A 72,089-nucleotide genomic window follows, 5' to 3' on the forward strand; every position below is an offset into this window, starting at 1 on the left:
TGGTATTAGTTTTTCTTCGTGGAGGACTCATTTCTCCAGAGGGACCATGGTGCACAAGGAGAAGGGGAGTCAGGCTTCTCCCTTGTGCCATTTTTTATATTTGTTCCACTGGGAAACCAGCATCAGCGGGAAGGCTAAAACTCTTCTCCATGTGCCTCACAGTACCAATCCAAATTGGGCCACACTACCTTCAAAGGATGGAACTCTCAGCACACATGTGACCCTCTAACCTCTGGGCAGCAGCTGCAGTTTAAAGGTAATAGGTACTTGAGCTTACAGCTACTTGTCTTCATCTAAGGCACACATTTCAATAAAGCTATTTTGAAACAACAGTGACTCCACAACTAGCCAAAAGAAAGGAAACAAGGACTCTGAGAAGTGAAAGTACAAAAGCCACAAAGAAAAGGAAGAGGATAACTGAAGGTTTACACTTACCCAGTTTCAGTCACCTGCCACATCTAGAATACCTTTATATATACATACCTCCCCATCCCTGCCAAATCAAATCTATTGTACACAAGCTTATGAATTTCAACTGGATTTGCCTAAGTTGTCATCTCACAATGATGTGAAGATGGTAACTAAGTCCACCCACAATTTAAATCAACTGGGTAAATATTAGTAAGCTTTGGTAATTAAACCGGCTTGTATGCAACCATCTGTGAACTTTAAAAACCAGGACTTTTCCACTTCCTCCTCCTGCTGCAAAAGCCTCTGGAGAAACAGCCCCTTGACTGCTATTTTGTGGTGGCACCCAATTCCCTTTTTCAAAATTCTAGAAGTGCCCACAGTCTTACCAAGGTTGGGGATGCTTGCTCTAGATTTACATTAGCAAGTCTAGGCAATATAAGCACCACTTTTGATCAGACTTGACCAAACTTTTTTTTACCTGGAATAAAAAGCTGTAATGGACATTCAATAAGTCAGGTTGAAACAATCTTTGTCACTGGATTTGGTTCCTGAACAAATGAAGTCAGACCATCTGAAAAAAGCTTAGAATTTATATGGACCTATTGAGAAAGGGGGCTGACATTGAGTGAGACACTGCTGTCCCCATTTCCCAAATTATACATGTGTGACACTTCAACCCCTAAACATAAATCAACTCTGGTCTTTCTCCAAATAGACTGCTCTATTTTCAACTCTGAAGCTGAAACCAGTTGTTAATCATGTACACTACAAAGTAGAAAGTGTTCAGTGATTTCTGAAACACAAGTTTGAAGCTAAGCTTGAGCCTCCCATATTTATGCGATGAGAGTTATGTCACAAAGTTAATCATTCCCAGCATTCAGACTAATGAAAACGTCTTGCACAAGCAGTCATTAATCAGGAACATAACATTGCATAATGCTTTCTCAAACATGTGTTATGTGATCAGAGTACAAGGCTGCATAATACAGAAAAAAAAGTGTTTGCACCATATGCTGACCTTTTCTTAAGACAGAAATGGAACCATGCGATGGACTGCTCTTGCCAACTGTTGCTTATTGCCAATAATTAAGTTTGATGATATGAAGGAAGACAAACTTGTCTTCTAGTCCAAAGTAGAAGGAGCTTTGAAGTTTATATTTTCTGCCATAGTAAAAATATAACTATAGCCAAGTTGGCTAGCATATATTACTGTTGTCCATTAGGAACAGCAACCATTAAAGCTGGAATCAAACTGTAGTTCAAGTGGTTCCTGGCATTTGTGTGAGAGAAAACACATGCATTTTTACAGGAGGGTTTGATGAGCCAAACAAGTATAAAGGTCAGAGGAACAAAGAAAGCCAAAGGAATGCATAGCACATCAAATCTCAACACATAACTGCGTTTGAAGTTCTTGAGCAACAATGTTAGTGAGAAGCACTTACTTAATCTCCTACCAGTATTACCAAAAAGAACACTTGTGAAATCCTTCAGACAAGTATGTTGTAATTACAAGAAATAAAAAGGGTTTTGCTGCACAAGACAGTTCTGTAATCTGCACAAATATGTGTGGAGACATGGCTTAATTAGCAACAACGAGGAAGAAAGCAGTGTTTTTGAAAGCACCAGTGAAGCATCTTAAAATCAGTATTGTCATAGGTAATTTAACCTTTCCAATTATTTCAAATCCCCTAACCACTACTACAAATGTATCAATTTTTTTCTATACAGGGTGGCAATGTTAAGCACAGTCACCTTTGAATAAGTTCCATGGATAGTCAGGGCTCTCTCCATCTCAAAATACTAGAACTTAGGTGTATGTAATGAAGTTGATGGGCAGTAGATTGAGGACTGACAAAAGAAAGCACTTCTTAATACAATACATAATTAACTCATGGAATTCAATGCCACAAGACAGAGTGATAGCTTTAACAAATTAGAAAAATCCATGGATGGCTACATGGCACCTTCATGTTAGGAACGAGTGTAACTCAGTATACCAGTTGCTGGAGAGACAACAACTGGGGGAGGCACTTCACACTGTGCTCTGCTTGTGGGTGTTGCAGGACATCTGACTGGTCACTGTGTGTGTGTTAAGTGCCGTCAAGTCGCTTCAGACTCATGGCGACCCTGGTCACTGTAGCAAATACAAATACTGGACAAGATGGACCACTGGCAGCAGGGCTCTTTTTATATTTGATTAAAATGGCACTTACTTCTAAGTAAACATTCTTGGGCTGCGGACCAGATTTTCCCTCACATGGTTAACCACACAAAGAACCCTTTGTGTCCTTCAGCATTTCCTCTTTGTCTTTTCCACTGGCAAAGTGGGAAAAGCCATGAAACTGTTATCATTAATGGCAGGATGCTGGGAGCAATCATTAACAGGTCTACTTGGAAGTAAGTCCAGTATTTTATTCAATGACCCTTACTGCCATGAAAGCATGCTTAGGATTGCAGCAGTAGTTACTTACGTCGCAAACCACATACAATTACACACTCTTTCATTAGACTACATCCTTGAAGTCTTTCCGTACATAATTCTTCCAAATATTTATAGCAAACCAGGATTTCCCCAAGAATTGAAAGAGAGGAGAATAAATTGGGAATTCTCCCCCTTCCCAGTCAATAGGGTGACATTGCTGTGCTCCAGGGCTAGTTAAGCAAGAGGCTGTCACTCTTTTTCTTTCTTTCTTGTGCCGTCAAGTCACAGCTGACTTATGACGACCCCGTAGGGTTTTCAAGGCAGGAGACATTCAGAGGTGGCTTGCCATTCCCTGCCTCTGCATCACACCCCTAGTATTCTTTAGAGGTTGCCCGTCCAAATGCTAACCAGGACCAACCCTGCTTGGCTTCTGAGATATGACAATATCAGGCTAGCCTGGGGCTAATGTCAGCCAAAAACAACAGATATTTTTTTCAGATGAACAGAAAACAGTATTCAAATGGGCCGTGGTAAGCAAGGAGTCTGAAAGCTGTGGACTTTCTATCCCACTGCTGGCTTCCTAAAATGACTGGTGAGATATGGTAGAGTTCCCCAATTGTCCAATCTCTTTCCCACTGAGAGGAATATGGGTGTTCAGGCATCAAGAATGCCTCCTTTTCTAGTCTGGTGATGTGTAACACTAAGTCAGTAAGAAATAAGAATGCAACTATTCTTATTTCTGATTTTGTAAGAAGGGTTTGCTTAACTGAAACCTAGGTTGAGGAATTGGATAATATAGTACTTACTCAAAATGAAGGTGACCATGGATGTAAGATGACCCCCCCTCCCAAAGTTATATATCAAGGTTTTTGTTTTTTTTACTGAACATAACTGTAACTTGTACATAAATGTTATCCCAGCTGACTCCAGCCATGTATGTAGTTCTTCACCAACCTAATACAGGGAGGTGGGATGGCTATGGTCTTCTGTAAGTTTCCTTTCACAGATTCCCAGTGTAGGCAGTAGCTGGCATTGATAATAAGAACCTTGTGTTGGGTACGAGGGACAGTATGGGGATCCTGATGATTTACTGTCTGCCTAGCTTAGCAGCACACACCCCGGCCAAACTAGTGGAGACAATCTCTGGCTTGGTGTTTTAGCCAGGTTCAGGAATTAATGGCCACCATGTCCCAGATTGTTTTGGTCCAACACGAGAAAGGTAATATGCTCCCTTTATGTACTAAGCAGGTTTCTTGTAATGTAGTGAAGGTGTCGAAGGCACCTTTGTCATAGTCAGACCATTACCTGCTGAAGGCTTTGGGAATCCTACCTATCTCTTCCTACAAAAGTGGAAGCTGAGTTAAGTTGGTTCATCCTCACAGAATTATACATCCAACAGGTTTCCAGAATGCTCTGGGGGATGGTAAGAATCTGGTCAGTGAGGGCCAAGAACTTGAGGCTCACTGAAACCTTAGACAGGCTTGATCCCAAAACCCTCTCTCTCTTTTGAAACAGATTACAACTCCCTAGTTTACCAATAAGCTGAGGGAACTAAAAAGGGTTGGAAGATAGAGCGTTATTGGAAGAACATTCAAACCAAATCAGACACAGTATACTATAGAGTTCATTTGAAAGCCTACAAATTGGCAATCACAGTGTGAATATTTTTGTGCTGCCATTGCAGAGGCTTGTCTGGCTGAATTATTCAAAATTGTGCATAACCTAACAAGGCCTAGACAAGAGTTGGTTGAATGGAGTCCAATATTAGCTGTGAATTTTTGCTATAAGGATACAGATGGCGGAAGAAGAAGAGTTGGTTTTTATATGCTGACTTTATCACTTAAGAATCAAACCAGCTTACAATCGCCTTCCCTTCCGCTCCCCACAACAGACACCCTGTGAGGTAGGTGGGGCTGAGAGAGCTGTGACTATCCCAAGCTCACCCAGCTGGCTTCATGTGTAGGAGTGGGGAAACCAACCCAGTTCACCAGATTAGCGTCTGCCACTCATGTGGCGGAATGGGAGTACCTTTCATCAGCTTTGGCTGGTGAGCCAGCTGTGGCACTTCCTGGACAGGAAAGATCTTGCCACTGTGGTGCATGCCTTAGTAACATGTAGATCAGATTACTCCAATGTATTCTACACAGGGCTACCCTTGAAGACTGTTCAGAAGCTACAGTTGGTACAGAATGCTGCAGCCAGAATGTTCTGTAGTGGGTCATAGGCACCATATCACTCCAGTCTTGTTCCATGTACACTGGCTCCCAATTTGCTTCCAGGTCCAAATTAAGATGTTGGTATTGACCTTTAAAGCCATATATGATTTGGGGCCAGTATTCCTCAAGAATCACCTTCCATGTGAACTTACTGTCCACTCTGCTCATCTTCAGAAGCCATACTTCAGGTTCCCCCTGCCATCTGAAGCTAGAGGGGTGGCCACCTGAGAAAGGAACTTCTTGGTCATATCACCAAAACTTTCAAACTCCTTCCCCAGGGAGATTTGTCTGTCTCCCTCTATTGTTGTATTCTAGCAAAGTTTTGTCATTAATAATTGTCACTTCAGTTGTGTAGTTATCTGTGTGGTAGAGAGTTCATATGCATTTATTTGTTTAAATATTTTATATATCTTTATTTTAAATGCTGTTTTAATGTCTCAGATGTTTGAATGTTGACATTTTTAATGTTCGCCAACTTGGGAACCTATTTGGATGGAAAGGCAACATATTTGGTTAGAAAGGCAGCACAAAAATGTTTTATAAAAATATAAACAAAGGGATTCTTAAAAAGGGCTCTTAGAGGGCAGAAAGGATAGAGTAGCAGCAACACATTTTGTAAGCAAATGTGCCTTTTATTTGTACAGCAGCATCTTTGGATCTAAGACACAGTGGATAGGAATGTATGCTATAGCAGTGGCGGGTTCATTAGTCCCATTCTTGATACAGACAGAGACAAGAACACAGGTCAAAGAACATAAAGAACAAGAGACTCCACTGTCTGATGCGGGTGGGCAAAGACTGAGGTGAAAGTAAAACGTTTTGACTGAAAACACAGCAATCCTTTAGGAGAATCAGGAAACAGGCAACATATTCTGAGGTTGGAAAGTACCTTCCTAGTAATTATTACTCTTGGTAATACAAAACTTGCAGGCCACATGCCTATCAGCAGGACAAAATGGGGCTATCCACAGACAAGAGAGTTTTGACATACATGTATAACTCCCTAGGTAAGCCAAAAAATGTCACTGTAAATTTTAAAAACCTCAAATACATCCTGATGAGGATCCTGCATCATAACTGACATCTAGGAAGCACAGAATGTTGAAAGCAGTTGAATGTCAGTCCAAAAAACAAAAATGGAAACCAGAAAGAGGAGGGGAAATCGGCCTTGTAAAAGCCTCAAAGGGTTTATAGTATCCCAGAAGGGAAATGTGACGCACGGGAAAATTTTAAAGTTATCCTCTCTGCAATTTCTTGTGAATAACTGGTGCCAATAATTAATTATGGTAAATTTCATCCAGCACCACTTCATGAATAGAATTCTTTTATGAATTTTCAACATGATCTCTCCTCTGATATGATTTCAGTATAAAGCATAACGATCTTTTATAATTAATTAAACAGTTCCAAAGCAATGATTGTTAAGTCAAGTACTACAGTAAGACAATAAGAAACATTTTCCTTATATTGGAACATAACATTAAAAAATCCAAGATGTCACAGGTATTTTTACTACTGCAATCTGCAGCCTTGTTGAAGCAATCAGAAATATTCGACACAAATTTAATATTTGTTTTGCTATTTTCTGCATCAATTACACACACTTAGCCTAACTGAAGTTAATGTGCTTAATCATGTGTAACAACTGCATTCAAAATTACTTCCTGCACTAAAATAGCATTATAACGTTTTTTAAAACAATACAAAATAATCTTGGCTGCACCTGAGGAACAGCTAGTTTTCCTTCAAAAATTATACTCCATGGAATGATAACCTCATTAGATTTATTGTCAGCAAAGTGATAAAGCTCCCATACTGTACATAATAAATTTTCATATAAATATATGGCTGAAGTTTAGTCATAGAGTTCTCGTAATTTTAAATCTATTCATTCATCATTATGCAACTGTAGAGTAACCACAGGCAATGTTACCAAACAATACTACAAAGCTACTTAAGGTAATTAAAATAACCTGAAAGTAGTTTACCATTAATTAAACTTTAATCTCGTTTGCACAGTCGCACAGATAAATGCACATTTTTTTTAAAAGCCACATTTCAAAAAGACAAATGCATGGCACCCAACAAAGAGCCAACAGATGCAAAATAGATAATTTTGAGATTTGGAACTGGGTGTCATCAGTATGCTGTGACCACCTAACGCTATCTATATTTCATAAAATAAGCACCCAGGAACATCTGTTTCAGCTTACATCCAATGTCTGGCAGATGCAATTGGGCAGATGAAGTTTTAAAAGATGACAAAGATAATGCCGGTTGTACTGCATAGCCCATGTACTGGAGAAGAGATTCTTTCGGTGATAGATGCAGTCATCGTCTTCTTTTCTGTTCAAGTTTAATAACCTATCAATAATCCTGGATTCTAATTTTGCTGCTGGATAGTTACAAGACAATGACCAAAAGTATCTCATCAACTTATTTCATGTGAGCCCTTTCCTGATGAAGCAGGTTCTTGCCACAATGAGCCATGCCTTTGTAATTCTAGGCTGACTGTAATGCATTTTACACGAGGGTGCTCTTATGAACTCATAATTTCAAATAGTACAGAATGCCACCATTCATCTAACGTGGGGGCTCAGAATGTTCACCCTACTCTGTAGAAGTTGGCAGTTAGCTTGTATGCCCAATTTCAAGCACCAGTTATTTTCTTTAAAGCCCTTGGGATATAAGTCTTGGGATATACACAGATCAGAGACCATTTGTCTTCATACAGGCCCAGCTACTGCTTGCATTCTGCAGGGCAGACTCTACTCTGTTCACCCACATGGGGCAAAGAACAAATGCCCCAATGTTAGGGACCATCCTCCTTGATAAGATTAAAAGTTTCATCATGAAGCTATTTGGATGCAAAACTTCTTTCAACAGCCTACTCTCAGCAATTGTGTGGACATTTTTTGTTCTGCAGCACACTTTACAGTTTTAGTGATTATTAGGCAACTTCAATTACTATTGGTTTCTTTATTTTATTAGAAGCTACTTTAAACCATAGAGATATTGAATACATTCTCTTTACACCCTATAGTTCATTAAAACTTTTAAAAGAATCACAGAAAGGTCCACATGTACAAGGATTAAAAGAAAAGCAAGAGGGACTTTCAGAAGAGGGGAAATTCCATCCTCCCCTCCCCCAGCCCTGCTTTGCCCCCTTTCAGCTTCACTTTCCCCCACCCAAGTGCTCTTTTCTTTCTCTGTGGCTTGCCCACCTCTTTCCTATCCCCCTTCCTCCATTCTCCTTTTGGCTGTTTTTCCCAACAGCCAGCCCTAAAACTTCTTCCCCACCCCACTGCTAGCACTGGCCCTAGTTTTCCTCACCACCTCCTCTTCATCATTGCGATCACTGTTGCCACATTATTAAGGGTTGGTGAGGCAAGCCCTCACAAGTGAAGGCCCTGTCTTTGTGAATTGCCTTGGCAACTCCAGTATCTCACTGGGTGGTCTCACAAGATCTATGCTATCAAGGAACTTTTTTTTCTTTTGCTATTTCTGCACCCAGTTAGATATCACTTTTATGACAATTTTGGGTTTTTAACCTCTTCCACATTTTTTTTCCTAAACAATTTTTCACAAACCTGGATTTTCCTGTGTTATAGCCACGTGTGGCCCCATTTTTGAGAACTATAAAAAAATCTGCACTCTGGGGTTCTACATTGCTATTAAATCTATAGGTTGGTAAACTAGACAAAACTGCGGTGAGAAGATCTGTATTTGTAGGAATACAGTTTTTATAATCAGTCTATCTCAACAGTGATGCCATTTTGGAAAATGTACATATTCTGATATGGCTGCCTGTAACAGGCAGAACACAGAAATGTACCCAAGCAACACAGATTCCAATCAGCCAATAGGACCTGTATACTGGGAGGGATGAATATCTGACAGGGATATTTAGTGAGCAGTTAGGCTGGGGGAGAAAGATTAGTCTAACAGGAATATATTAGATCTGAGCAGATATCAGATTTTTGGTTACATTTCCCTGGTCTGGGAAAGTGAATGTACAAAGACATTACAGTATGCTAGCAGGGCTTGCTGGGTCTAGGGAGAAACCACAGAAGATTAAGCCCATGTGGAAACATCCATGTGTATGACTGTTAAAAACAACAATACTGCAAAAGCAGAACCCATCACAGTTTATAGAATTTTACCTTTTAGCATCGAAGTACTTGTTGTGTTACAGCTTCAGATACTGGCCCTTTCAATTCCATCATCTCCTGAATCTATGATGCAAATGTAAGCCTACTTAGATTAAGCACAACAATGATTTTTTTTCTAATTGGCTTTGAATTTTACAATATTCTCAGATGCATGCAAATAGCGAAAAGTGCTCCAAAATACTTTCATGTGTTTGGAAGTTCCTTCTTGATTATACCATGCTGACCTCAAACAGCTCTGTGTGAAAATCTAAGATAACCCCTCTTGTACCATACAATGACGCAGCACCATAATCCAATAGTTTCCATGTACCAATATTATATATAACATAACCCCATGGTTACTTTTTCTCACCTTGATTCAGCTACTTTTATTCATAAATTTGTAAGTTTAATATGGTCTTTTTGATCTATACATTCAGTTAAAAATTCTGTGCAATACATATCAGTTTTGGTATGAAGAATTAAATTATTCTGTTCAACAGTATGTACACACTGGTGTTATAACTTTGTCTATACTAAGAATTTTGTGTATGTAGTTTACGGGGGATGCATTTCATACATATGGGATACAAGTGGTATATGGCCCAATGAATTTGCAGGTACAGAGAAGCCTTCACAACCATAAAGAGTAAGACTGAATATACACTTGAATACATTATAGATTTCAAAGTATTAGTAGTTACTTTTCCTTTAATGGTTGTGATATCCCAGGCTCTGAGGCAAAGGATAGCTAAAAAGACCTTCCAGTAGTATGTTTATGTCATTCGTTTGAAGTCCTCTCTTTTTTCCTATTCTCCTTTGTAGCGAGGGGGTCTTTTTTCTTTAAAAGCAAGGAGTCCTTCAATTCTGTCTTTTGTTGGAATAGTCTACAAAGAAGAAAGTTATTTTCATCATTAACATTACAAGTTAGGCACACATTTATGCAAACAATCCTGTAGGTTGGTGATGTGTTCCATCCATAAATATATATACAGAAAATTAACAAAAAATTACAAGCTGTTATAAATTAGATGTGTTGCTTTACAGTTAATATGCTGCTGATTTATGCCAGTTGAAGAACTAGCACACCAAGGTTAATTTCAGATGTAATATTCATTATTGTGATGCACAGACATCTTAATAGGCCTCCCTCCCCCTGAAATTAAAGAATAGTAGCGTACAGTAAGTGATTAAAATGTGAACGGTCAAGTATATATACTAATGGTTATGTACTGTGTTGGGGTAAATTGTAGATCTGCGAAGAGCTACTTCTGGTTCCCAATTACCCCCCTCCCATGACTCTGGCAGAAGCCTTCAATTTAACAAAACAACAAGTTTATCATCACTTCCAAAGACGACTAAAAGCTTATTTCAGTTGTCAGATGATGTAACAAACTTGTCCCCAATATTTACAACTAAGTTAAGATGCATTTCTTTTAGAGTGTCAAAATACACATTCACACCCAAATAACAAGCTACTTTGCTCGGATGAGAGAAGAGTTTGCTTTTAAGGCTTAGTAAGATCTGTTCCTTTTACTGCTGCCTCCAACCCAAGAGATCAATGTCAGAAGTATGGACTTCTCACAATTCAGCCCAATTTACCTTAAGAGACCAGGCTAGCTTATTTCTGGATCCTATCCTGATCTGGGATAAGGGGGAGTTACTTACTAAGGATCCAAAGGTCTAGAAACAAAACATTTTCTAAAGATCTAAAGCTTTTCTAAAGGCCACGGCAGCCTTCTTGTCTGAGTAATCCTGCTCACAAGTCCCTGCCTGCAAGGACTCACATGCACAGCTTTTTTTTTCTTAAAATGGTACAGAGGCAGGGAGCACTCCACACGGACAGAAGTAGTCTTAACCAGTGCCGGATTTACGTATAAGCTAAACAAGCTATAGCTTAGGGCCCCACTCTCTTGGGGCCCCCAAAAAAATTTAAAGGAAAAAAACCGATGTACATTTCCAAAATATAAGATAAAAAACAAATAAAATAAAACCTACATACAGCAACAGTGTTTTGTGTAGGCTCCTATGATGTAAGTAATGGGCCCCGTCTTCTTAATTGTATTTCAGTTAAACAATTACTTTGATAAAATACATATTTTGTTATGTGCAAATGGCTTTAGATACCTATTAGGTCCATACATTACCATATAGCATATATTCAACACAAAACACAGCGACAATTTGTTGTTGACAAAGGACAGCTGGACATATAAAGGGCCCCATTACCTTCAATAGCTTAGGGCCTCATCAAACCTAAATCCGGCCCTGGTCTTAACTCATGAAGGTGAAGAGTCCTGGAAAAAGCTGGACAGAGTTAAGGAAAGACTGACAGACATGCCTTCTTATGTAATCACTGCCCAATCAGTGACTCAGAAAGACAATGGGGCCTTTGCATTGGCCAGTCACCTAGTATGCTGGTGGCTGGGCAGGATATATGGCTGTCATTTGCTCTAGGCTAGCAGGGTTGCTACTGCTTTTGTTTGCTGCTTGGACACATGTCCTTCAGTTGGGTTGCTACTGCTTTTGTTTGCTGCTTGGACACAAGTCCTTCTGTGGCAACTGCATTCTAGTAAGGAGAGAAGAAGGGTGGGCTGGTGAACTGGGTGCTTTTCCTGGTCACTGCGGTTATTCTGTTAATTCAGTTTATGTAGCAACATATGTTTAAAGTTAGACCAGTGCATTAACTGCACATTCGCAGAGCATGAACTCAATGTATAAAAATACAATCCGTGATGCTATGTAATTTGTTGTCAATATCTGTTTATTTTGCAAACCAGTGGTATAGGATATCTCAGTGCTGCCACTAGGTTGCCCTGATTGCTTACAGGAAAATGCATACCTGTTGATTTCCCGGGACCTCTTGGCAGCTTTCAATACCATTGACCATGGTATCCTTCTGGAGAGGCTGGCTGAATTGGGAGCACCAAGCTCCAGTTGTTTTGGTCTCACTTGACTGACTGATTCTAGAAGGCTATGCGGGGGACTGCTCCTCAGCCCTTGGCATTTATGCTATGGAGTCCAGTGGAGAACCATCTTATCTCCCACGCTATTTAACATCTACATGAAACCACTGGGAAAGATCATCCAGTGATTTGGATTGCAGTGCCACTGATGATCAGATTCATAGCTTGGGGTTATTGCTGGATCTTGGCCTACAGCTGGAAGCTGAGGTTTCCTCTGTGGCATCAAACACCTTTTATAAGATTTGGCTGATAAACCAGCTAAGGCCCTTCCTTGAAAAGTATGGGTCCACAGCAATCTGTGCTCTGATCACATTTGGGTTAGAGTACTGTAATAAGTTTTATATGGGGCTTCCCATGACTCTTGTGCTGAAAGATCTGCACTGGCTGTCCATACGTTTCTAGGCACAATTCAAAGGGGTGGCTCTAATCTTTAAAGCCTTAAATGGCTTGCAACCAGGATTCTTGAAGAACAGCCTCTACCCCTATTATCCACTCCACCATCTAGGATCCTCTTCTGAAGCCCTGCTTTCTGTGTCCTGCCTTCAGAGGTGAGGCAGAAAGCAACTAGACTCAGGGATTTTTCTGTTGTACCACCTTGCCTTTGGAATGCCTTTTCCAGTGAGGCTCGCCTGATGCCTACCTTACTTTCTTTTAGATGCCAGACTTAAACATTTTTTTAACCCAGGCTTTTAACTAAAGGGTTTATCTTTTAACCATTTTATGGTCTGCTTCTAGCCATTTTATCTACATCATTTTAGGCTGCTCAGTGTGTACTGTATGCTGCTGTTACATCCTGGCTTGTTTTAACAGCACTGGCTTTTTTATGGCTTTGTTTGTAATGGCTGCTGTTTTAGTTGTTTCTTTTTAGTATGTTAGTTGTAAACCACCTCAAGCAGGCTTTTCAAGAGGCAGCATGTATATTTTATAAATAAATAAATAGGGAGGAGTTTAAGAGAAGATAGCATTCGTAATAATAAGGAAGGGTTATACAAACTGAGGCCCAATTTCAGAGAGACTTAGACGTGGTTCATAATTATATTTGAAATTCTAAACAAAGATCATACTATGCAGTTTCTACACTGCATTTGAAATTTGACAGTATGTACATATTCAACACAGGAAAAAATCTTGCATAGAAGCAAACGGAAGGACAATTATCCAGCTAGTTTAGTCAATCGCAGGAATACTTCCCATTAAGTAGACATATACCATACAGTATGACCTGTCATTCAACAACTGAAGCATAATACATGAACAAGTCTTTGTCATTCTTAAAATCATATGAAATACTCAAGGAGTTATTTCAAGACCTCCATATGTGATCAGCAGTATAAACTATTTTAATGTTACAACAGCAATAATGAAATTGTAGACCACAGATTAGGAACCAAGTTTGTGAATGTTCCTCAGTCTATTTTTGCACAGAATTACATACCTGAGCATAACAAGCTTCTTCAATTGCTAAACCTGTTAACATATCCACCTATGAAACAAAAATGTGAAATATAATGAAAAAAACTTCTACACATGTTAAATACAAGAAAGAAAATTGCACTGTATTTCTACAGTAGCTTAGATTTCACAGGCATATGGACTGTTTGATATAATTTTCTATTATTGTACAATTACATAATTAAAGTGTTGTTTTACTAGGCTGAACTTGTGCCAATGCACGTTTTACTGTAGACACAACACCCAATCTGTTAAACTATGCATGCACAGAAATTAATTGTTATTTCATTTTAAAAAAAATAATTGAGTCCATGATTCTAGTGGTATACACAAAAACATGGAAAGTTAAGCAACGGACACAGATATGAAATGCAGCAAGAGCACTGGGATTTAAAGTAGGCCGCTAAGACTCTCAACACTAAAAAGTATATCATATCTTCAATATTTGGCAGAAGATATTAACAATTCATAAAGGAGAGATCCATCAGTGGCTAACAGCCATACACAGAGGCAGCAAACCTGTGAATACCAGTGCTAGGAGGCAACATCAGGGAAAGGCCTCAGCCATTTGGTGGCCCTCCAGGACAACTGGTTAGCATCTGTGTGAAACAATATGCAGGTCTAGACAGACTACTTGTCTCAGCTATGTTCTTAAAATAATGTGCAGAAAGTGTTTAAATTCAAGGGTGTTATAATGGTTTGGGAATTCACTAGTAACTAAGTACATAGTGGGGAAGATGGAAATGTAAAGCTCTGCATAAGAAGGTGGCAGGGTAGTGCTGAAGTTTTATTCTACCTGTCCTTCTCCCTCCCCATTACCTTTTCTCCTAGTGAAGCTCTGAGACCAAAAGTAACCACCAGCAGGAGAGAAAAAGGGAGAATCTATTTTAGGTGAAGCAACAGAGGGAAGGGAAGGGTTCAGTACCTATCTTCCAGTCATAATGTGTTCTTTCCCCACATGCCACTTTATAAAGATTTGGCACTACCCATGCCAGGTTGTGATGCTGTCATGTCTAGGATTGCCTGAATCAACTGTGAGTTTAGATAGTAAAAGCACAAAAAGAATATCCTTACTTCCATTCCTTGATTGATGGCCAATTTTGCAACTCTCATTGCTACTGGTCCCTAAAATTAAAAACAGATCAGATATTCATTTTCACACACGAAAAGTGACAAAAAGTGTTCAAATGCCAATCATTTCATTAACAACCCTCAGATCCAGACATTAGTATTTATTAAGATAAATAAGTCAGACTCCTACTATTCTATTTTGTTAACCATTTAGGGGGGAAATATGAAATATAAAAAGATAATGTTGGGAAAGAGCTAGGAAATAAATCCTTAAACATAATGAATTTAAAGAAGGATGCTGGACCTAATGGCAGTTCTCCTGCATGTGAAAACATTTCTAGAGAACCTTTCTCACGCAACATCTTAGCATAAAACGGTTTTTAAAAAGCCACCAGATGATAAGAAGCCATGAGTGGAAGCATGGAAACTGCTACAGAACTCATTTAGCCCCAATGAATTATTTCATTTGCATTTGGAGATTTCTAGAACACACTTCTAGAACACACTTATTATTTTGCTTTGGATCCAAGGATCCAAGGCATGATTCCCTATCTAGATTTTCAGCTTTACCTAATGATTAGAACAGAGCATTACATTTTATGTCATTATTTCCAATGTTATTTTAACAGTCCATTCCTGAGGGGAAGGGCTGCACCGGTGACTGGAGGTGACTTTCCCCCCACACACACTGAGGCTGAAACCTTGCCCTTACCTTGAAAACCCATACAACCACTCCATTGGATTGCACGGGGATACGCCACCTCAAAAGGTGCCATGTCTCCAGGTAAGGGAAAGGGGGTGTTCCCAGATGAAAGGGCTTAAAGGTGGCTCCTCCCTTGGCCCGGAGTGGGAACACCCCAGGGAAGACGGCGCACAGAAGTACGCCATCCAGGCGCCAGTGCGAGGTTATGCTGGCATCTCTGGGCGGCGCTGCCATGGCATCGCCAGGAGGATGGCGTCCATGCCACCCTGGGCAGCGTAAGTGGCACAACCGCAGGGGCCCCAAACACCAGGGCAAGCCCTTCCTGGCCTCCTAAGGATTTTGTCCTTTAGGCTCAGAATATGCTGTCAAATTCAGCAAATTGTGGGCCAGATTGTTTTCAAGTATTAGTATTTATACCTAAATATACTAGTATCCAGCTATACCGAGATGTTAACTTGTAATGTAATCCTGACATTTTCCCAAAACTGTTACAGGTACAACTCAGAACAAGAACATTACATTGGAGAGAGTGCCATTTAAAAACCATATAAATAAAATATACAGATCTTTTATAACAACCTGCAAAGTTTTTAGTTTTGTTGCTCTCAAGTGGAATTTATCCTACAGATCTGTATATCTGTCTTTTATATCCATACTGTAGTATAAAACTGCAGTTCTGTCCATGCAATGCTTGGTGAGACTGAGTCATCTGTACTATGCAAATGTTGCCCACAATGTAAAAGACGGATAAGATTCTATAAAACACATGCAAGATGATTAACATTAGTAAGAAATTCTGCATGTACGATAAAGAAGCTAAGAAACATTAATTCCTTTGCTACAATTGATTGCAAAAATAATGTAGTAATCAAGTTAAAATAATGTAGTTAAAATATTCATACAGCACTAATTATGCTATAATTCACTGAAGAAGTGAGCTGTGGCTCACAAAAGCTCATACCCTACCAGAAAATATTTTTGTTAGTCTTTAAGGTGCTACTGGACTCTTGCCCTTTTCTAATTATGCTATGTTCTGGATATGGAAAAGAAGGTAAGTTTCCTTGAGAGAGAATTCAAAGATGAAATGAACTAAAGTAGCCATGTGAACTAACACAGCTACTGACAGTTTTACCGAACTTGCACACATCTGTCAAAATTAAAATTAACACAACAAAGTGGGAATAAATCCATTGTGAATGTTAGGTTTTCTATTTTATGCTTCTAATTATGAACTTAAGTTTGTTTAGCTATTTGTGTGTGTGTGTGTGTGTGTGTGTGTGTGTGTGTGTGTGCCATCAAGTCACTTATGGCAACCCCCTAGGTTTTCAAGGCAAGAGACATTTGAAGATGGTTTGCCATTACCTGCCTCCACGTCACACAACTCGGAATTTCTCGGTGGCCTCCCATCCAAATACTAACCAGGACAGACCCTGCTTAGTTTTTGAGATCTGATGAGATCAGGCTAGCCTGGGGTTCTCCAGGTCAGGATTATATTCTTTCAGGTAGGTAATCTCTTATTCTGAATAGATATCAGTAAATTATGTCACTTAATTTAAAAAATATATACACTGCAGAGGCTGGCAGAAGGACCCCTTTGTTGATTGAAGGATCCACCATTAGCAGAACTGATCTAATCTAACATTGCTAGTTATTCAACTGTTTGCTAGATTCTACTTCTAGATGTCTGAAAGGGACAAGCACAGTTTACATCCGATGTATAATGAACATATGTGTGTTTTTATTCTAATACAGAACTAGTATGTAAACCAACCTGCATTTCTGGTAAAATATTATTATATTTATTATATGGGCAAAACATGACAATACACAAGTAAAGTTTCTTTAAAAGCAAGCACTAAGTCAAACATTATTTGAATGCTGGAGGGAAAAAAACCCTAGTAACCTGTGAAGATCTTTGCAGCATAAAATCTGTATTATAACTACAGTACTGCAAACTACACATGTTGTATTTGGTAACTGTATTACTACATGCTACTTTATAGTACTCATACAAATGGTTGTATCTTTCACTTTCTTTTTGAAAACACAGCTATGCATTTGCCATTTGTGCTTTCTTTTAATATAATGTTTATTGTTTTTAATATAGACATTAGCACCTTAAAATAAAAAAAAAGTTCTATACTTAATTGAGTCTTTTCCCACCCAACCTTTGGGTACCCAGCTTTTTAAGTAGGGGCTTTCTTTCCCCCCTTTTGTTTTTTGCCACATACTCTGACACAACAGAAATAAAGTTACTGAATGATTTCTTACTCAAGGCACTATAATTCAGGCCGGACCACATCTCCTTTCCCTGAAACTTGCACTTTCAGAACAGATGTATTGAAACAGGAAGGAGTTTAATTTTAATTTGGTATTTTTCAAGACCTCTATAATTTTGGTTATAATTCCAAGGACCACCTAAAGACATACCTTCGAGCACGCTGCAGCAAATCACAGTTTAAAAATTACTGATATAGAGGAAAAGCAACAAATATTCTCGATCTAAATTACCACCATTAAATAATCTCCTCCCCCAACAGCAGCATGATATTTTAAAAGATGCTGCAAAAGAAACATGAGGAAGCAGATTTTCAGAGGTAATACCTATACTTTTCAGTATGCACAAACTAGTGTGCAACACTGAGAGATGAATTCTACAATAAAAGGAAGTAAAGTTACTCTAATATCAAACAGAGCTCTTCCAGGTGATAATTTCTACAAGTGACAATCCCTAATACCACCCCATTTATCTACTTGACAGCTAGGGTTTGCCAGGTCCCTCTTCACCACCAGCAGGAAATTTTTGGGGTGGAGCCGGAGGAGGGTAGGGTTTGGGAAGGGACTTCAATGCCATAGAATCCAATTGCCAAAGCAGCGACTTTCTCCAGGTGAACTGATCTCTATTGGCTGGAGATCAGTTGTAATAGCAGGAGATTACCAGCTACTACCTGGAGGTTGGGAACCTTATCGACAGCCCTTTTTCTGCAAAGTCATTAGTTCTAACCCTGGGCAGAGTCATGTTTCCTTTATAATGGCCAGAGACTATAAGGAAGGTAGCTTTCCTTGTGACTTTTTAAAAGTTCTGTCCTATTACACCTTTTCTTAACAGGGCATTCTGGGGCTGTTAGATGTTATCTGTTGGCATTTGACTGTTTTAATGCTATTGTATGGTTTTTACTGTGAATTTTGTTTTTAACTTTAGGTACTGTTTAAATAACAGAGTATTCAAGGGTGTGCAATATCTTAATGATATTATGCTAGTACACCAATATTAAGCAGTAAACAAATGGACAGTGTTGCAGAAACAAAATGCTGCAGAAGACATTTTTTAAAAAATATATATAAAACTACATACCTAAACACATTTACATGCATACAAATCCCATAAAGTGAATGGAATTTGCTTGTGTTTAGAATTTGTGCCTCCAACTACAAAGTGCCTGTTCAATACTTTTGTTCATGCAGAGAATCTGTAGATTTTAGTATGGAAAACTGAACTGGGATGTCTAGAGACAAAGAAATAAGAACATTCACCAAGGTGAGAATTAAAGGCATGCACTGCTCTGATAGCAGCATCATAGTAACAATGGGTTAAACATGGAAATTGTAACAGAAGCCTCAAAGATTTAGCTTTAATCTTACATTGTGACAGTCAAGCAAACAAACATATGATTCAAAATGTAAATATAATGGTGGCACAGGAAAAACACACCTCTAATACTGAGATCAACTAGCACTACTATGTAGCTTACACATATGGAGTCTGATTTCTATTTGACTAGAATGGTTTTAATATGTTTTATTCGGATTTTTTTAGCTTTCCCAATTTTTTTTCATAGTTCCTTGTTATTTGTCTTCTTCTGTAATGAAGTTACAGGTTAAGTGACATTCTTGACTTGTACCTGAGGTAAAAATTCTCTTGCAAGGGCTAATGCCCTTCTGTAGGCAGCATCCCCTTCTTCATTCTGTTCCACCACATGACTGATTAAGCCTATTGATTTTGCTTCATTGCCATCAACAACACGACCAGAAAAGATTAGTTCTTTGGCCAGAGACACTCCAATTGTACGAGGTAGTCTCTGTGTCCCCCCTGCAAGTAGAAAGAGAGGAAATGCAAACACTGACTTTGTACTAGTCTGGCCTGAAACTAGTGCAATGTAGTACGTTACTTGAGAACAAGCATCTCTTGCTGAATGCCATTCAATATAAGCATATGGTTCACCTTAAAAAAACACTTAACATCACTATTATTTGTCAACAGAGCAGTACTTCATATCAATAAGGCATCAGACTCAATATAATGACAGTTATTCTGTGATAATATGTAAGAAATGTATACAGGTTGAGTATCTCTTGAAATCACTTGACTGCTTGAAATCAGAAGTGGCCCATATTTCATATCATTCCGTATTTTGGAATCTTTGCATAAACATAATGAAATATCTTGGGGATGGGTCCCAAATCTAAACAAAAAATTCATTGGTTTTATATATGTTTTATACACATAGCCTGAATGGAATTTTAAACAATATTTTTAATAATTTTGTGTACATTGAACCATCAATGGTGCTGCTGAAGTAATGCCTGTGAGTAATGCCTGCATACCAGCTCAAAAGGTCCAGATTTCGGGTCAGTCCAGATATCGGATGTCCGGATAAGGGATACTCAACCTGTACTTCCTGCCAACCACAATCAGAAAAATAAAGGAAGTAATATTCAATATTCAAAAGTCACTGAACTATCAAGATATAGTGGAATAAAGTGATTTTTTTATCAATTCCAACTGCGACAAAATAAAATTGACATTTACATTCTGTCAACAGAGAACAACTTAGGCCTTCCACTCATTCAAACAGGTAACAAAAAACAAAAACAAAGGAAAGTTGGACAAACAAAAACTGAGGGGAGAAAAGCAACTACTCAGTAAAAAAAAAAAATCTAAGGAAGCATTCTAAATGTTTTCTGACACTGCTGTATTGCAATTGGTATAAGCACTACCTTCTCTTGGGATGCTAAAGCACAAAACTGAAATTAAATGTTTTTATATTTGGAAGAGCATTACAAAATTTCACAAGTTTAAAAATAACCTGATAGCCACAAAAAGATGCAAAATGTTTCAAAGATAATTTGAATAAATGCAACCCTAAACAGGTCTACTCAGAAGTATATCCCACATCCGATAGTAGTTTTCTTTCAGGTATAGGATTGAGGATCCAAGTATATTACTGGTGAACAATCCTTTGTTGGGAAAGGGAGGCAACCCTCTGGATTTCTCAGCAGCTACTGATGTTACCAAACATTATATCCTTCTGGACTAGGAGGCTGAAATAGTGGCTGGAGCAATGCATTCTGATGGTTCTGTTTCCATCTGGCTGAGCTGTACTATAAGGTGGTGTTGGGAGATAATTCTTTGAACCCGTGGCATTTGTGCTATGGGGTTTCCAAAGGTTTTGCTCTCTACCCTTCTTTGAGTTAAAATGCAATTAAAGAAGAATGGAATGCAGTTCAAGTCATCTTCATAACAATAAATGAAAGTTCCACTGGCAGAAGAGGAAGGGGGCATCATTTCATCTGACCCCTCTTTTTCACTGAGGACCCCCATGGCAATTTATGGGGCCCACATACTAGAAAAACTGTTTCCCCTCAGATGAACCCATGTAACCCCTTTAATCGTTTCAGCACAATCTTGGTGTTTTCCCTACTTGTTAGTGCAGTTGTTAGGCTGGCCATCACCCAGTCTCAGGCTTTTCTGGTGGCTGCCCCAACTTTGTAGAACACTTTGCCCATGTATGTTAAGAGAAACACAGACCCTCATGGAATTTTGAGATGGCTTTAAAGCAGAAAATCTAGGTAAGCTTTCAATGGCAGTAAGAAATGCAAACCATTTTAGTTAGTTGGCCAGCTGAGTGGAAGGCTGATTTGCTGTTTTATATTGATTGTGGTGTGTGCATTTCTGCTGTTCAGGGACTATATGATGTTATATGATATTGTGGACTGAAGTTTGATGTTTTATGAAGTGTAATGATGTGTAATGAAGTTAGCCTCTGTAAGTCACCCTTGAGTTCTTACAGACTCAATAGATCCATGAGTTTTTGGGGAGTCATCAAGGGGTGCTAGGGGAAGGAGGGAAAGGTTTGTGACTTGAGTGCTTTTTGCTTGCGCTTCATAGGAACCAACCCAGAACTTCTGTCTTATCCGTTAATTAGCCATCGTTTAGCCCTTTACTGCCTCTGAACCTGTGGAGAAAGTCCGCTTCATCACCTAACCCAGATCAAAAGGAAAAGCAGAACTGGGCATCACTGTATTATTGATGACACCTCTCTCCAAATCTCTGAATAACCTCATCCAAATATTACATAACTAATTTGCATAAAAATAATTACATAAACAATTCATGTGAACACATCCAGATATCAATATCAGCGATGTACTAGAATTATATTAACCATCTAAAAATAACACACACAGTAAATAGCTTCGAATCACAAGCCTCTATACTAATTGTGAGGGGGAATCTAGTGTGATTTATAATCCAAAGACAGAAAAATAAAGTATGTAACAATGCCATAATCTATAAGATTCCCTATTCATAACATATAGGTATCTCCAACTGCACTGGCAGGTGTCATGCCTTATATTATGTCTACCACAGCCACAAAAGCTAGTGACATATAAAAGTATATTTCTTCCATCCAACCCAAAATTGTTCTCGAGCTGTTTTCAATCAGTAGTTTTAAGTGCATCCTTTCCTGTTGATTAGTTGTGTCTGAATTAGAGCTGAGCATCTGTATTCAAAAATATGACATTTAAAAATTACATCCTAAATTTCTGAAGAAAAAAATCATTATGCAAGTAAGATATTGTATCACTTTAAGAATTACACTGATTTGCATAAATCTCACAGATATACATTTCATATTTGCATTCACTTTTATGATGACTTTGTAAAAAGAGTTCCAGCCCTTGCAAGTACTTGGTTAATAAGGAAAGCACTATCAAATATCAAAATAACAATCTTTTCAGCAACTGTGGTAACAATAACCATGCAATCCACAAAGGGGGGGGCTGAAACCACATAGGAGCTGGTGTGACCCCTACGTCAGCATCCGTGCCACTTGTGCCGTGCCACTTGTGCCGTGCAAACTGGCATGGACACTGGCACATGGTGACGCAGGGGAGTGGCGTGGCAGTGTGGGGCTTGGGCGCTGGGACTGCCTCCTGGTGGCGTTGCTATGGCGCAACTCCCCGTGCCGGCATCCAGGGGACATTCTTGGGGCGGAGCTGCCTGTAGGCGGTTTTCCAAGCCCTTTCGGGCTGGGAATGCCCCCTCTGCCAGTACTCCAGTTTACGCCACCAAAAATGGTGGCATAGCCCCATGGAATACTATGCAGCGGTTCCACGGGGCTTTGAGGAAAGGACAGGTTTTTAGCTTCAGCACAGGGCTGGAAGCCACTCTGGAGACGGTGCAGCTGTGCTTCCTCTGGGCGCCGCCTAACCACCACCCCCTTCAGGAATGGGCTGCCTGAGTTGCTACAAGCTACTGCCATTCTTTTTATACACTGCCTCACTATTCAAGACTTTAGGATAGCACTAACAAAAACATCTGTAAAAAAACCACAGTAATATTAGAAAAAAATGTAAACATGTAATTACGTTTTATCCCAGTTACAAAAGGTGAAAATGGAGGGGCAAACAAGATTGAATCAGCAAAACTTTAATTCATGAGGTTGTTTAAAAGAGAGATGCTTCACTGAACTGACCTTTTAACAATTATTTATGGGAATTTTCCAAGTCAATGTAGTACAGGATGGCCGAGCATGCTAAAGTATGTGGTGATTAATGAGGAAATAAACCAACATTTGTCAATACCATAATGTCCTAGATCTGATTTTAAATATGCTAATTTCTTAGATTCTTGTTCTCGAACACAGGATCTAATAAATACTATTACCTTAAGGGGGAAAGATGGGATAACAGAGTACACTGAAATGGGAGTTAGCTTTTAAAAAAGAAATAAGGGAGAAATTAAAAAATCCTAATTAGTAATAATAAATTTGTCTATTCTTTCTGCATATATAAAAATAATACAACAACAACAACTGCAGCATACAAACTGACTCAGATGTCATTAGCTGTAGCCATTAAATGCACTGAGCCTGCCTACACATTATAAAAGAAACTATTGCAAGAAGCTAATGTTTGAACATGGAACATAAATATAGTAAAAGCTTTGTTATCCAGCACACATGGGGAATGGGGGTTGCTGGTTAATCAGATGTGCCAGACACTCAAGCTTATTGCTCTGCTCGGGCCCCCTGCTCCCAGGAATCTGCAGTGACCAAACACCACCCATTGGCAATCAAACACCATTGCCATGGCAACAGCTCCCACACCTTGCAGTCCCCTTCCCCACAAGCCATTTATGTAGCAACTAGAAAAGCAGGAGAGCTACCCAGGATACCTGTTGCAGAGCTGGCTCCAGACAGCTCTAGGCAGTCTAAGGGGGAAGGAGGCATCCAAGGTGACATCAGCTGGCAATCACAAGCCAAGAAGTGTCCAGAGGCATCAAGCTGGCCAGCTGCACAGGAGGGAGTGGTGCATGTACGGGCCCAAAGACACAGGGGTATTGCTGGCTGAGAAGAAGAAACTTGCCATCTGGGCAATGCTGGTTAACTGACTATTCTGGATAATCAAGCGCCAGATAATCAAGTGTTAGTGCACTAAAATCTGGGCTACAGTCATCAAATTGTCTAATTATTGGGCTTTTGCTTACAATGCTGCTTTACTTTCTCCTTTTATGGTTTTAACCTTGCCATTTCGGCAAATGCATGGGCAACCCCAGGGGCCCTTCAAATCACTAAAGCAGAGTTAAATAAACAACATTCACCTTAAATACTGCTACCGTACATACTCGCGTATAAGCCGAGTTTTTCAGCCCAAAAAAAGGGCTGAAAAAGCCGAACTCGGCTTATACGCGGGTCAATACGGTAGAGGGGGGAGGGGGGGAGGGAGGAGGGAGGGGGGAACTTACCTCCATCACCGCCGCCGCCGGGCCCAGGCGCCTTCCTCTGGCCGGGAGAGGCCTGCCTGCGCAGGCAGGAGGCCCCCGCCGGCCACGTCGCTGCTGGCCGCGTGCCTGGCCGCCTCCCTCTGGCGGGGAGGGGCCTGCCTGCGCAGGCAGGAGGCCCCCGCCGGCCGCAGCGCCGCCGGCCGCGCGCCTGGCCGCCTCCCTCTGGCCGGGAGGGGCCTTGCGAAGGCCCCCGCCGGCAGCGGCGCCGCTGGCCGCGCGCCTGGCCGCCTTCCTCTGGCCGGGAGGGGCCTGCCTGCGCAGGCAGGAGGCCCCCGCAGGCCGCGGCGCCGCCGGCCGCGCGCCTGGCCGCCTCCCTCTGGCCGGGAGGGGCCTTGCGAAGGCCCCCGCCGGCCGCTGCGCCGCTGGCCGCGCGCCTGGCCGCCTTCCTCTGGCCGGCAGGGGCCTCCTGCCAGCCCAGGAAGGCCGCGCCGCCACCTCTTCAGGTAAGTAGGGGGTTCAGGGGCTCTTCCCCCTCCCCCCCTTGGATGGCACTGGGGTCGGGGTGGGTTGGGGTGGGTTGGGAGGGCCCGGAGGCCGGCGGGAGGGCGACCTGGGGCAGGGGCCCTGCGCTCTAAAATGGCGGCCGCCATTTTAGAGCGCAGCATTGCCGGTAAAGGGAATTTCTTATTGACCCTCGGCTTATACGCGGGTCAATAAGAAATTCCCTTTTCTGGCCTCAAATTTGGGGGGTCGGCTTATACTCGGGTCGGCTTATACCCGAGTATATACGGTAACTTTCACTCAGGGATTTCCTTTAATACAGTCTTTCAAGCACAAGAGCTTCAGCTATTATCAAGTCCAATTTAACAATCTTTCAAAATCTACAAAATTGGAAAGATAATTCTGTTCACCAGACCTTTTATTCAAAAAGCCTTCCAACAATGGGCTTAGAACAGTGTAACTCTGTAAAGAATTGCACTATCACACAGTGGAACACTTTATTATCTTAGTTATTCTCCTTTATTATATTCTGATAACACATTTTTAAAAAATTGTCATTCTTCCATTTTTTGCAGTTTCCTTTTTGGAACAATTTAATTCCTTATATAAAGTCAACATGTTCCACACCACCAGTGCCATCTGAATACTCCTGCACTAGATCAGAACTAATCTAATAATGGCTGCAGCAGTCACTTTGAAAAAGGCTACTCAATAATTCTAGTTCTTTACATATTCAAATAATCTCAATTCCTTTGTAAGCTAGTCACTATAAAAATAACCATACACTATTCAGTAGCCTTTCATCAATCACATCACATCCACCAGCTTACTTCCATGTCAGTACTCATCTTCCTGAACAGCCAGCTCATGTCATCATCCATTCCTACAGCCCTGATGTACTTGACAACTTGGAAAGTTTTGATAGGGATGCTTCTTTCTTCAAAGGCAATCCAAAACAAATACACCAATTAACTTGTCTTTTATCTATGCCTCTTGAACACAAATTCAACTCTTCTATTGTAGAAGGAACACGTATTAGAACAAACCATACTAGCAAGTTAATTAAATAACATGCTACAGGCATGACTCAATGCAATGAAAAGCATGGCTTGTAATAACATGAATGCTCCTGACACAATCTTTGGGTTCAAATGTTCTCTCTCCCCACCCTTGCATAGCACACATATATGAGCACAAACACAACTATAGTTATTATTCATCCAAATTAAACTATAATTACAGTTGTGATTATATTGGTGTGAGTTAAGAACTGTCAACTTGCTTCTGACTCATGGTGACCCTATGAATCAATATCCCCCAAAACAGCCTTGCTCAGATCTTGCAAACTAAGGGCCCTGGCTTCCTTGATACCAGGGGTGGGGAACATCAGGCCGGGGGCCGTTTAAGGCCCGTGAAATCATTTGGTCTGGCCCTTCGTGGCTCCTGGCAGACCTCTAGCTCAGAAGGATCTAAGACTGGTGATCCGACCCCTCCCGCAGACAGGAATAGCCTCTATTCAAGGCGGATGTTTGTTTTGCCAAGAAAAGGAACCTTTTCCCCCCTTGCAGAAGAGTCGTTAGCTATGGAGCTGCTAGGACCGTCCAAGAAACTGTGTGAACCCTTTCCCACCCGGGCCATGAGAAACGTATTTCCTCTGTACTACAAGAGGGCTCTGGGCAGAAGTGGCAACAATGGAGGGGTTAAAGGGGGCAGGGGCAGAATGCATGTGTGGGGGGGTGCGAGTTCTTAGCCAGTGTGCCCTCATTTCAGCCCTGCAGGCGGAGGTAGCAGGAGCCGGCTGTAGAATCCAGCCCCAACCATGCGGAGCAGGCGCAACTCCGGCATGCGGCTGGACGGCTACGCCCGGCTGGTGCAACTTACCATCCTGTGCTACCAGGTGGGCGAGTGCACCACCGGTTGGATGCCTGCCTGCTTGCCTGCGCTGGGGGGGTCATCTGGGGCAGCTGCCTGCTTGGGGCTTGGTTGGCTAATTTTTAAGTTGATAATTTTGTATGGCCCACAAATTATGTTATAAATATCCAAATGGCCCTTGGCGGAAAAAAGGTTCCCCACCCCTGCAGTCAATCATCTCATGTTGGGTCTTCCTCTTTTCCTGCTGCCTTCAACTTTTCTTAGCATTATGGTCTTCTCCAGTGACTCTTGTCTTCTCATAATGTGACCAAAGCACAATAGCCTCAGTTTAGTCATTTTAGCTTCTAGGGACAGTCAGGCTTGATTTGATCTAGAACCCACTGATTTGTCTTTTTGGCAGTCCACGGTATCCATAAAACCCTTCTCCAACACCACATTTCAAACGAATCTACTTTCTTCCTGTCAGCTTTCTCCACTGTCCAAATTTCATACCCATACATAGTAACAGGGAATATTATGGCATGAATTAACTTGATCATGGTTGCTAGTGACACATCCTTACACTTAAGAATCTTTTCTAGTTCCTTTATGGCTGCCCATCTGTCAGTAATCATTTCAAGTGACACATCCTTACACTTAAGAATCTTCTCTAGTTCCTTTATGGCTGCCCTTCTCAGTCTCAATCTCCTTCTGATTTCTTGGTTGCAGTCTCCCTTTTGGTTGATGATGGAGCCAAGGAATACAAAGTCTTGAACAATTTCAGTTTCCTCATTGTCAACCTTAATGATCCTTTTGTCGTCTGGAGGTATAGCTGTAGACCTGCTTTGGCATTTTCTGCTTTAACGTTCACCAGTAATCATTTCAAGTCTTCACTATTTTCTTTCGGTAACATGGTATCACTGGCATCAAATTTTCACTCCTCCTTAATCTAAATCGAATCCACCTTTTCTTAAGATATGTGCTGCATATAGATTTATCTACGGATCAGGTCAAATACATTCCAGAGTACAGGTTGCGCATCAAAACAATCAGACACTGTGATTATATTTACATAAAAAGCATGCTGATAAAAAGAGGTTTCTAAGATATCAATTGAAGGTATATCATTACTTGAGCTTGTACATCATCTCTCTTTCTACCTCGTTCCTGGATTGAAACCCTTTTGTTGCACAGAATTTTGATTTAAAATCTACTGCAAATAACAGTGAAGAAAATATACTGGATTGTTCCACAAATAATTTTTCTTTAGTAACACTGCTGATAAAACACTGCAGATGCAAAAGCACCCACAGATGTCAGCAGAAACAAACAGCTTCTGAAGAGATCATGCTCTGTTGCCTGAAGATACATGGAAAATGTGAACTGACAAAAGCACACTAGGCCTAATCTATGCCAAATAAGACTGCAGTCCATTTACCTGGGAGAAGGCCTCACTGAACACAGCCTTACTGAACACTGCTTAGGTACAGCAGTGGCTAGTGGCCAACTTGATGCCACACAACTTGCCTGGGCCACTGCACAACTTGTACAATGTGGCTGGGCTCAGGGTTGCCATCACACAACTCAACTGAGCGACTACTGTTACTGCACAACTTCTGCAACTTGGCCAGACTTTTCCCAGGGAGAGACTTGGGGAGGAAGTCTTGAGCCAGTGTGGTGTAGTGGTTAGACTGGGAAATTAGGATGTTGGAAACCTGGGTTCGAATCCCCACTCTGCAATGGAAGTGTGCTGTGTGACCTTGGGCCAGCCATTCTCACCCAGCAAACCTTCCTCACAGGGTTGTTGTGAGGACAGAATGGAAGATAGGGGAATGATGTGAGCTGCTTTGGATTCCCCCTGGAGAGAAAGGTGGGGTATGAATAAATAATGAGCTGAAGGCTGTGGGGGGGAGGGCAGGTAAAAGGTAGGTTGGTGGGGAGGAGAGGAGAGATAATATGGCAAGTACCAGGAGGAAAGAAAGAACAAGTAGTGTGGGGTGTAATATGGGGGGGGGGAGAGGTGTCCCCTGCAAGTCCTCGCAGGTTTTCTGCTTGTATGTGACATAATTTCAAGCACATCTGTTTAACAGTATACTGTTAAAATGAAACTAAAGTAGCCACAGTTAATGTGTGTTATGTAACAAAAGTCACTTCCGACTTATGGCAACCTTATGAATTAATGACCTCCAAAACGTTCTGTCATTGACATTCTTGCTCTGGTCTTACAAACTTAAGGCCATGGCTTCCTTCACTGAATCAAACAAACAATCTCATGTTGGGTCTTCCTCTTTTCCTACTGCCTTCAACTTTTCCTAGCCTTATTGTCTTTTCTAGTGAGTCTTATCTTCTCATGATATGACCAAAGTACAATAATCTCAGTTTAGTCATTTTGCCTTCTAGGGAGAATTCAGGCTTGATTTGATCTATAACTCACTTATTTGTCTTTTTGGTAGTCCATGGTATCAATAGAACTCTCCTCCAACACCACATGTCAAATGAGTCAAAAAAAATTCCTGTCAGCTTTCTTTATTGTCCAACTTTCCCATCTACACATAATGAAGAAGAAGAGTTGGTTTTTATATGCCGACTTTCTCTACCACTTAAGGAAGAATCAAACCAGCTTACAATTACCTTCCCTTCCCCTCCCCACAACAGACACCCTGTGAGGTAGGTTAGGCTGAAAGAGCTAAGAGAGCCGTGACTAGCTCAAGATCACTCAGCTGGCTATATGTGTAGGAGTAGGAAAACCAACCTGGTTCTCCATATTAGAGTCCACCTCTCCAAACCACTACACCACACCGGCTCTAATGGAGAATACCATGGTATGAGTTATTTTGGTCTCCATCAATACTTCCTTTGCAATAATACATCATTGAATTGTTCAATGTTTACAGTGCCATAAAGGTACTATCCTTTTCAGCTGCAAGAATTGATCCAATAAAAGCCTCAAACGCAACCCACATGTAACAACCTTCCAGGATCATGCCCCTAATCTATGAAGAGTTCACCATGCTAAGTGGCAGACCATAATGTTAAGCATTTGATTATGCTTTCTAACATATGACCGTAATTTGAAAATTTTTGAAAACTGGAAGCACAATGTTAAGTGTTATACAACAAAGCACCATTACCGGAAATACTTATCAAGTTAATTATAAAGAAACTGACTTGATGAAGACAATTTATTTTTTATTTAAGGGGGGAAAAGGAAGCATATATAAAACAGAATTTTCCTTAATTTACAGAAGCAGAACTAATCTACCTTTTTCCATTAACACTCTGCATAGTTTGTTTAATTACCTGGAAACAGGAATGGCTGTTCAAACATCTGCTTTGTACACTATTAGCAATTTATCTTGAGGCCATATATTTCAAAAGAAACATAAAGCAAACATTAGCAAATATTATAAATGAAATTAAAACAAAGTTTTCAACATCCTGGGGGTGCCGATAAATACTGAATTTGTTCAGCGCAACACTAAGCCTTCATATTCTTACATATGAAAAAATGGCATTTAATTATCAATATCACTTTATTACCTCAAAATGAAATATTTAGATCGCAAACTCTTCATCAACAACAACAAATATGGACAATGAAAACTCTAATAATGGGGGGAGGGGGAAAAGAGAGCCATTCATCTAAAATCCAGAAGATTCCACAATTCAATCAATCATCACCTTTATTGGCATAAAGATTCCACAATTCATAAGAGGCAGTCAACAGCTGCAGACTTCGTAACTGCTTATGTAGGTTTATTCATAAACATTACAGTCACACCAATATTAAGGTCTTATGCAGACATAATGAATTTCCCTGCAAACCAGAGTTTGCAATTCAGAAACCAGAGTTAGGGACGTACAGACCCTCCACTTAAATTTCCATTACAATTTCAGGTGGGCAACTATGTTAGTCTACACTAGAAGACTAAGATTCGAGTCCAGTAGCACCTTAAAAACCAACAAAATTTCCAGGGTATAAGCTTTTGAGAGTCAAAGCTCTCTTTGTCAGATACAATTTCCTTCACCTTTCTCTTGCTTACCTACTTAACCATGGTTAGGCACTATATCTGCATCAACACTAGCCAAGTTTGATACTAACCAGAGTTCTCATTTTAGCAGAAGACTGAAACCAAGGTTTGAAGTATTTATTTCAGTGTGGAAGGCTTACATATACATCAAGGTATAATGCAAACAAACCAATATAATGCACATTAGAAGAGATGCTGGAGGCTACAAAGAACTCTTGGTGAAGCCTGACAAATTTGAGCACATGAATATTTTCCTTCCTTCTCTCGATCAGCATAATTTTTTCTCTTGATGGGTGAGGAAATGGGAGGGGCAAGATTATGACTCTAGAGCTTTTCACTTTTTTCATTATTTGAGCTTCCAGTCCCAGAGACAATAGCTATTGTTGTGTGTTATTCTTTCCTGTGAGGAAACTTTGCTTGGCAGCACACATCTGTACATAAGCTGGATGGATGGCAGCTTTAATTATAAAACAAATAGTCGTTTATGGGTCGGGAGTTATTTTATACTGGAAAGGCAAGAGTTAAATAAATTAAAGAATTGAATGTAAATGAAATGTTCAATCAACCATGTTAATAACTGTAAATACAGTATAACATGCACACACATAGACTGCCCCCAGAGCAACTGTGGGGGAGTATTGTGAGCAGCAAGATGTTCTGACCTCTGCTATTTTTTCTACAAGGGGGAATTATAGACCCTCAACAATCCTGCGTATCTCAGAAAATAGGACACACGGGAAACAAACTCACACTGGGCAGATTTCGGTGACAGAAACTCTAGAGAAAGGATACTTTGGCTGTTTGTGCACAGTGCTCCCTTTTTATTTAAAGAGCAAACAGCACATACTGTTAACATTGCTCTGCTCAGAAACCATACAGGTACACATCAACCTGGAACCACAGTTCTTCAATTGGTAATGACCGGACAGTGCACCCTACACAGGTAAGGAGATTCCCTGCCTTAAACTTTGACTGCTGCAAATGTCTCCCCACCCACAACACAGCACGTACCTATTGTGTACTGGATCTACATTTCCTTCCTCCCTCAACAGTTGCTAGTAGTGTCTCCCTCTCAGGGGGCACAGGGTATTTATGCAGAGCAGAAAGATGCCTCCCATAGAATTATGCTGAGATGTGCCACCACAATATTGACAGAATATCATGCCAGTTAACCCCCCCCCCATGGTAGTGGGGGGTATAGGGAGCACATCCATATTTCTAGGCAACTACCAACCACTGGTACTGCTAGACAAATATTCATAGCTTCTCACCTTGCAAGAAAAGAGCCTCATGGAGTAGCCCAATCACACTACCCCAACAAATCCAATGCAACTTTGTATAAGGGATGGATAAGTACTAGCTCAATGACTCAACATGTGAATCCCATCAAGCAGGAATCCAAGAGGGATGGGATAAGATATAGGAACTGGACGAGCATAACGTGCTGAGTGCCTGAGCCCATTTACTGTTGAATGCGACCATGGATTCATTACTCTCCTTGTCTCTCTTCTGGCTCTTTTCAAGTAGACCTCTAACAAGGGTAGAGGCCTGAATGGACTCCATGACCAACAGTTACAGCAACCTGTGCGGTTTTAGCAGCCAAGTCCCCTGCTGTAGTTGTTTAGAAATGGCTCCTGTACCATTTCAAACTGATTAGCAGATAGTTGTTTCCCTATCACAGTTGTCCCTCTCATGGTTAAATCATGAAAGGGATAGATCTACCTGTAATTCTGCCGTCTGTCAAAACAGCTTTCAAACACACAAGAGCCTTGTTACACCAAAGAGTTGGTAACCCCATTCATACGACTTGCTTTCAGAACTCCTTTACTGATGCTGCCCAAAAAAATGTTTGGATTGTTTCATGACTGTATCTATTTTAATGGGGATTGGTAGACAGACACTGATCCCCGCTCCCTACTCAAGACTAACCTTAGCTGGCTTCAGCATGAAACCCACACCGGGAGGAGTCTGAGAAAGTCATCTATTGTCTGCACAGCTGTTCTCTAGCAAGGCAAAGGGACACACTCCTCCAGGTTCATAATCACTCTGATCACTGCTGGTGTGTTATTAAAATCATGGATGCTACCTGAACAGGATGACAGTAGGAAAAAAATAAAAAACTAGGTTGCTGGGACAAATAGAAGCAAGTAGTGATAATGAACCTCATGAATCCAGTGGATGGCTGCACTGAGAAGATGATAAGCAGAATTATTAGAGTCTGGGGCAGCCAATACAGTTACTGGGTCTGATGGTGCAAAATCTCAGCTGTGCCTGGGACCACTTCCAGAACAGTGTGGTTGCTTATGCCATACAGGCGCTGCAGTTTTTCTTGCCCTGATATACATGTTTGGTTTAAACACTGGGACCAACAGACAAACTCTAAATGTCCATGATGCATCAATTTCTGGTGTGTGCGGTTAAAAGAATGCTTTGCAGGGTGTGAGGTGCATGTTCTAGTCCTGCCTCTTCCTTCATTTCGGAGCCAATCAGCTTATTGCTACCTAAATGGTGACTTCTCTCATTCCTTGCCTCCTCCTTGGTGGGACTTGTACCCGCTCAGTTCTGATTCTCAGATGAGATATCGGGGGGGGGGGGGTTAAAACAGTGCTTTCTGAGAAGATCCTGCGGTGTGTTCTCCTGTTGCTGTCCCAGGGTCTGCCTACCCTTTAAAGGGCTGCTCCCCACCCCCAGACCTAAGCGCTTGCATGGGAGAAGCCCTGGCCTTCCTGCCATCTAAAATACAGGCCCTGGGATATGAATAGAATGACTGTGTTTCCATCCCTGTGTGTCCAATTTAAGCCTCCACATGTAGAGCTTCAAAGAGTGTGAAAGTTGCAGGGCCTTCCCTTGTTGTGTTGTACGGGTGGGTGAAGGCAGGTGATGACAGGGCGTTGTGCTGACATTGCCATGTATGACTGGCACAAAGGAATCATTAGCATGCCACTCTTAGATTGCTGGGTATTGACACTGTTCCTATGATCTTCTTTAAACTGTGTATTTTAAAAATTATTTGGATACTAACTAGGTATAGCACCAGTGAGGCCTCAGCATCCAGGGCTTAGGATTGCAATGCCTGCCACCTAGCAACATATTTTTCTTCTAAGGCAAGCAGGAGTTTCCCACTAGCAATGGTGCCAAAGAAAAACATAAAAGTGCTAACATGTCCAGAATTCAACTGGCCAGTTCAGACAAATTCTTCTCTTTTTCAAAAGCCACTCCTCTAAATTTAAATATAACCTCCATCTACAAAATCAACCACAAATATATGAACTGTGGTCAGATCCCTATGGTTTCATTCCATCTTACAAAATAAACACAAACTAAATTTCTCACAAAGAAATCAGTGGTTAAGAAAAAGCTCTCTTTGCACTTTTCAAACACTTAGTAAAGCTGATATTGTTCCCATAACACTTTCACAATAATAGCATGTTTCCTTGCACTCTGAAATAAAGCCAGCTTCTCTCCCCACATATATTTCCTACATAGCCCTCCATACTGACAAAGTTAGCTTAGAATGATTTCCAAAACTTATATTATTATTATTGCTTAAACATTACAGAAACTATTTAATTTTTTCAAAGGAAATTATTTACAATACATTAAGTGTTCATTTTAAAGAGATTTAATGTATCAACAACAAAATCACTAACACCAATGAAATAAATAACATTACTATGAAAATGTCATACCTGCTCCAGGAATGATTGCTAACTTGGTTTCAACTAGACCCATTTTTGCAGAAGTCACTAGAAAACAAAAGTTCGTTCTTGTGAAACCCACATTAATTATGTTAACAAAATATAAGAGGAACTTTTATAAAATATGTTACTAATGCTATAGTTATGCTATACTAGCTGAAGTTAATAACAAATCCAGCATTTATTTATGGAAATATGCAAATATATCCCTTCAAGACAGGTTCTGTAGCAGATCAATTTTCACACAAGAAGAAAATTGATGCAAGATAATCCATGTGAATGGGTTATGCAAAAAACACCAAAACGTTGAACCCCCCACATAGCAGGAAGCCACAATTTGACTAAGTTTCCTAAGAGTATACCATTAAATGCATATTCAGAAAAAATATGCAAGCACGTAGTACATGTTACTCCATACATGCAATCTTCCTATTATAAATGAGGATCTATGAAAAAAAATTAATTTATGAATACAGTAATAGTTTTTTCCCAAAAATCACAACAATTTTGAACTGTGGGTAACAATTAAGACATATACTCTAAAGCAGTCAACTGGAAGAAATGGTCTAGAGCTTCATGTTGTAGATTGCAAGCTACGCCTACTTGGAAACCTAACTTCTTATAATATATGCCCGGTCCACATGCTATATTTAAAACCTGAGGACCAGAGGCCATATCCCATAGCAGGAAATTTGTCATTAGCTCTCTCAAGCTCTGCTGGCATTAGATTTCTGGCTACAATTGTCTATTCTATCCAATAATCTCAGCGTCATTAATAGTTTATCACAATAAATATATTTAGAATCCTACTGGTCCTGGAATTCTTTGCTTTACAGAATGACTGGTCTTCACTCTGTGTAAGTTCATCAACTAAACCAGAATAGTTATATCAGCAACTCTCAGGAGCACCCCCCTGGCTCTTGTGAGCACCATTCCCCAATGTTGCACCTGCCACGTTTCAGGAAAGTAGGCAAGGCCCTTGGCCCAGCAAACAAAAACATAACAGAATAAAGGAGATACATTGCCATCTATACAGTGGTATTTTCAACTTCATAAAATTATGCCTTACCTGCTACTCTAATGTCACAGGCTAAAGCCAATTCTAGGCCGCCACCTAGTGCGATGCCATCTATGGCAGCAATAGTTGGCACTGGAAGAGTAGCTGGAAAAAAAACCAGGAATTAATGCAATAATATTGAAATTTTCAAGGACATTTCATTTGAACATCATGGCTTTTTTGCAACAGTTGATTTAGAAGAATTGCTATTTTTGTAGGCAAACTATGCTGTCTAGGATTTTCTATGCAGTAGTTCAATGGTAATCTGAACTCTGACTGCAAAGATGTTTGATAAACCCAGGCCCAATGCAAAAATAAATGATAGAATAATATTGAATTTCAAGATATATTTTTTATCAGTCTTCACTTTTTACCATAAGCAGCAGCAGCTGCAAATAAACAGTAATTCCTGGCCTGTGCATAAGTACAAGTAATTGAGGAGTCTTCGATTTGCCAACCGGCAATGTCACAAGGCCAAGGGACCTGGAGGTATGAAGAGCCGAGGTAAAAGTTGGCTAACAGTAACACTCTTTTAAAAATAAAGTTAGTAAAGTTGGCTACTATTGACTTCAGAGGATTACTGGAGAACACGAGCTTGAACTGAAAAGGGTCCGCTTCTTTAACTACTTAAAACACAGACACCTGTTTTGCTTCTGAATAATCAGTATTAATCTCACAAGTCATTGGGTAAACTGTCAACATCTATTTTAAAAATAATTTTAATTACATTTTAATTGAAAGAGGCTGTAAATTAAAAAGGGTGCTGGAAAACAGCAAAACAAAAATCTTTGTGAGGTTTCAGCCCACTAGCAGAAAAATATTAGTTTATATTAGTTTGTATTTCTAATGAGTGTGGATGCTTCTCACAAGACAAATACTAACAAATTCAGCTGTACCAGGGAAATAACAAAGCTTTTTGGTTCTTGTGGGTTATCCGGGCTGTGTAACCGTGGTCTTGGGATAACCCACAAGAACCAATGAACTCTGACCGTGAAAGCCTTCAACAACAAAGCTTTTGTTTACAATATGTAGCTTGTCATCTTGATTGTTCTAAAGCAGGGGTGTCCAAACTTTTTTCAGAGGGCCAGATTTGATGAAGTGAACATGCGTGAGGGCCGACCATTTTGCCTGACATTCTTTGAACCATTAAAATTAAATGCAAATTAACTATTTCATGCGAAGTTTATTGCAAACGGAATACTTTTCATTTTGTCACATGGATGACAAATCTAAAGAAGTGTTAAATCACTCTGCCTTTCATATCTGAAGGCCAGAAGAAAACAAAATCCAGAAAGCTGAAATATATGTCAGGAACATTGTAAAGTACATTACATATTATTAGTAATAAAGGTTGTCTGTCAACTTTTAAGTTCAAAAAATATGACCAGGAACATAACACCAGGTATACATGTTGTGTCCAAATATATTTATACCTGATTTAGACCAACTGACATTAACTGATATTTTACAATGTATTCATCTCAATTGAAGAAAAAACTTGCCTGCACTAATGTGAAGGGTGAAACTGAGATCTGGACTGCAGCATATAGGCTAGGTCTGGTTCAAAGGCAGTGGTTTTGATTCGCAAAATGTCACGCAGGTGAGAGTTAGGGCTGTTGGAAATTTTTTTCGTAAAATTCGGATTCGGCAAAATTCGCCCCGTTTTGATTTGGGCCATGCCGAAGTCCGAATTCCCCCGCTTCTGATCCCCAAAATTCGGGCGAGATACGGAGTTCGGTGTAAAATTTGCCCCCCCCCCGCGCGCCTTCAGGGGGCTTCCCTGAAGGCGTGCGGGGGGCCCTTTAAACAGGGAAGCCCCCTGAAGGCACACGGGGGGTGGAACAGATCTGTTTAAAGCCCCCCCGCGCCTTCATGGAACCCCGAATCTGCCGAATTTATTCGCCGAACCCCCAAAGTCGGAGAATTTGGCTCCCCCGTTTCCCGCCTTTTTTGAGTTTGGTTTGTCCCGACCGAAAAGCAGCCGAATTGGGGGTAATTCGGCTGTTTTTCAGTTCAGGACGAACCGAATCGACAGCCCTAGTGAGAGTCACTTAATCTTGTCCTCACGCAGTTCTTGTTAAAGTTCACAGCAGAGAATGTCTTCTCACACAAATATGTTGAGCCAAACAAGCACAGCATTTTCTTAGCCAATGGGGAGGGTCACAAACTATTGGAGTAGCACATCCATGTGCCCCTGTTCCCCCCACCCGGTGTAGCCTCCTCCACAGCCAGAAGAGTGCATCTGCACACAGACAGGAAGATCCACTCCCAGCTTACCCCCCTCCACGACTGGGGGGGGAGGGCCCCCACCCCCAGCTGGCTGGCAGAGTCCCAGCCTGCTCCCAGGGCGCGGCTCCGTGCCCCACTGCTGCTGTGCTGGGCGGCTGGGAAGGGCCTCCCGCCCCCCAGCTGGCTGGCGGCTTTAAAGCCGACTCCCCTGGTGCGCCCGCTCTGCACCCGGCTCCCGCTGCGCTGGGTGGCTGCTGGGAGTGGCCTCCTGCCCCCCAGCTGGCTGGCGGCGTCCCAGACAGCTCCCAGGGCGTCCCGGCTCCGTGCTGGGCTGCCGCAGCCAGGGATCGGCCGTGGCTCCCAGGGCCTCTCGGCAGCTTTGCCCTTCTCCCCGGGGGCCAGATTCAACCAGTCCGCGGGCCACAATTGGCCCCCAGGCCGGACTTTGGACATGCCTGTTCTAAAGTATTTTAAAAATTCATGTGGCTGGCCACCCAAATATGCCTAGGGTTGCCAGGTCCCTCTTTGCTATCGGAGGGAGATTTTTGGGGCCGAGCCTGAGGAGGGCGGGGTTTGGGAGGGGAGGGACTTCAATGCCATAGAGTTCAATGGCCGACGTGGCCATTTTCTCCAGGTGAACTGATCTCTATCGGCTGGAGATTAGTTGAATTAGCAGGAGATCTTCTGCCATTACCTGGCAGTTGGCAACCCTAAGTATGCCCTTTGCAGCAGCAAGTAAAAGGATAAAGGTAATCCTCTGTGCAAGCACCGGGTCATTTCTGACCCGTGGGGTGACATCACATCCAGACGTTTACTAAGCAGGCTGTTTACGGGGTGTTTTGCCATTGCCTTCCCCATTCATCTACATTTTACCCCCAGCAAACTGGGTACTCGTTTTACCGACTTCAGAGGGATTAAAGGCTCAGTCAACCTTGAGCCAGCTACCTGAAATTGACTTCCTTCGGTATCAAACTCAGGTCGTGAGCAGAGCTTGGACTGCAGTACTACAGTTTACCACTCTACACCATGGGGCTCTGCAGCAGCACTATAATTAAATCTAACAATAAAGTCTTCGCCTTTATGTGGGTAACAAAAGCTAGAACAACAGAACTAGGCTCACAAATCCTCACAAGAACTGCAGGTAGAAAACCCACCTTTTCTGTGATTCCCAATGGGTCACCCTGTTGTCTTGTTTCTTTTGATCAGTTTGAACATATTTGACATCTCAAACTCTAGTTCTGTAGCCCTCTTGAAACATAACCGAAGTATAGGACTCCAGCTGATCTACAGCTACTACCTGTACAATATGCAACATTTAACACACCAGTAATCTGTGGTTTCAGCAAGTACTGTGCTGTAGAGCCACAACTTCATGCTTTGCAAATAGATGTCATTTAAACTTGAAACTTATCATGTACCATTCTGCCCAGTAATTTCAACTCACCATTTTAAAATTCAGCTCCTAGTTACCACTGCAACTCCCAAGTTAACCAGAACATGAGCAATTTTATTTACAAAAACTGCAAATTTAACACAGTGGGGTGAGATGAAACAAACTAAATAAAGACATATTTATACAAGCTCAGAGAAATAACTGCAGAATTTCTCCAGTTTCAAATAAGGAATATGATCTTACTGGATTTTATAAATAGTCTACTGTATTCATGTTTTGTCTTTCGAGTACTTTTTAATACAAATGCAGAAGTGCTTTAGTAATGGAAGTTTCAAGATAGCTGTTTGTTTTTGTATTCTGAATTTGGGGTTCCTATGCTGCAAACTATGCATCTCTATTTTCAGAACCATCATTCTAAACATAGCAGGCTTTGATATATTTCTTCTCTCAGTGTCTCTAATCTGTAGCCTGCAACTCAGTACAAATGCTCATTTTTATATCTAATTTTTATATCTAATTTTACACATTGCTAGTATTTCAACACAAATTAGGCATGAGGTCAAACAACTATCCATGAAAAAGTATAATGCAGCACAACATAAGATTTTAATTGCTAGAAAGTGTCTAGATCTGAAATACTGAAACAACTTCCACGTGTGCATACAAGCAGAAAATATAATCAAGCAAGACAAAATTCTTGTGGCGGCGGGGGCGGCGGCGGGGCCTGCCTGCACTCAGGCAGGCCCTGCAGGCCTCTCCCAGGGGCAGAGAAGGCGCGGGGGGGCGGGGGGGGGGCGGCGGGGCCTGCCTGCACACAGGCAGGCCCTGCAGGCCTCTCCCAGGGGCAGAGAAGGCATGGGGGGGCGGCGGGGGGGGCGGCGGGGCCTGCCTGCACTCAGGCAGGCCCTGCAGGCCTCTCCCAGGGGCAGAGAAGGCACGGGGGGCGGCGGGGGGGGGGGGGCGGCGGGGCCTGCCTGCACTCAGGCAGGCCCTGCAGGCCTCTCCCAGGGGCAGAGAAGGCGTGGGGGGGGGCCTGCCTGCACTCAGGCAGGCCCTGCAGGCCTCTCCCAGGGGCAGAGAAGGCGCGGGGGGGTGGCGGGGGGGGGCGGCGGCGGCGGGGCCTGCCTGCACTCAGGCAGGCCCTGCAGGCCTCTCCCAGGGGCAGAGAAGGCGTGGGGGGGCGGCGGGGCCTGCCTGCACTCAGGCAGGCCCTGCAGGCCTCTCCCAGGGGCAGAGAAGGTGCGGGGGGGGCGGCGGGGGGGCGGCGGGGCCTGCCTGCACTCAGGCAGGCCCTGCAGGCCTCTCCCAGGGGCAGAGAAGGCGTGGGGGGGGGCGGGGCCTGCCTGCACTCAGGCAGGCCCTGCAGGCCTCTCCCAGGGGCAGAGAAGGCGCGGGGGGGGCGGCGGGGGGGGGCGGCGGGGCCTGCCTGCACTCAGGCAGGCCCTGCAGGCCTCTACCAGGCCGCATAGAAGGCGCGGGGGGGCGGGGGCGGGGCGGCGGGGCCTGCCTGCACTCAGGCAGGCCCTGCAGGCCTCTCCCAGGGGCAGAGAAGGCGCGGCGGGGCGGCGGCGGGGGGGGGCGGCGGGGCCTGCCTGCACTCAGGCAGGCCCTGCAGCCCTCTCCCAGGCCGCAGAGAAGGCGTGCGGGATGGCGGCGGCAGCGGCGGCAAGTTCCCCCTCCCTCTATCCCTCCTCCCTCCCCCCCCCTCCCCCCTCCCCTCGCCTACCGTATTGACCCGCGTATAAGCCGAGTTGGCTTTTTTCAGCCCTTTTTTTGGGATGAAAAACTCGGCTTATACGCGAGTATATACGGTAACTACACAATATTATGATTTCCATTTTTGTAACATTAAGTTTAAAGATACTCATGAAAGATAAAATGTTTGATCTTCATCAGATGACTTCTGGATACATTCCTTTTAATTCAGTTAAGTATGTTGATTGCTCATTTTTGTTTTGATGCAAATCTACACACCTAGTTTGCTGATAAGAATGTAAGAGCACTTCTGAGCTCCAGTTTAAACAGTGACCAACCAGATACCTCACAAAAGAAGAAAAAATGAGGGAAACAACTCTCCCGTTTACTCCCAGCACGTGGTATTCAGGAATCTAAATAGGGAGGGATTCTTGATCCAACACAGAGACTTAAACCAATCCAATCCAGGAAAATTATACAAAAGTTACTAAACATGTTTTCATAGATTCTCGTTATGTTCCAGATGGGGAAGTGCTGACTACAGTGATAAATTCAGGTTTTCAATCATTTTCAAATGGTATGCATCAGCAAAGGGTGGGGTGCGGCACATGCCAAGGCCCACTCATGTGAAATAACTGGGTTGGGTGTTTTTTTTCTCCCATTGCAAATTTCACATCTCAGTAGCGTGGAGAATGGCAACTTTATTACTATATGGTGATGGATGCTAAGCTGTCATCAGAGCCAAGGGACAATTTGTTCACTCTATTCACACACCTTCTCTTTGTTAACAGCAAATCTGCGGACATGTATAACAGGAAGAGGTCTTACAAGAACTGTGTTAGACAGGATAACAGAAAAATATGGATTGTTGGTGTCTAATATTTGTGGCCAATGCTATGATAATACTGCCAAAGGAGTGCAAGCCATTGTTCGGGGGTGGGGAATCCTCAGGCTTTCTATGAACCTCGCTCTTCCCACAACTAGAATCTTCTGTTAGTAAATGTGACAGTTCCAGCAAGGCAAAGCATTTTTTGGTAATATTCCATTACATCTATTCATTTTTTCCTTGAACAACAAAATGCTGAGAAGTGGCCTTACAGCAATTGCCAGAATTGACACTGAAAGCTCTGTCTCAGACATTGAGGAAGGGTACATGTTGGGGTTTTCATGGCAAGAGACTAACAGAGGCAACATGTTGGAGTAGATGCTGTCAAATTAGCTTTGTTGCAGTCACAAAAACTACTTGATGCATTACAGGTGCTTTCTAGTGGTATACTTCTTGATTATTATGGGTACATGCAGACAAAGAATATACTTTGCCATCTTTGTACCCAAGTAGGACCCTCAAGACAATGGGGAGGGAATAATAAACAATTTTAAAACAATATATATGTATAAAATCTACAATTAAACATTTGGATTGTGATAGTTGTTGGAGGATTAAATTAGCAGCATCAAAGATGTAACTTTTGGTTTAAAAAACTGAATGAATTATTTCTCAATATTAAAAATACGTTTTTTTCTTGCATTAGCTCTGACTCCTTTGATCCTGTGTTTCCCCCCCAGCTTATATTTTTATTTTAATTCATAATTATAGATACAAATATATGTATCCTGTGTTGAGTGATAAAATTAAGTTCCTTTTTTCTATCTGATGGTTCCAGTATGTTGGGACTGCTCAGCTGCTTAAGCATTTTGGAGGAATGTGGATTGGTCCCCTCACTTTCAGTACAGTGGAGAACTTTTCTGCAGACCCTTAGAGTGAGGCTCCTCCAGAACAATATTTGTATTGAAAATTTTATTGACTAATGCTCCAAATAAAATAACGGAAGACACATTTTCTTCTTTCCAGTTTTATGCAAAGTAATAAAAATAACTAAGAAAGCAAAATTTTGTATGATCTCTTTATTAAAGTAAGCAAATTGAAACGGAAAATGGAGTGGCTAAAGAAGAAAAGGTAGAGAAAGAGGAGGGACCCAATGGAAGGGGTGTGGTTAGAGGCAAGAGGGACTGTACCAAAGGGGAAAGGGGCCTCAGTTATACTCTATTGCCCAGGGCCTATGCAAACATAGAACCAGCCTTGACTCTTAATACAGACTTTAAAAGTGCAAAAAGAAACAACTACTATTATTTAACAGTCTATTCATGATTGTTTTATTAGGTGTTTCCTCTGAAGTACTTCTAAGGATCTGTCTTATTCCTAAGAGAAGGAAAGATTTGTCATATTTATGACTCTTTTTCATATAATATAAAACCTTCAAACTCTCAAATAAATTACTGTTCTGTTTTATATGTATATGGTAATCCAATTTTACCAGGTAAAAAGCCCTCCCTCCAAGGAATGAAAAGCAGTGTAGTCCCTTCCTCATTTTAGCCCTACAACAACACTGTGAAATAAGTTAGGCTGAGACCCAGTACCCCAAAGTCACACAGAAGCTTCATGGCAGTACCAACATTTGAACCCAGGTCTCCCAGATAATTACACCACAGTGGCCTAGCTTCTACTTAATTAAAACAAGCCTCCCATTCCTAAAGATTATTTATATTAAACTGGTAAGTAAATTCGACAAAAAAAAATTTGAAATTCCATTCTTTTAATAACTGCCTGTCAAGAGAATGCAGAGGCGAGCGTTGCCCCTCTTGCCCCCGCCACGTGGCCAGGCGTTTCTGCCTGCCCCTTCAAGCCTTGCAGCCTATTGCTGCGCTGGGGACGAGCAAAGTAACAAACTGGCATTGGGGGTTGATGACGCAAGCACTCCCTGCATCGCTCCGCTGCCTTCGCCTATTTAAAGGTACGTCTTCTGACCACCAGCCTGTTTTGTGTCTGGCGTCGGCAAGTCCCGCCCACCCTCTCTCTGTTTATGGATTGTTCTTGTCTTTCTTTTCGTCTCATCTTGGGAGGTTTTTGGCATTGGGACGGATCCAATTTGGGGAAGATGCACCTGTGTGCTTGCCTTCCCCCATTTGGGGACCCCTATAAGGAGTCTTGGGATGGAGTACATCATCGATGCCCAGCTCGGGGGCTGTTCATAGCTCCCTTCCCAGGTGGCGTGGGTTCCACTCAGAAATTTATGTCCTAGTGGTGCCACCTATATGCCACTCCGGTTGCTACTACAACAGGCGAGTTGGGGTCATTGTATCAAACTATCGATCTATCAGATGACAGAGTGGTCACCCAATGTTTTGGATCCATTTCCCTATCCCTCGCCAATGCTCCATCAGTTGTAATCAATAAAGCTGTGGCCTTTTTTATCCCAATAAATCATTGTCTGTGTTCTTGTTAACTTTCCTTTCCCAGCGGAACTGCTTTTGCCCATGGGGCCACAATACCTTTGCCTTTCATAAGAACTTGCTTTTAGATAAAAAGCTACTGTAGTACTAGGATGAATATAATATACTAACAACATAATTACTATGATTAATCTGTATACATTTTTTTCGCCGTTAAGTCACAGCTTACTTATGGCAACCCCGTAGGGTTTTCAAGGCAAGAGGCGGTTTGCTATTGCCTGCCTCCCTGTCAACCTGGTATTCCTTGGAGGTCTCCCATCCAAATATTAGCCAGGGTCAGGGCTGAGTGTGTGTGACTGGCCCAAGGTCACCCAGCAAGCTTCCGTGGTGCAAGTGGGGATTCAAACCTGGTTTCCCAGTTCCTAGCCTGGCACCTTAACCACTACATCATGCTGGCTCCCTTTTATATACAATGGCAGAACAAAAACCTCACATTCCCTAATGGAGATATATTGCAAATTGTCTAAACATGTGCTCTGAAATTACTTGATGTATTAGTGAATTAAATAACACAATACTTGTAAAGAATGATATTCTAGATAGATATTTTTAGATATTAAGATAATTGCTATTGTTGTTACTTCACAATAACATAAAACTTGAGGCCAGCTAATAACTTAATGCTCATGTTGACGGTGAACAGGGATTTTTACTTACCTATATCATTAATAGTTGCTCTTGCTCTGGAAACAAAAGAGCTTACTTCACTAGAATGCATTTTGGCTCTTTCTTTAAGGTCAGCACCTGCAAGTGACATGTTATGGTCATATTAATATTAAAATTTTAATATTGTTCTAAAGCATTAACATATCAACTTACATTAATGATGACATTGTTCATACTTCCAAGAAAATCAAACCAGCATTTGCAATGAAATTTAACAGCACAGGATCTTCACATACAAGGCAACCCATGTATTTATGTACATTTGTATTACAACAGACCTTGGAAAATTTTCTTTGCCTCTAGGAGCCAGCCCAAACGTTTAGATGCCTGACTCATTTTTGAGCCTTTAGGGTTTCATATTTTAGTGACATTATCTTCTACCACAAAACCTAGCCCTAACCCCTTCAGAGTATCTCATAAATTATACTAAAGCTATGACAAAAGTAGCATATAAATAAAAATATAGGATTAACCCTAGTTGTCATCACATCTAATATATATTAAAGCTAATTATGTGTGTCAAAACTACAAAATGTATCCAACAAAAGACTTCATTTTATGCCTTAAAATTTCATGTTTAAGTTCCTCCTGAGGGGAAAAAATTCCCTAACAGGTGTTACCAGCATTTATATTTACAATGGCAGTGGGGGCATCAAAATTAAAAACAGCCATTGAAATCTTTTTACCTAACCTAAAAACAAACCACTTGTCTGCATAAAGAAAAAAAATTATGCTTTGCAGACCAAATTCACATGTATGCATAATTAAACGTGACTCATATACTTCATACAATAATTCCACTCATGTTACAGGAATAGCCGAGACATACATTAAAAATCAAAGATGACAAAAATCTAGCGATGTACCCAGTACACTTTTTTCTTGCCAGAAGAACACATTTACCATTTGAAAAAAAAGTTAAAATAAAAGCTAAAGCCAAGTGTCAGAGCTAGAATAAAGAGTAGTTTTGTAGACTTTCAATAACGCATTATGCCCACATCAGGAACTTCCATAGCTAACATTGCAGTAATACCTGTTAACTCAAGCAATGAAAAAAAAGACCATTTCTTGTCTTTCCAATATGTATAACTATCAATTGCGGGTACATCTACCTTCAGTTCATTAGCTCAAATGTAGTCCCTACCACAATTTGAAACTCAAGGCACACCATGATGGAAAGATATGAGCAGGATGGAAGTTAACTGCAGAGTAGGTTTTCCTAACATTATGATGACCCCTCTTCCTGAAACAGTCCAGCAGTGTTATACAAACAAGAAACAGAATAGTACTTCGTAGGATCTCAGAGGAAGGTTTGTTGCCTGTTATCCCTACTTGCCCTTTCCCCATTTCACGTATCTGTGCTTGTATATTGTTTGCTTACACATTACCAAATCTGGCACAAATCAGAGTTTTCAATCTTTGGCTTTTCATATATTTTGATTGGTTTCTAGCCTCTCACCTAACTACTTTCTGTGACAATTACTATTATTAATCTGCTGCTTACAATTCATCCACAAATATAATCATGCGAAGTCCTATGGTGGGGGAAGGAACTTAAAAGACAACATGATGATTGGTCAGACTAATGGGATTAAGAAATGGAAGCAAGCAAGGAAATGATTTTCTGGTGTAATAGCAGTGGTGGAAAGGAATAAATAACAAACTGGCAAAATGAGAAGGCTGAATATGAGAAAGGGAGGTACAGAGAGGCAGCGTCTTGGTCATGATGCAGAATTCTGCATTTGTATATTAACTTTAAGAATATTGGATATCACTGGTCTAAGGCAAAAGTTCCGACAGTCAAGATAGAAGTAAAGCTGCTTCAGCAATTCTTTAATTCTCCTTTGAAAAACCTATAAAGTATCGGATATTTTGACTGGTCATGGACCGTTTCAATAAACTGACTGACTGACCTATAAAGTATTCCGTTCTATTGCCATTGGAAGAGCTATTAAAGTTGCTAAAAATGTCCTTATAGTATAAATCCACATTATATTAACTTCATCAAAAAAACAAACAAAAAATAAGTTCTTTGCTACTGTAACATCAAAATAATAAAATACAAACATATATAGCATAAAGATAGCTCATTGGAGCTATTTATTTGGAATATTTCTATGCCACCTCTGCAGAGTCCTTCTTGAGACAGCTTATAATCAAAATAATGATATTAAAATCCATTAAAAGAAGCCATTAAAACGATAAGACCGCAAGTTAATCAACATATAGGCTTCAAATGTTATATTAATTTCATACTGCAGAACAGTCTTCTATTATTTTATTTAAACATGCAAAGAATTTAACAGAAAGAGCTTATACAGTATAATTTGCTTCAATCTCCAGTTTGCTTATGGAAACATGTCATGACAATTAACGCAAGTATGAAGAGACTTTAAATTGACTGTACTTACAGGCTCTTGCCACACCTTTATTTCACCTTCAGAATGCATAATGACAATCTTATTTATGCAGTAATTCAAGTATGCATGCGATTCACAAGACATTGCCTCTGGAAAGCATAGCTGTTTATCAATATACACAACCATGAAGATTTTGTATCCTACAATGCAGATATATACCTTTAACCTATTCCTACACTCTTGATCTTTATTAAGTGCTCATTTTGATCCATAAATAACAGGAAATTTCAGAAAGGAGTATTTTTACCATCAGAATTTGACTAATTCATGACAGAATAGATGTACACCAGGTGACAGGTATTCTCCAAAACAGTCTGTCCATCTTACCATAGAGTAATTTTAGAAATATAAAAAAAATTGTTCCATTATTATGAGTAATTTATTACGCAGAACCTTATTTCATTCATTATTTCATTTAAAACAGAATAGTAGATATATTTCTTCAATAAAGAAGTTTCTCCAGAAGGCTCAATTTTCTGAAACAGCTATTGGATTATTAATCATTTCTTCTGATTATAGATATCCAAATGCATAGTAGTATTAAAATTAGTAAAGTTAAATTTGCATACCAGCACAAAATACCCCAGGAACTTCACTTCGGAATATAACCGTCCGTACTTTTTTGTCACTTTTCAAAGCTTCCAGAACTTTTGATATCTACAGAGAAAGGGTGTGCAAGTTATCCACATTTATTTTCAGTATTTACATTCATAAAGATGAAAATTTTATTGACTTACCATTTTTATAACATTTTTATTAAGTGCATTTTTTGAATGCGCTCTGTTTATTCCAAGTACTACAATTCCTACACACAAGAAGAAAAAATAACATCAATCAGTTATCTGTATGAAGAGGCTTAATGCCACACTTTCAGAACTGCATATGATACCCACATACAAAAATACATCCTGATCTACACATGCTATTTATTATGCATTCAACCAAAATATTTCCATACAGACCTATACCAGTAACTCTTCAAACTAGTTAGGAAATATATTGTTACTAGGAAAAACTGGACCATGCAAAACTTGTGAATTAGTTAACTTTAAAATGTATTTTTGTGTGTGTGAGACCAAGAGAGGCACACTTCAAATACCAAAGCTTTTTTTTTTGGGGGGGGGGGTTGTGAAATTATTAAAACATGGTGGGGGGCTTGGAGTTATGCTAGCAGAATATCACCAAACAATAATACAATGTCAAGAAGCTGTAATCCCACATGCATGTGGGGGGAACAGACCCACAACTGACTATCAGTCCCCCATTACCACTGCCAGCCATTACCTCTTTGCCTTGCAGAATGAGAGCCCCATGGAGAAACCCAAACAGAATCTGTAGTCAGAAAGAGATGAGTAACCAGTGAATCTGACTGTATGAGAATCCCAAGGGGGAGAGGAGGAGACCCAACAACTGGAAGACAATACTCTCTTCAACGTATAGCTTATCTGCAGAAAGATTGACGCTGTTTGTTGTTACTACAAATCATTACTGTCCTCATCTCTCTTTTGGCTGTGTGTGGGCAGCCTTCTAACTGGCGTAGCTGTTTAACAGACAGTTATAGGGCCAGCACAGCTGTGCTTGTCATAGGCATGCACTGATGGGGACAACTGTACCTGCAATTCTCCTATCACTGCAGCTTTCAGAAGCACAGAATGTACAAAACAGAAATGATCAGAAGGGTATCATTATAAAGGGATAGTACTGTAGTCTATTGCAATGTTTATTGTACGTGTCACCTTTTTTCTTGCAATGCCATGCTTTCTATCCTTGTAACCCTTCCTGCGTTACACTGTCAAACCGCAAACAGGTTTGTTACTTTAGACCAGTGGTTCCCAACCGGTGGTCCGCGGACCCCCAGGGGTCCGCAAGAACTAAACCAGGGGTCCGCGAAACAAAGTTTACCACCAGGGGTCCGGCACGCAGCTCTCTCCCTCTCTCTCAGTTGAGCTGTGGCCGCGGCTCAGGGGCCGTGTGTGAGGCGGGCGGCGGCAGCAGCCAATCAGCGGGCAGGATTTTCCCACTGGCTTTGGCTGGCGGAGGAGGCCGAGGCGCTGAGGACGGGCGGATGGCAGGCTCCCCGGGAAGGGAAGGTAGGAAGGAGCCCAGGCGGCGGCAGCGAGGAGGAGGAGGTCTTGGATTTGCCTTCCCGTGGCGATCCTCCTCGGCCTCCACCCCATTCCCTCTTTATAGGGCCGTGTCTTCTCCCCCTCACTCGTCCTCCTATCTCCCAGCCGTTTGTGGGGAGGTTTTGCCTTGGATTTGCCACTCAGATGCACGTTTTCCCCATCCAGATTCTCAAAACTGTGCATAGGGGGTTATTGGCCATTTGTGAATGGGAGGTTTTGCCTTGGATTTGCCACTCAGATGCACGTTTTCCCCATCCAGATTCTCAAAAAACTGCATGGGGGTGTTTGGCCATCTGTGAATGGGAGGTTTTGCCTTGGATTTGCCTTTCAATAAAAAGTTGTTTGTATCATTGAAAGCTCTGCTATTGTGTTTTTCTTTTAAGGCAAAAGATGTTAACATATGAGTTTTTTTTTCTAAACTAAAACCTCAGTATTCAGGTTAAATTGCTGCATTGGCGCTCGGTATTTTTATTTTGAACCTTGGGGTCCCTGCACCGAACAAAAAAGTTCTAGTGGTCCCTGATCAAAAAAAGGTTGGGAACCACGGCTTTAGACAGTGTTTTGCTTGCATTCTTTTCAATTCTGTGATGCTACCCCCACTGCATTGTTTTGCTTATTAGAGATTTTTGATTGAATGGTTTATTTTGCAACCCACTTTGACTGTCAGTGAGAAAGGTGGGCTATAAATGAAGTTATTGTAATTTATTAATAATAATGACAACCCAATTCAACTGACTTGCTTTCAGAACTCCATTCCTGATGCTGCTCAATAAGTCTGTGGATTGTTATATAACTGTATTTTATTGGGGTTTGACAGACAGGGATCTATACCTACCCCTACTCATCACTAACCTTAGCTGTCTTTAGCATGGGTCTCATGTGGGATTGATCTCCAATCGTGACACATTTGTGCTCTAACAAGGGGCAGAATGGCTAGCTCCTCCAGACTCACAATCCGCTTATCGCTGCTAGTATGTGATAAATAAACCATACAGGCCACATGATAAGGAAGAGAGATGGAAAATAAAGGCTGCTGTGATGTATAAAACCAGGAATCTCAAGAGTCCAGTGGAGAATGGCTACTTGGGAAAGTGCCAGGCAACATGACTAAAGTTTGGGACAGCCAATCAGCGTGAACCCAGGGGTTGGGTGTAACCTTTGCTGTCCTTTGGCCTCCTTACTGGACTAACTGGTAGTTAACCACATGGCAGGTTTCAGCTGGGCACAACATGCATGCCAACTATACCTTATTCTGCAGTCTTTCCAGTTGTTGTTTATATATCAAAATCGAGTCCAAAGGATGATTGTAAATGCTTCCTTTTCCCCATGAATTCCCAGTCGGCGGTATGATTAGAGGATTGCTCTGCACTGTATTAGTTAGGTGTGGGTTTTAATCCTGCCTCCTCCCCATTTTCTGTGCTAATTCACTTGTTGCCAATTGTGAACTTTACTCTATTCCCAGCTTTTTCCTTAGGTTTTTGTGCAAAATTATTTCCTCGGAGCATTAAACACGAACACACCCCAGATCTGGACCCTTATGTGAGAGAAGCCCTGAGCTTCCCTCTACCACATGAGTTGTGTTGGCATCTGGCTGATATGGCTGGAGTGGCCATGCTTCCTTTCCTCGCTTTCCAGCTCTCAAAAGGACACACAATATTTGCAGAGGATTTGCACCCCATCATTTAATTACTACAAATTTGTGAGCTCTGTAAAGTGCTCCTACTGAATATGCCACAGCCCTCCATAAACCAGGGGGTGCTTTGTTTCCTTTCTCCTTCCCTAGCATTGTTTCATAGGTGGGGGCGGGGCAGGCTGACATCAGCAAGACATGCCAGCATTGGTTAGTTGCTTCCATATAAGGGCAGCACAAGGGCATCGGCACAGCAATCCCTGATTCATGGGTGTGAACAATGTTGCTATGGCTTCCAGTGGAGTTGCTATGCTATCAGCTCCTTGGGATTTCTCTTCTGTATGAAGACAGCGTAGGAACTAGAACTACACTGGCAACATGTCAGCAACCAAGGCCAGGACTGTACTATAATAACTGCAGAACTGTTACTGTTACATTAATGCTGCAAGGCATTGGCCCTATAAAAAACAGTTACTACTATTGCTTGCTTGGTAGCACACTTCTTGAAGACAGTATTTTTCCTTGGATTCACTGTGCATCATGTAAGGATAACAGAACACAAGAGATGTTGCTAGAAGCTTAAACATCACCTCTCTCTCTCTCAAATGCTCTACTGCCAATAGATTACTCTGGAGCTACATTCCATATGAAGCTGTGTTTCTTGTATTATTTTAATCAACTTTAAATTTTCTTTGGAACTCATTTGATCTAAAGGTGGGCTATAAAACTTTAAAAGCAAAGACACATTCTTGTTGATTTTAAGCAAAGAAATATTTCTATTTCAAGTAGCTTACCTATTCACAGAGAAGGGCTATTTTATAAAACATAAGTAAATAAAACTTAAAGGGAAGATGAAGGGCTTGAGTCTAAGCTATTAAGGAGAATGGAGTACTGAAGAAGAGTAGGTTGGCATAAGGCAGGGGTGGGGAACGTCAGAAGGATCTAAGACTGGCGATCTGCCCCCTCCTGCGGACAGGAATAGCCTCTATTCAAGGCGGATGTGAGTTTGTTTTGCCGAGAAAAGGAACCTTCTTTCCCCCTTGCAGAAGAGTCATTAACTATGGAGCTGCTAGGACCGCCCAAGAAATGGTGTTAACCCTTTCCCACCCGGGCTGTGGAGAAGCGTATTCCCTCTGTACTACAAGAGGACTGGGGGCAGAAGTGGCGACAATGGATGGGTTAAAGGGGGCAGGGCCAGAATGTGCAGAGGAGGGGGGAGTTCTTAGCCAATGTGTCCTCATTTCATCCCTGCAGGCGGAGGTAGTAGGAGCCGGCTATAGAATCCGGCCCCGACCATGCGGAGAAGGAGCAACTCCAGGGTGCAGCTGGACAGCTACGCCAGGCTGGTACAACAGACCATCCTGTGCCACCAGGTGGGAGAGTGTGCCACGGGTTGGATGCCTGCCTGCTTGCCTGCACTGGGGGGGGGTCATCTGGGCAGCTGCCCGCTTGGGGCTTGGTCGGTACCCCCTCTCCCTTCTGGTTCTTTCCCATCTAAGTCCTGCAAAAGACGTGTAGGGTGGGCAAGTGCCGGATTGGGGCGTTACTGGACCGGGCTCCCTTGCCTACAAGCCCCAAGCGGCTTGTCGCTCACTCCTTCTTGTGTTTGCTGCCTTGCCTGAATCTCTTAGACCCAGCTGGGGACAGCAGAACTCTACGTGGCAGGCACTCGGAGCCGTCTTCGGTCGTGCCTCTTGGCTAAATGTTTGACCAAATATAGCAGGCTAATTTTTAAGTTGATAATTTTGTATGGCCTGCGAATGATGTTATAAATATCCAAATGGCCCTTGGCAGAAAAAAGGTTCCCCACCCCTGGCATAAGGGATTCTATTTCAATGTCTTTCATTTACCTGACACTTCCATGGATCAATACCCACAAACAATACAAATAAGGGACTATGCATCTGAAGACATATAACACCACCAATCAGCCACACTGTTTGTGTACCCTGAGTAACAGAAAGTATGCAACTAATAACTTTCCAATAGCTTAGTAGATGTAAGGGAAAAGATTACAAACTTCACCACAACTTTTCATGTGGGGAGTTTCAGGAAGTTACTGGTATTCAGCTAGTATGTGCATACTTTTACCACAGCCTTTTCATTTCAGATAATTAGTAGAACATTGTTTCACAGCACCTCAAAGAACAGAAACCAAAGCTTCACCTTCTCCCAAGTGAATTAGGCAGTTTTAAGGAAAAGAACTCCCATCTTTCATCACTGGAACTATGACATTCACCCAGAATAACTAGCTGGGTTAGTATGAGCCTGGAGTTATGCATTTAATGGTAAGGAAAGCACTAACAAGTCTGGAACTACTTGCATATTTTTAATGTGTCCTACTGACCTGAATGGCCCAGGCTAGCCTGACCTTGCTGGATCTCAAAAGCTAAGCAGGGCCCACCCTGGTTAGTATTTGGATGGGAGACCAGAAAGGAAGCTCAGAGTTGTTGTCCCCCCCTTCTTTTAACACAGAAATATCAATACAGCTAAATACAGAGGAATAAAATAATTTACACGCTTAAGAATTTATGTCTAAATAGTTAATTAGAAAAGAGCATAATTGTTCAATATCTTTTACGCACCTATCACACTGTAAACAGGCTAATTTGATCATCACTGACAAGTCTTTTATTTTCCCTGCCCATAACTGCATATTCAGAAAAGAAGGTTGTTTCCAATATCTTGCAAACACCAGACTGTGCTGACATAATTACTTTTAAGAGAATCACGTGAAATTTTCCTGGGACCATTGAAATGGAATTAAGAAGTAAAACTTTTGGCTTTAATGGTAACTCTATTTTGAGTCCAAATTTTATCATTTTAAATTTTTTACCCAAAACTCCTTCGCACGTAGACACCACCACTACATAGGAATGAAAATAGCATTCAGGTTTTTATGGTAATGGCACTGATACCTGATTTGTAAATCTTGGTTAATTTATGTGGGGGGGGGGGTAAGGTGCCACTGGTGTATCATCTTCATGAAGTTCTCTTTAAGTAAGAGACAAATTAAGAAGTTGGAGCCATGTAAAAAGGCATAATTCCACATTTCATCTGGGATCATGTTGCCTAGAGCTGTGGTCCACTTCTGGAGAAACATGTTAAGCTGACAGATAGCAACTTTACAGCTGATTAGGAATTGTCCTTCTCTCCAGCACTACACCACACCAGTTCTGAAGCAATATTGGGAGGAGATTCCCAAACACCTATTTGAATGACATTTGTCAGATTTAACTTTAAATTATGAATCATAATGAAAAGACAACATTTGAAAGGTAGGATAATCAGTCTGGTGATCTGAAACAAGGAATTAGCCTCCCTAGCAAGGGCATCTAAGTACCGTCATACTTCATAAACAATGAGGCACAAAACTGGCCTTGAGAGTAGGGTTGCCAGCTGGCCTGGAGAAAATCATCCTGTTCCTCGAAGAGAGACCAAATGAGATATTATTTACCTCTATGTCAGGAAAATCATCAACTGCCCATTTCCATAGATTTTTCTCCATGCTAGCTTGCAACCCTACAAGGAAGGGGGAGAGGAGGAATAACTACGTTTAAGCAACAAACAACCTATAAAACAGAAGAAATTCCCCCGGTTCATGTGTGTGTGGGGGGGTACTGAAAGAGTCCCTATGAAGAATAAAGTTTAATCCCATTGAAACGTGGGGGCGTTTACTTCGGCCACTGTTGCGCATGCGCGTGGGGAACGAGACTGGCCCCCGTCAACATTGTAATGCACTACCCGCCCGCCCCCACCGCGGTTTGAGAATTTAAAGGGCCAGAGCCACTCGTCATAATTGCCCCGCGAACCAGCTGATTCGAGAGCCAACGAGCAGTAGCGGCAGAAGGGCTTCCTCTGCCCAGATGCGGCAAGACGCAGCTTGTTCGACGCAGAGGCCGAGGCGCCTCCCGTCAACAGGGCCGAGGCGAGCTGCGTTCTCTGCGGGCGGCCCCCGGAGCCCTCTTCCCTGCGGCGGTTACCTTTGTGCTCGTCGTCCAAGTAGCGGACCCGCAGCTCCTGCTCCTCCCCCACTTTCGCCTCAGAGCTGTATCCTCTCACGGCCGGGCAGCGCCCTCGCGCCGACCCCTTCAGGCGGGCCAGAGAGAACGAAGAGGAGGAGCAGGAGAGGGTGGCCGCAGCCGCCGCTGCAGCTGGGCCACCGCGACGCTGGAGGAGGCTTAAGGCCGCCGAGGCTGCTGCCGCCGCCATGGCTGTTTACAAGCGCGCGCGCCAAGACAGGCAGCCCCCCCCCCCGCGTCTCTGGGCACCCCCACGTGACTCTTACGTACCGCCGGCGACGCGGATCCCCCCTGTAGCGTGGCTGGAACGGCGCGCCGCGGAACTGAGCGCGAGGGCGAACGTTTGTCAGCCCCTCCCCCCACGGAGAGCTGGATGGACCTGAGGGGAAGGGACGCGCGCTCGAGCCTCCCTTTGCAGGCAGCTGTGGGTTTCAATAGGAAGACCTGGCTGCTTTCTAGGAAGCCTTTCTGGCATTAGGGAAAGCCTGTCGCCCCAGAACGTGTTGTTGCATTGCGGCTGCGGTCCTCAGAAGACGTTCCTGGGAGTAAGATCCATTGACATGAAATGGGGCTGACTGGCTTTCAAGCAGCCCTGATTAAAACCGTTCACAACGTTATGAAATTAAGTGGTTGCGGCCTTCTGCTGGGAATGAACAAAAATTTCCTAACGCCAAATGTTCCGAAACTCAACAATAAGTTTTTCCCTGTGAGTTTATTAAATCAAAAGGCTTTTTCAGGTCCACATCTAACTTTCTGTATCATGCCATTTTCAAATCATAGATTGATTTTAAACTACCGTACTAGGTTCGCATCTGCCCTAAGCTAACCTTTTTCATGTCTCCACCTTTTCTACTTGTCATTTTACATTTGTTTTATTGACGATCCCAAGAAGAGCCTTACTGGTCTGGATAAAACCATCAAGTCCAGCGCAGAGTCATTCTGATGCTTCCATCCACTAAAACGGGTGGGGAACGTCAGGCCCGGGGGGCCTTTAAGGCCTGCAAACTCATTTGATCTGGCCCGTCATGGGTCCTGGCAGATCTCTAGCTCAGAAGGATCTAAGACTGGTGATCTGCCCCCTCCCGCGGAAAGGAATAGCCTCTATTCAAGGCGGATGTGAGTTTGTTTTGCTGAGAAAAGGAACCTTTTTCCCCCCTTGCAGAAGAGTTGTTAACTATGGAGCTGCTAAGACTGCCCAAGAAATGGTGTCAACCCTTTTCCACCCGGGCCATGGAGCAACGTATTCCCTCTGTACTACAAGAGGGCTGGGGGCGGAAGTGGCGACAATGGAGGGGTTAAAGGGGGAAGGCCTGAATGCGCGGGGGAGGGGGGGGCGTTCTTAGCCAGTGTGTCCTCATTTCATCCCTGCAGGCAGAGGTAGCAGGAGCCAGCTGTAGAATCCGGCCCCGACCATGCGGATCAGGAGCAACTCTGGCATGTGGCTAGACAGCTACTCCCAGCTGGTGCAACAGATCATCCTGTGCCACCAGGTGGGCGAATGGGCCACTGGTTGGATGCCTGCCTGCCGCACCGGGGGGGGGGGTCATCTGGGGCAGCTGCCTGCTTGGGGCTTGGTCGGCTAATTTTTAAGTTGATAATTTTGTATGGCCCGCGAATGTTATAAATATCCAAAAGAAAACAATGTAACTTTTTTGGCTAGACTCCTCTCCTGTTGTTTTCCTTTTGCAAATCTTTTACCAGCATTGCAGCATACTGAGGTGGACTTTAGGGTAGAGGGGCTTTCTCCACAGGAGTTATTACTAATAAACACCACATTATGCATTTTCCTAGATGACCACTTGTTTTAGTTTCATTTCTCAACAGGCTTTTTTTTATGTCTCTATATATTTCTGTGGGAAATGGTTAAAATCCAGCTCGGGATATTCCATTTGAAAAGTGTTAATGACACTTTACCCATCGCTCACAATTTTATTGTTTTAAGAAAATTCAGTGTAATAAAATTTAGATTCCATTTATAAATCACACTGTGTGTGTAGCTTTTCTTAATACTAGTATAGATTCTCTTTTTGAATAACACCTTCTGTAGTTATAGAATAAACCAGTGGAAAAAATCCTGCTGGATTTTACTGTTTTCAGTGTCACAGTGCAGTTATCAAGATGCCCAGAAACTCCTCCTTCTCCACTGGAATTTCAAGTATGAGTCAGAAGATCTGGGCAAAAGCAAAGTTTTCCATATACAAGACTCTTTCATTGTTCACTGTGGTTTTACTTCACCCCACTCATTTTCACAGCAAAAATAGCAGAAAAGAAGTTTCCAGTAAAGCATATTAATTTTCTTATAAATATTTTAGAAGTTACAGAAATTGATACCGTATCTTATTGAAATCCACAAGTGTCCACGCTAACATTGTCAATTCTCAGCCAAAAGAGGATATTTGGCAAGGAAACATTGAATAGGAACAAAACGCAGGGCTACAGGGAAAAGTTTACTGGCTGATAGGCATCTTCTAAAGGAAAGTTAGAGACAATGAAACTCGCTATTGCTTCCTCCTCCAACTTGTAATTTCACTTTCTCCCACTGATTCGCCCCTTAAATGAAGATAGCACGATGTGTAAGGCACTGGGCAGGTCACCATCTGTCAATTAAACATTGCCTCTGTTATCCTGTGACTCATGACTGAATACACCTTAGTCAGAACAAATGAGGGGGGTTAAAGGAAACTGTTCTTATTCCCCCAGTAGTGGAAGACTTTCAGCCTGACAGAAGTCTACCATAGTGATGGTGTCACAGGCACCATGGCATCTGCTGATGTGTTTCTTGGTGCCTGCTTGCTTCACTGCCCCCAACACCAATCCCACCAAGTGTGAAATGAGGCACAATAACAGTTGTCTCTGCTGGAAAGAGGCACGTGCTATTCTGGAACCCCTTCGGGGACTGGGACGGGATCAGGTAGACCTCTTCAGTGGGAGAAAGGAAAGAGGGTAGATGGGCAGTGGAAAGTAATTTCCAAGATAGAATATTGGCCCCTTCGGTAGTGTTCAATCTACTACCTAGTGCCTCTCTCCCTTCCCATCTATTTGCCTCCTTCCTCACCTAGTAGTGCCCCCTCAGTCAGCCAACTGCAGTCAGCTAGTTCACCTGCCAGGGACCACTGCACACTGCTTTCACCCTCCCTCCTACCTCTCAGATTGCCCTGTTGCATTGGTAGGGAGGTGTCGGTTCTTCCCCCTTTCCATCTCTACTTTCTCTTCACCTTGTGGAAAGGAAGATGGTTTTAGCCCCCAGTCCCCACTCACTGTGGGAAGGTTCTGCAGCTTCCCTGCTCCCCTAGTTCCTCCAGGGTTCCCATGGGAGCCCCACCCCCATTCTAGGATAATGTAAGTGAAATACAGGACATGCCAGTCTGGCATTCCTCTTATTGTTCTTTTTTATGGTCTATAGCTATCATTTGTTCTTTGCAGGGGGGGGTTGGGGGGGCTTAGTCTGAGGCAACTGCATGTAACTACTAAACTGCCCAATTGTCAGACACACAGGAAATTTAAATGATTGTAATGATATTCATTCCCTGCCATGTTTGGCTCTAACTGAGGACAGGGGGAAGGGGGGGAATTGGGAAGGAACAGTTGGAAAGGCAAACATTGTTGCTGGCTGTATTGTATATCAATCTTTCAAGGAAGGCACATCCATTACAATCATTCAGTGATTAGCTCTTCCTCATATCGCAGTCTTTCAAAAATACCAGAAGTGTCCACATATTCAATAGTTCTTCAATACTAGGCCTGTTAGATAGCAAAGTCTCTTCAGTTTTATCACCAGCACCGTGTAGAACAGGGGTGGGGAACCTTTTTTCTGCCAAGGGCCATTTGGATATTTATAACATCATTCACGGGCCATACAAAATTATCAACTTAAAAATTAGCCTACTATATTTGGTCAAACATTTAGCCAAGAGGCATGGCCAGAGACGGCTCCGAGTGTCTGCCACACAGAGTGACTCACTTTTGAGCTCTGCTGTCCCCAGCTGGGCCCAAGAGATTCAGGCAGAGCAACATCCTGAGCTAGAGATCTGCCAGAACCCATGAAGGGCCAGACCAAATGATTTCGCGGGCCTTATACAGCCCCCGGGCCTGACGTTCCCCACCCCTGGTGTAAAAGTTAGAGCAGGGATGGGGAACGTCTGGCCCGGGGGCCGTATGTGGCCCCCGAGGACATTTTCAGTGGCCCTCGGGAGCTCCAGGGCCCAGCTGCGGAGGCACAGCACAGCGCGGCCCTCCCCGAGGGTGTTCCTGGGGCCACGGCACCCTTTGGACCTCCTTTCATCGACTGTTGGTTGGCGAGAGGAGGGGGAGGGAGTCTTCCCCCAAGGCTGCCCCCTACAGTCATGGCATGTAGAAACGCCGCGGCACACTGTAAGCCCCTCTCGCCGCCTGTCAAGCGGCGAGGGGGGGGGGGAGAAGCCAGTGGCTCCCGGCGGTGGACAATACGCACGGGAGCAGATCGGGCTTGGAGGGCCTTTTGTGGACTCGGGGTGGGAGGGCGTGGAGGCTGGGGCACGGTCACGCGGGGCTGCGTGTGCTGCAGAGTGTGTGTTGGGGGAGGTGGGGAGCCTGGGGCCCAGTTGCGTGGGGCCGGCGTGTGCGGGTGTGTGTGTGTGGGGGGGAGGCTTTTCTCTCTTCCTCTTTTCCTGTCACTCTTTCTCCCCCTCTCTCCCTCGTCTCTTTGTCTGTCTCCTTCCGTCCTTTTCTCCCCCTCCATTTCTCTGTTTTCCTTCCTTCCTCCCTTCCTTCCCTGAGGATCAGCTGCGGGCTGCACCCCCCTGGCGCCTCGTTTGCTCGGGGCCCACCACTGGCTGCCCTCCTGCCAGGGAGGGAGGGGGGAGCCCTCCAGGCCTTCTCGGTGTGGCCTTCCCTGTGGCTGCCAACCTCCAGGTGGTGGCTGGAGACCTGGCAACCCTAGCCTCCCCCCGGGAGATCTACACCTGGTTATGGCCCCCGAATGATGTTATAAATGAGCAAATGGCCCTTGGCAGGAAAAAGGTTCCCCAACCCTGGGTTAGAGTGTTGGACTAGAATCTGGGAGACCCAAGTTCAAATCACCACTCTGCTATGGAAATAAGCTTTCTAGGTGACCTTGGGTCAGTTACACACTTTCAGCCTAACCTATCTCCTGAGGTTGTTGGGAGAATAAAATGAAGAAAGGGAGAATGTTGTAAGCCACTTTGAGTGCCCACTGGGGAGGAAAGTAGAGTATAAATGAAGTAAAAAAATATTTTGAACCGGTAGAGCATTGTTTTTCAAATTTGGCGCAGTGGAACATGCTACTAGCAGAACCTTTTGATGTGGCTGCTGAGGCATAGAAGTGGGGTAGACAGGAAATAACAGAGTGGCAGAAGTGACGGAGGAAGGCTGAATTAGAATCAAGGAGGACCAGGAGAAGAATTTTGCCACCTTCTGTGGCTCTAGTGACAACAGGATTGGTGGCAGACTGGAACATCTGTGACCACCTATGTTTTCCCATAGCTGAAGCCCCTTCCTCCATTCTGGGCAAACAGCACTTGCGGCTAGCAGCGCTATAGTTAATTTTTTAGTGAACAGACGTTATGTTAATAGACTTTGATGAGGGAAAGGGCTTCTAAAATGTGTAAGAGTAAAAAATGGTTACTTTCTGACTCATACTCCATGCTATTCAGATGCAGCCACTCATGCATATCTCACCATGTGTTAATTAAATGTGAAGCTGTAGTTTTGAGTTCCTTTTTCTTATTATCAGTGACCTCCAGGAGCTGTCTCTTTACTAAGCAGGCATAGGAAAGTTCATATTTGCATACCACCTACTTGTATGTTGAATATAGTGTGGCCTTGCTATATAAAATTACAGTGCATGGTTGCTTCTTTATGGTGTTATTCAGTTATAGTTTATTGCCTTGGGAATGCCACTTCAAATCCTGTTTAGGTTTTTTTTAAAACATCCTTTTTGTTTTTCTTTGTTTAAACATTGCTATGGCCAAAATATATTTCAGAATTGTTATCAATCAGGCATAAACAAGAAATGCACACTACATTCCCACTTTGGCACTCTGCCTCTTTACTGTATTTCAGAGGCATCTGTTTCCTCAAATTGTCTATTCTCCTTGTTCAGTACAACCTTGAGTTTATAAGAGTATGAAACACCATATGTTCACTGCAACAGTTACTTTTCCCTTAAGAGTTCTGCTTTTTAGGACTATGTTCATTCCAAAAGCACAACTGTGGCAATAGTTTTCTAACATTTATACCCAATGTGCAATCTGGGTGCACAAAATAAGCAAAGTCCTAAGCAAAGTTATGCCCTTCTATAAGGCCAATGAATCTATTTAGGATTGCGCTACTAGAAGAAGAAGACTTGGTTTTTATATGCTGACTTTCTCTACCACTTAAGGCAGAATCAAACTGGCTTACAACCACCTTCCCTTCCCCTCCTCTCAACAGACACCCTGTGAGATAGGTGGGGCTGAGAGAGAGCTCTTAATAGAACTGTGACTAGCCCAAGGTCACCCAGCTGGCTTTGTGTGTAGGAGTGGGGAAACAAATCCAGTTCACCATCGGCCGCTCATGTGGAGAAGTGGGGAATCAAACCCAGTTCTCCAGATTAGAATCTATCACTCCAAACCACTGCTCTTAACCACTACACCACACTGGCTCTCAGTATTAAGTCATAAGCATGTTGATTGGAATAAAGGTCCATTGATTTCAATGGGAGTAATTTTGAAATGCGCCCTACAAATACCTTAGGAACTGTACAATTATCTGCCAGTTTTTTTAAAAAAATCATTCAATGTTCTTGATAGATAAGAGATGCTATAAGGAGGATAAATGGGACTATCTGGGGAAGCTGTTCACTTGGCTGTTTTTACTCTACTGATATTGATTCATCTTTATTTAAATGAAATCAGTAGGAGAGCATCTTATGTATATTCTGAAGTGGCCAGTCACATAGGTAGGTACTTTCAAAGTACTGCTTCCCTGCAGATGACAGCATAGCAAAGACAACATATAAGGCAGCCCCCCCCCCCCACTTCTTTCAGCCTACAGGCACCTTTGGAGTTCTGATACAGAGTGGTGGATGTAAACATAAAATTGCCACAGGAGATGGCGCCAACTACAAAATGGCTGCCAGAGGAGGTGGAGTCAACCTCTAAGTATCAGAGAGTGAGGTTATGCATAATTCTAATAGTAGGTCTTCAATATTCTAGGAAGCATCTCTGTTTAATGGGATGCCTTTTAAAATTAACATAGTGTTTCAAATATTGTCTTGCATGCATGCAAAATAAGCATACATATTAAACTACCTATGAAACCCTCATCAGGCAGTATCCATTTCATTCTGCAGGCATCTAAAACAAAGGAAAAGGGGGGAAATGCTTTCTCTCCCAGCTATCCCTTTTTACATAAACCCAGCCATTTTAAACCTGCATTATTACTTGTAACAATTACAGTTCATGATGAAGGACTAGGGTAAGTTCCTTGCACACATGTACAGTAAGAGAGAGATTCTGGCCAGAACACAGGAACATAGATGATTTTTGAACAGTGAACAAAATTTGATGTAGTGATGTTATTATCATCTTCCACCTGAATTATAAAAATATATTCAAATTGGGAAGATCTGATTAATTCAATAGCAGGGCATTAGTTGCATTAGGCATTTTAGCCATGCAGACCAATCATGTTTAGTCAGAATCAAGCCCCACTGTGTTTTTAGAGTATCACTCTACTATTTGCATACGTAAAGTACATAAAGCTGGTGCCTAGATTAAACCATAAACATAAAAGCTCAAAAAGCTCAACCTGGCCCCACCCACTTTCTAAAAACACTTGGCAGGAAATGTGACCCCTGATATAAAGCATGATTTCCGTGTAACTAGGGAATAGTAGACATTTGTGCCAGGGTTGCCCTGCTTAGACAGCATGGCAAGTGTGAATATCTGGAATATTATGGGTAGTGCTCCTGATGTGTGTGGTTGATCACCATACACATGAATTTAATGTCTGAAATGGACTAAAGTTCCTAATGCAGTTTTGCATCTAACAGCAGTTTAATTCCTCTGGAAGCTTGTTCATGGTACTGGCTGAAGCTTTTTTTCTAGGGGTGTGCAAAAAAAAATTCAGTAAATTTCAAGTTCGGGTTTATTGGGCCCGATTGTTTTTGGTAAACCCGAAATAAGTCAAATACCCATACTGGTAAAGGGGTATTTGGCTTTATTTCCGAGTTCACAAAAAAAAAAAAAAAAATCAGGCCCATTTTAGCCTATGGGGATTTTTTTGAAGCTCCTGTGGGGGCATTTTTGGAGGTAGAGTTCCAAAATTCTCAGTGTAGCTTCAAGGGACTCTCCTTGCATGACTCTCCTTGCAATGTTTTCCTATGGAGAGTGGGGGCTACCCATTTGGGGGCCCATAAAGTTGGACCCCCTGACCCAATCTTCACAAACCTTCAGGGTTCATGCAAGGAGAGTCCCTTGAAGCTACCCTGAAAATTTGGGAACTCTACCTCCAAAAATGCCCCCACAGGAGCTTCATAAAATTCCCATAGAGTACAGTGGCCCTATTTCACAACAACAATTATGTGCTAGGAATTGCCAAGCCAACTTTCTCATCATTGGTTTCAATGGACCCATGCAAAGCAATGGGAGGATGAGAAAGTTCCAGTGGAAAAGCAGAGAGGCATGTGAGTAAGCACAGGCCAGTGTCTCCCTCCCCAAGAACTAACACAAACCCTACACAACCAAACAGCAACCCAGTCCAGCAGCACAACAAAACACACAGAGAAGTCTAATGGAGTTGACTCTTTACAAAAACCCTGTAACACAATACACACAACAAAATCAAAAGTAGGGGCACTTTTGCCATCCTACACTATGCACAGGACGGAGGCCAAACACCAGTACCCAGGCATGCTGTGGCGGCACGTACCCAACAAAACCCATGTCCAGCTACCCAATGTCAGGGAGCTGAAGGTTGAGGGCACTGCTACTAGCCCAGATCTAGCACCAAGCCAATCCAATGTACAGGGCAAAAGCCAACAACAACCAGACACACAACAAAGATACATACCCACACTATCTAACCTCTTAGTACCTTACCTACCTCTCACAAGCCATTTGCTCTGATGTCATAAATTGGTCACTTAGGGTTGCCAGGTCCCTCTTCGTCATGAGCGGGAGATTTTGGGGTTGGAGCCTGAGGAGGCTGGGGTTTGGGAAGGGGAGGGACTTCAATACCATAGAGTTCAATTACCAAAGCGGCCATTTTCCCAAGGTGAACTGATCTCTATCAGCTGGAGATCAGTTGTAATAGGAAGAGATCTCCAACTATTTTACCTGTAGGTTGGCAACCCTATCACTTAGAGAAAGCAGACTATCAATGCAGCTACTTTGAAAGAAGGTTGGTTTTTCTTGTGAGGAAAAAAAATAGGTTTTAAGGACAGGAGAAGCAGCATGCTTTTGGCCAGGTGCAGAAAGAGAGGCCGAGGAGAAACTAAGAGACAAGGGGACCCAGAAAGAAAAGTGGATGATGGGAATCTGAAGGCATGAAAAACCAAGCATGGAGGGAGAGATGAGGGGATTAAAAGAACAAGTAGGGCCTAAAAACAGGTAGGGCTCCATGTTGTTTGTAAAAAGAGGGCACAGAGGTTTGGTGTGTGCACGTGACCCATGATCTACTGATAAAGAATCTGAGGAAAAAAGAGAAACCAAGAGGAAAGGGGGAAGAGATGCAGATTTTCATGTATTCGTTTGAAATGACTAACCACATTAGGTTTCTAGTTTTGTTGGCTGGGGTTGGTTTGTCACAGTTTCTGGAATTTTCAGTTAGGTTAAAAGGGAAAGGAGACAATAGATTATTCATACAGGGGAAAGAGCAAGAGTCTAATCACACCTTAAAGATTAACAGCATTTCTGGCAGGGTATGAACTTTTGTGAACCGCATATATGGGGGAGCTAGCCATAAAGAAGAACAAATTGATGCAGTTATTCTAGTTATTTGTATTTTTTATCTGTGGCTGTGTTAACATTCCAACTGTTTGGCACTGGGACATTTTAGAATTCTTAAATTAATTTGCACAAGTTCTCAGAACATGTGCTAATCACAATAAGTCATCATTTCTATAGCTTATTTCAACATGAAAGCTCTTCACCATTTTAATTTAATATTTTCACAACAATCCTTTGTTTGTCCTTAAGAGATTTGTCAAATGTGCTGATCCAAGAAACAGTATTAGTAATACCACAATTTCATAATGGCTCCAGACTAAGCAGAGCTGGATTTATGAGCAAGTTTAGTATACTACATTTTCAAGCCTCAGATTATGAGGGACCAGTGTATAGAAAAAGTTACATTTTATACATATATACATATGTGTATATATATATTGGGTAAAATTTAAGGCCTCAGCATGTCTTAATCTAGCCCTAAGACCAAAGACCATCTAGATATGTCAGGGATACACATGTGTTTTCTGTTCTTGTATAAAGTAGGATGTCCTGGTTGCTCTTCCAGTACATTCTAGCATCAAGGCAGGCAATAAGCTCTACTGGAAGGAATGTCAAAAGCAGTGGGAAACTAGAACAGATTCCTGGTGTAAGTCAGGGAAGGTGACTGTGGGGTGCACAGGGGGAGCTGGGTGTGGAATTGATGACCATCTCTTGTTACATTGCTTCATCAGGGGTCCTTGGAGCCTTCTCCTAATACAAGAATTTCTTCTACCAGTACTCCTTGCACTGGGGACAGTGCTGCCATTAATGGATCAGCTCCATGAAATAGAACCCATTTTGTTCTCCATTTTTCCTTTGCTGGGTAGGGGGGGGGAATATTCCAGTCATCAGGGCCCTCCACTTCCTTAATTCCTCCCACTGCACCATATGTGATGCACCTGTTATGAGAGAATCAACTAAAGTTGATAGAAGTTGGATTATATGAATGCAATGGACCAAGGAATTTTCTAGAATATTACGTAAACTGTAGACTAGCACAGTACCTTTCTGTTCAACTGATTCCTGCACCCAGAGAAGGCTGATGATGCTTAAAGGCAATTCAAGAATCACCTTTGATGGTTGATAGGAATAAGTCCAGAGGGGACTGAGAGTGCTTTCCCCTCACATACCATCTCTCAAATAACTATTAGGCAAGTCTTGGCAAGACAAAACGAATAGGTCACTTCTGTTCCCCATCAGTATTTTATAGTACAATCCTAAACACAGTTACACCCTTCTAAGTCTATTGAAGTCACTGGTCATAGAAGGGTATTACTCTGTTCAGGATTCCACTGTTAATATAGGATTGAAACATTTCATTCAGAGAAATATTCTATTTTTATTAAAATTATTACTTGAAGTGATTCATCTGTTCTCCCAGTGTGGTGTAGTGGTTGAGAGCGGTGGACTCTAATCTGGAGAACCAGGTTTGATTCCCCACTCCTCCACATGAGCGGCAGACTCTAATCTGGTGAACTGGGTTGGTTTCCCCACTCCTGCTCATGATGCCAGCTGGGTGACCTTGGACTAGTCACAGTTCTCTTAGAGCTCTCTCAGCCTCACCTACCTCACAAAGTGTCTGTTGTGGAGAGAGGAAGGGAAGGAGACTGTAAGCCAGTTTGATTCTGCTTTAAAAGTAGAGAAAATCGGCATATAAAAACCAGCTCTTCTTCTTTCTCATTCCTCAACTATGGTCCAAAGAGCAACTTTAGGCTACAAATCGGGCTTGCCCTCACCCAGTTGATTTTTTTTACTTTGTTTCTTTGAAAAGCACATTAAAGACCTGTGGAAACCCCCAAGAAACTTTACTCACCATATTACACACTATGTTTGCACCTCCCCTCAGTTTCATACATGCTTTGCTATGCATTATTGAAAAAATGCAAATTAGAAGCACCTTTGGGTGTTGAGACTGAGACATTCTAGCTGCCCCCAGAGGAAAGAGTAGGGCATAATAAATCATGACCCTCTGCTAAAAACAGTTGCTAAAAAGGCTATCCCAAAAGGGAAGGAACCCCTCCCCCCTGTAATTCAGACACTGGGTTGAGTCTTCATGTTAGCAAATCCAAAAGCACTCTTATATTCACCATATCTCACTAACTTGGCCTTACTCAAAAAGGAAAGGCATAGACGCCTGATTTTTATTCTGCTGAACCCTTGCTTATTATAAGGAACATAAAAGCAAATGCTAGGGGTTGTTTTCAGTGTCAATGTCATAGGCGAGTTAGAAGTAAATATTTACTTTTCACATAGCATCTGTTCCTGTGTCACTATATACAGTCTGGAATCCATAGTCCTTTGTCTGGAAGGTACAACTGGCAAGTTTGTGTGAGCTGGGAAAAAGAAATTGTATCTGCTTTGCAAGAAATTAGATACTGTGTTTTGTCAGAGCTGGCAGCAGTTGGCAAATAAGATTTACACATCCAAACACCTCATTAAAGTTAATGAAGACTCTAAGTAATAAGAGAAGATTAATAGGTCTTTCATGTGATGTTATTGTGCAAACTTTTCTTTTCAAAGTGGCCGATTACCTTTATAAACAGACAGCATTACTGTACAATTTTGAGCAATTTCATTGTCATTTTCCTTTAGTAGAGGAAATTGCACATTTTTAGTTTGCCTAGATGGAAAGGGCAGTGCATTAAGAAAACATTCTGCGTGGTTTTCTGCTTCAGAGAAAATAAGTCATAGGCAAACCTGGATGAGAAAGTCAGTGTCAGCTGGTGAGCGGAACATTTTAACTATGGCTTTTAATTTATTTGCTTGCTTGTTGTATGTTTACCTCATTTTCCAGCTAACGCTTAGCTTCCAAAGCAACCCAGATGTACATGAAATATAATAGAAGAGGAAACAGTGAGTTCAAGCTCAGCAGAACACATGACTATAAGAAAAGCCCTGCTGGCTCAGAAGCTCTGTCTAGACCAACACCATGCTTCCCACAGAGGACAACTAGATGCCCCACAGCAAAAAATCAGTCAGAAGCCCAAATCTCCCTGTTACCCCCCCCACACACACACACCCATACACACAGCAACTGATATTCAGACATAGACATGGGTAGGGTTGCCAACCTCCAGGTACTTGCTGGAGATCTCCTGCTATTACAACTGATCTCCAGCCGACAGAGATCAGTTCACCTGGAGAAAATGGCCGCTTTGGCAATTGGACTCTATGGCATTGAAGTCCCTGCCCATCCCAAACCCCGCCCTCCTCAGGCTCTGCCCCCAAAACCTCCCGCCGGTGGCGAAGAGGGACCTGGCACATGGGGAATCCATTTAGGCATCATGCTAAACCAGTGAAGGCCCCAAATGTGCCTATTCTCCTTGAAGTTTGTTTGTTTATTCGACAAAAGTTGGGCTCAGAGCAGCTAACAATATTCTATATCATTAAATAAAAAACAAGAACGTACAAGCCAATATAAGAACTAGAAAACTTGAATTAGCAAAAATACTAAAAAGATGGCATCGGTTATCCCCTTAGCAAAGGGGGAACAAGCAGCGGCAGTGGTCAAAATAACAGTAACAAGAACAGGGGCACATTCACAAGACAAACAGAAGGGATCATGACCCTGGAAGGGTCCAGTAGGGAGGCTAACTGATGTACGACCATCGTTTCCCTCAACCAAAGGCCCGGTGGCACATCTCCATCTTACAGGTCCTGTGGAACTGAAACAACTCACTCGACAAAGAGTTTCACCAGGCTGGTGCCAGGGCTGAGAAAGCCCTGGCTCTGGTTGAGAACAGCCAGATATGTCCTGGGCCAGGGATCACTAGTAGATTGGTTCCAGATGAGTGCAGTGCTCTTTGGGTGGTATACTAGGGTTGCCAACCTCCAGGCACTAGCTGGACATCTCCTGCTGTTATCACTGTTCTCCAGCCGATAGAGATCAGTTCACCTGGAGAAAAATGGCTGCTTTGGCAATTGGATTCTATGGCATCCCTTCCCCAAACCCAGCCCTCTTTAAGGTCCGCCCCAAAAACCTTCTGCCAGTGGTGAAGAGGGACCTGGCAACCCTATGGTATATTGAGAGAGGTGGTCCCACATGGTCCCAGACAGTTTAGTTTACTAAGAAGGGTAGCTAGCTGCTTCTTTTTTCTCCCTTGGGCCTAGGGTTGCCAGCTCCGAGTAGAGAAATACCTGGAGATTTGGGGGATGGAGCCTGAGGAGGGTGGGGTTTGGGGAAGGACTTCAATAGGGTATAATGCCATAGAGTCTACCTTCCAAAGTGGCCGTTTTCTCCAGGTGAACCTGTGGCCTGAAAACCCATTGTTATACTGGGAGATCTGCAGCCACCACCTGGAGGTTGGCAACCCTACTTGGTCCTTGTGTAATTTGCTCAAGGAATGTTTTGGTAAACTCTTAGGAACAAATCTTACTTATTTGGAGGAAATTAGTGCCCACCTTATTTGTTTGGGGCAAATTAGTGCCACACCATTAGTGTGCAGATTTCTTTGAAGGACAGGGCCACAGTTATCCCTTCCAGTTACATTTATACATATTGTTACTAGGTAAAAAATCACATACTTGTTATGGAGACTGCTCTTAATGGTACAATTTGTACTGGTGAGCATGCCTATTTTTCTCCTCTTCTGTCTGATGACAGGGTTGTCTGGCTCTACCTCTAAGAGCAGCTTTTCAGCTCTTTAGAAACTGAAGTTTAATTCTAAGAGGGGGGTAGAGGGGAAAGTGAGGTGCCACCCCACAAGTCCTTGAGGGTTCCCTACCATGCAATTGGGCCTGGCCCAGTGGCCTGCACCACACAAACTGTATCATAATTTTCCTAGGTAGAGGCTGCTGGGAGGGGGAAGCTGAAGACAAAAGGACAGGTAAAGGTAGGATGTCTGTTTGGTGGCAAGGAGAGAAGGAAAAAGGGAGAGGCTATGGGGGCTTTCAGGGATGGGAAAGAGGAAACAGTGTGGGAAGGGGGAAATGAGATGCCCCACATAAGACCTTGTGGGTTCTTGCTTGTATATTCTAATAACCAAGTTGGCCAAATCCTAGGATACTTAAATCCAGGGATTGCAGCTGTGAAAGGACAAGACCAATCTTAACAAACCTGAAAAATGCCTCAAATTTGCAGAAACATCTTAAATGTAGAAAAAAATATATATAGGGGGTTATAAAACCCCAAATGATAAAAGGAGTGCCTGTAGTTTTAAGAAATGGAAGCCCTCACTGGCCATTGCTAAGCAGCCACAGCATTCCAAGCTTGCTTTCTGGCAGTAAAAGGCAGATCCCTTTTCAGAGCCATTTTGGCTTTTGAGAGAGGATCCATTGGGTCAGGCCTGGCAGGAATCACTGAGCTACCTGCTACGCATGACTTACATGACTCCCCTAGGCCTTACTGCTTGTTACTGTTCAACAACAGCCATCATATGAAAGCTGATGTGTTATAGTGGTTAGAGCTTCATGGTAGGGTCTGGGAGACCCAGGTTTATATCACCAGTCTACCATGGAAGCTCATTAAGTGATGTTGGGCGAGTCACATACTTTTAGCCTAATCTACCTCACAGGGTTGTTGTGAGGATAAAGTCGAGGGCAGGGGAATGAAGGGGAAGTGGCTTTGGGTTGCCATTGTGAAGAAAGATGGGCTATAAATGAACTAAATAAATAATAAATATAGCTGTAGATGGGGCAGATAAAGTTTTGGTTGGTTTGTGGGTGTGAAGAAGAAAAAGAAGCAGGGAATGGTGAGGATATGGGCACTGCCAGGAAGAAGAAAAGATAAAGAGGAAAGTGCCTCTCTCCCCCCCCCCCCATGCAGTCTTTGCAGGTTCCCAACTGTGCATTCGGGTCTGGCCCAGCCTGGTGGCCAGAACTGTGCTGAGTTTTTTCAGGGAGCTGTTGCCAGGGGGAGGGGAAAGCTGAAAATAGGGGACAGATAAAGGTAGGTTGGCTGGTGGGTGGGAAGGAGAATTGGAAGCAAGAAAAGGGAAGAGGCTACGGGGGCTTTCAGGGAAGTGAAAGAGGAAATAGGGAGGGGGGAATGAGATGTTCCCCTCACAAGTCCTTGCAGATCCCTCACTTCTATTTACCTAAAAGGAAGACAATTCTGAAGGTAAGATGATTCCTCTAAATAAGGTTATAAATTTAAAAGTTTTTTTGTTTAACATGCCTGTAACTTGTATGTGAATTTAAGATGACCTCTTATTTTTCTTGGTGGCACTACTGGTGTGTGGGGAAGGCTATTAAAAACACCTTGCATGGAAAGTTCCTGCTAGGATGGCCAGGTCCTCTAGGGTTTCCAGGTCCCTCTTCACCACCAGCAGGAGGCTTTTGGGGCAGAGCCTAAGAAGGGCTTGGTTTGGGGAGGGGAAGGACTTCAGTGCCATAGAGACCAATTGCCAAAGTGGCCATTTTCTCCAGGTGAACTGATCTGTATCGGCTGGAGATCAGTTGTAATAGCAGGAGATCTCCAGCTAGGACCTGGAGGTTGGCAACCCTAGCAATCTGGCAACCCTAGTTCCTGCAATGATAGAATTCACTATTTAGAGAGACTCTCTTGTATTTTAAAAGCTAATCTTGACATCCTGAAACCATTTGCTCAGAGTGATCCTTAGACAGTGATACACTCCCCCCCCCCCAAGTGCAAGCCTCACTGACTTGTGGTCAGGCTAACTAAGCCCTGGAGAAAATGTATCTGTATGCTTTCCCCCGCCTTGTTGAAACAGATGAAGCCTTGTTCAGTTCCTCTGCATTGTTGAAATAGATGAGGCCTAATTAGTTTTGTCGTCCAATTTTGGTGATTCATCCTGTAGAGTTTCAACTACTTGCCTGAGATAGAATTCTATTTAAAATTATGAGCTCAGAAGATTGCAAATACTTCAGGCGTTTTTTTTTTTAAATAAACTTCTCAGTTTACAGTTTGAGATATTCTCACATTATTAAGAAGCTGAGTCAGTTAATCTGCTTTAAAAAGAACTCTTTGTTATGCAGTTCAGCTTTTCACATCATAAATCACCCTTAAAAGTATCACATTTAGGAGCAGAGCACGTTAAAGGCCAGGCTTCTAGCAAAACTCTCTACAGAGCAAATGTTTTATTATAGTAGAAATATACTATAATATAGTAGAAATACTAATTGATCTCAGCAAAGGCAGCAGTTTGTTT

At 42.4% G+C, this 72,089-nt stretch overlaps 1 protein-coding gene across 1 annotated transcript; it reads right to left on the reverse strand.

The window, feature by feature from the left end:
- Window positions 1–9,844: 9,844 nt before the first annotated feature.
- Window positions 9,845–55,202, reverse strand: AUH (AU RNA binding methylglutaconyl-CoA hydratase). The gene is made up of 10 exons (XM_056848994.1): window positions 54,974–55,202; window positions 47,972–48,039; window positions 47,804–47,891; window positions 44,806–44,892; window positions 35,553–35,645; window positions 34,475–34,531; window positions 19,295–19,482; window positions 14,693–14,743; window positions 13,602–13,649; window positions 9,845–10,087 (listed from the first exon to the last, which is right to left on the reverse strand). Exons 1-10 carry the CDS (start codon window positions 55,200–55,202, stop codon window positions 10,010–10,012), a joined length of 987 nt encoding a protein of 328 aa, XP_056704972.1. The 3' UTR covers window positions 9,845–10,009.
- Between the last annotated feature and the right edge of the window lie 16,887 nt (window positions 55,203–72,089).

Source organism: Euleptes europaea, chromosome 4, assembly GCF_029931775.1.
Source record: "Euleptes europaea isolate rEulEur1 chromosome 4, rEulEur1.hap1, whole genome shotgun sequence".
NCBI classification, from domain to species: domain Eukaryota; kingdom Metazoa; phylum Chordata; class Lepidosauria; order Squamata; family Sphaerodactylidae; genus Euleptes; species Euleptes europaea.

Bases quoted from the DNA above. Each gene is read 5' to 3' on its own strand.
- AUH (XM_056848994.1), bottom strand. From the start codon at position 55,202: ATGGCGGCGGCAGCAGCCTCGGCGGCCTTAAGCCTCCTCCAGCGTCGC. The intron at 44,893-47,803 runs GTATGCAAATTT...TGTCACTTGCAG, and splicing joins TCCTGGGGTATTTTGTGCTG to GTGCTGACCTTAAAGAAAGA. The intron at 34,532-35,552 runs GTAAGGCATAAT...TTTGTTTTCTAG, and splicing joins CTGTGACATTAGAGTAGCAG to TGACTTCTGCAAAAATGGGT.